Consider the following 72,089-nt stretch of genomic DNA (forward strand, 5'->3'; position numbering starts at 1 on the left):
TACAAAAGTACGCGCAGCTTGCATAAATTTTGCAATGTCGATTTCTTCAGGCTCCATGGTTTTGAAATCTGTGTTAGGGAAACATCCATCCATGCCAGCGATCTTACCTCAATCATTGCGCAGTCGTAACTGAGTGGATTTCCGAGCGGCACTCGCTTATATACCGATTGGTGATTTCAATAGCCTGTTTGGAAAGCAATTTTAGGGCTATTGAAACAAGTTTTTGGATAAAAAAGTAACAAGCATAAAACGCGTAGACATTTTATCTTTCGAATGAAGTGTTTATCATACCATTTCGTTCAGTTGTTTAGGAGCTATTAACGCTCAAAATCTCGTTCTCGAGCGTAACGCCAGTATACCCCAGTATAGAAATGAAAGACGTAGTCCTACGTCAAAAATTGTTATGGAGTACCGAAAACGATTGACGCAAAAATTTCACCAATCCATCATGAAATGACTGAGCAACAAGCGTTTAAAATTGGACAATTTTCACGATTTGCTCGGTTTTCGATTTTCAATTTGTACCCCAATATGTTCCCGAAAGGCGTAATCCTACGTCAAAAAAATTAGATGAAAATGTGAAAAGAATAGATGAGAAAAATAATGGTACTAACGTATTTCCACCGCCACGCAGTTTTTATCATGAATTTATTATTTCGTGATGAAATTTATTCTGAGATTAATGTAATGAGGGCGAAGTCCCCATTTAACGAGGATAAGGAACCGAGGCAGCACCAAGCCACCAAGGTGACGCAATCCGAGTCGGCCGCCGAACCGCCGTCGGAAGCGGCGACCTCTCGCAGGCAAACCTGTGTTCCACCGATTACCCGGTTTATTCGAAACATAGGAGACTATTCTTTTGTCACGCGTCGGACGGCATACGTTTACCAGGTGCATTACGTTTGCCCGGTTAATTATGCATGTCATGCATTTTGATTACCTGGTTGCAAACGTGAAACACCAGATAACCGTAAACGGCTTGAGACCGCCTCGGTTCCTCGTTCTCGTTAGATGAGGACTTCGGCCCCATTACAGTCTCAGAATTAATTTCATTGCGAAAAAAATCACAAGAGGGTTCTGTCCGAGACACGACCGCATAGTTGACGTAGAATTCCATTAGGCTATTTGTTGATTTTGGATATGTTTGAAGAATTAAATCGTTAAACTCATTGGTAATGATTTGGTGGCCCTGAAAAGGGCAACTTTGTTTGGTTGTTGGGTATTGTTTGTTCACTCCACCAGTGTTTACCGAGTGGTGATGACAGAAATATGGTAAACAATTGTTGGGTGGTACCCATCAGATAGAAGAAGCCGAAGTGGAATGAGATATGGTGAAAACCGCCCTCTGTGACCCTATACGAGATGCCTCCTGTGTTATGTATGGTTGAAATAAACAAGAAAAACCCTCCAATGTAATATAAGATAATTACCAATAACGAACACAATTTTCAATTATTCTCATCAGTAAAAACATGTTACTTTGATATACAGAAAACATATTTGAAATGGAAAAGGTAATTTTGTTTTATATTTTTTACTTTCTGAGTGTTTATTCAACCCAATGAGAATTTTAATTGGACTGACAACATCTAATAATATATGTATAGCATATGGGAAATCACTTTTTCGAATATTTATTCGCTTTTAAAATTTTTCTCGCCTGCATGAACAAAACTGGCAGGAAGAGATTGGGATTCTAGCTTCATGAGGATCCATCGTCTGTCTCTTCGAACCCCACAACAGCACAACGAAGAAACAGTGCTCCAAGGCAAAGCGTCGGAATCCTCAGAACCGAAATCCAAGATGATTGTTAAAAATAAACAATTGCCTTAAAATAATTCAAAATGAATTTCAAATAAAAAATGTGTTTATTTTCACCTTGCATTCAATTCAGTAACGGTTATGTTATTGTGAAGGTGACTGTGTATTTATAAACTTGATCTATATAAATAAAGATGATCTAGTGTCCATTCCTCACGATTTAACTCAAGAACGGAGCAACAGATTTAAACAGTCAGTATCAGGACGGATGCGTCTTAGTCTGCATCAGGTTTATATGTCAAAAAAGAAATTATAACAGTCGTTGGGTGGTGCCTATCAGATAGAAGAAGCTAAAGTGGAATGAGATATGATGAAAACCGCGCTCTGTGATCCTATACGAGATGCCTCCTGTGTTATGTATGTATGAAAGAAACAAAAAAAAACCCACCAATATAATATAAGATAATTACCAATAACGAACACAATTATCGTTTATTCTCATCTGTAAAAACATGTTACTTTAATATAGAGAAAACATATTTGAAATGGAAAAAGTAATTTTCTTTTCTAATTTTTACTTTCTGAGTGTTTATTCAACCCAATGAGAACAACCATCTGGCCGGAGTTGTAAATCAGGACCAATGTCATAGTTACGATTATAACCAAACCATCATAATTCTTGAGGTTGAAAATAAATAAAAACACGTGAAATTTATTTATTTAACATATTTCTTGGGCGATCCATGCGGTGAAAATAGTCCAGAGATTATGGATTCCGTCTTTTTACAAGCACTGGAAATTTTTTGGTGGTTGATGACTCCAAATCAAATATCGAGTGCAATGGTACCGTAAATCGGGGACAAATTGATCATGATTTTCAGAACAATGTAGATATTTCAAAAATGTTTTGTTTAATCTATACCTCATTATTTTTAAAACCAGTACTGGTGCCAAGATTATAAAGCATTATACAATGTTTTGTTCACAAATTCTCTTAAACGTTAGTTTGGAAAATCACTGGTTTCTTAACCTATGGTTATATTTTATAATAATGATGGGATTTGGTTCTAGCCATAAAGTGGTCACATCCACGGAGACCTGATCCGGAGCATATATGGGTTACGTCAATGATGTAATATAGTCTTGAATTCATGACCATTACAAATAAGCTAGTTTTGGAAAACCATGAAGTTTGATAACCACAATGTGTTGTATTGGGTTGTGAAATTTATGGCCCCAGAACTTGGTTCCGCTATTTATTCGGAACCCGTGGACCGATTCCGATAAAACATTGAAGGGTTCTCAAATGAAACGAAATGAGCATTCAAATGAAACTTTTTGCGTCCAATTCAGTTCAGCCGCTTCCGAGAAAACTATGCCGCAACAATGGTTGTCTGGTTATGAAGAAAGTTGTCTTGCATTGTGCTTTTTTTTTGTAAAATTGATTTTCTCATATGTTTTAATAGTAATTTTACTTAGTTGGTTAGTTTTTGAATTCATAAAAAATCAACTGAATGTGAAATGATATGTTTAGCATCGATTAGTATCGTTTTGATCTGTTGAACATATGTTTCTTTGCCATGGAAAGGAAAATTCTGTTCAGAAAAAGATAATTTTTAAACATAAATTGCTTAAAAATGATATTTTTCTATAAGCGATTTGTTGAGAACCACTGACGAAAAGCACCCACAGATGCTTATTGAACATGTCATAGAAAAAATGTTGAAATTTAATTAAATAATGCTTTTATTTTATTTTTTTTAAACCCCGGTGATTAATTTGCGGACGATGGTACCAAAGTACAAGCCACGGGTATGAAACGCAAGAACTCCTTCTGCAACCCCAATTTTCTGGGCGGCTGGATTTCTGCACCACAGAGTTCTGCATGGATTTGGAAGTGGATGTCAATCGAGTATTCTGGCAATGTATCGGTGTTGGGATATGCTCTTCCTAATCAGATCTATTTGTAATGTTTCATTGGTAATTTAAAAATTCTGTTTCAACAAAATTGCCAAATCTGAATACCGCTATGGGCCACCGACACTTATGAATCACATATGCAGCGTTGGCCTCATAATCCTCACGTTCTTTTTTTTCGGTAAAAGGGGTACTTTTGGTGCAATTCGTTGGTAAAATGACACTTACGTTTAGACATTTGAAAACATGGAATATCGAGCCAAAACACAAAAACATCACCGTGACCAGTGAAACAAAATCTCTAAATGAAAACAGATGGAAGATCTCGCGGAAGATTCAACTGCTACTCTGGATATGCTCACAAAACATTGATCTTCAATAAAAAAAAGGTTCTACTCATAAACATAATACACTGAAAGCAATTCTGATTCTGCAACAAAATTGAATTTCTAATAAAAATCAGGACAACGGCTAGATTGTGAAAAATAAATCAGGACGCCCCAAATAGGTTTCAAAATCAGGACATGTCCTGCTAAATCAGGACAGATGGTCACCCTAGTAATCGTTGCATTCGGGTAAGTGTCAGTTCGGGTATATGTTACATTCGGATAGCTCTTGGGTATTTGTTACATTCAGGTGAATGTTTTTCGGGTAACTGTCTTTCGGGTGAGTGGGTTTCGGGTAAATGTGACACAATCACATTCATTGCCATATGCCAAATTTTGTTCAAATTGCTTGATTAGTTCTTGAGTTACGAAATTTGTGTTCAGTTGTATGGCAGCCCTTGCTTCGAAAAGGGGGAAGAGTGTCGAACCACCTCTATATGCCAAGTTTGATTTCTTTCCTAGATTAGTTCTCGAGTTATTCAGCCCCCCTCCCCTCGAACAACCATAGAAATATTTATTGCCCCCTAAATATGCCAAATTAGGTTCCAATTGCTTGATTAGTTCTTGAGCTATGCGTTTCCCCTCCCTTTAGAGAGGGAGGAGGAGTGTCGAGCCACCATTCAAACAATTATTGCTCCCTAAAAACTTTGCATGCCAAATTTGGTTCCATTTGCTTGGTTAGTTCTAGAGTTATGCGAAAATTTGTGTTTCATTTGTATGGCATCCCCCTCTCCCGGTTTTGTGTGGTTTTTTGGTGCGATTTTTTTTTGTAGTATATGATAAGAAGTATATTTGACGGAGTTATCGTCCATTTAGTTTTTTTCGATGGTTTATATGCATTTCAGTGCGACCGAAAAGGCAAACTGTCCCATCGCAATAGAGGTGAATGAACTGCAAAATTTGAAGCGTCTTAAAAACAAAGAATAGAATAGAATAGTCCCATCGCAAAGCAGGGAAACAAAATTCCAAATGAAACCGACAAATGACAAAACATGAGTATTTTTGATTCCAATGAAAGTTTGATTCCGTTTGGGTTGGAGCAAATATGAGTTTTCCACAGCAATTGGGATTTTTTTGACTCAATTGTAACTTTTGAAAAGGACGTATCGATTTGATTAAGAGAAATCTTTGATAATTTATATCTCAAAAACTATGAGTTCTTTCGAAATAGTGTCTTAAAAAGAGTTATAGAGTACTAGCTGCCCGGCAAACTTCGTCTCGCCCAAAGTTTTTTTTTAGTATCAATACCTTCAAACATTCACATTCACGTTTTCTAACTAAGTTAGGCAGAAATTTGTGTTTCATTTGTATGACAGCTCCCCCAAAGAGAAAGGAGAGGGGGGGGAAGATCTTACTACCGTAACAACATTTATTGTATCCTAAAACCTCCGTATGCCTATTTTGGTTTCGTTTGTTTGATTAATTCTCGAGTAATGCAGAAATTTGTGTTTCATTTGTGTAGAGAGTGGTGAGGTGTCTCAAACTATCATGAAAACCTTCCCCGGCCCCAAAAACCCCTACAACCCAATTTTCATGTCGATCGCTTCAGTAGTTTCCGAGTCCATAAGAATCAGACAGACAGACAGACAGACAGACAGAAATCCATATATATATATATATATATATATATATATATATATATATATATATATATATATATATATATATATATATATATAAATGCGAAAAAAATATACACTGAGAAAAAAAAATAGTGCTCCGATTTTATTAATAAAAAAATCTTTAATTTGCAATATCCAAAATATGTATTTTTTTTAAATTTAAGAATGTATTTTTTAATTTTTTTTTTCATATAAAATTTAAGTCAAACTTCAAACTTCTCGAGATATTTAAAAAAATATTCCTAATATATTGTATTTTTATAGTAAATGCTACCATGCTATACACACTTTAGTCCAAAAAATCCCAATTGTTGTGGAAAACTCATATTTCCTCTAACCCAAACGGAATTCAAAAATACTCATTCGAATCAAAAATACATGTTTTAAAATTGGCATTTTGAGGACGATTTCATTTGGAATTGCTCAAAAGGATATCGAACAGTGAACGGCGTGGATTTGATTTATTTTCTGGGGGAAACTTTTTTTATGCGGTCCCTATCTACTGCACAATTAAACGCATATTGTACAAGAAGTTCAAAATATTATGCGTACTCTCAGGAAAAAAAACCTAACTTTGGGTTTTCATTCGTTTGTAGGGTCGAGTAGTGCACGGAGTAATGACACTCACATGCAGAGATGCCAACCTTCCTGATTTTTCAGGATTTCCCAGACTTTTTAGCATTCTCCCTGATATCCTGATGAACACTAAACACTAAATCTATCCTGGTTTTTCTGAAATGATCCTGATTTTTCCTGATTTTTGTACTCTTCATATTATTCGTAATAAATATACTGGTTTCCATGTCAAAGTTTGCTGTGATGATAGTTCTCCTGTTCGCACTTGTATATATCTTACATTAAGTTAAACTTTGTACTAAATTTTTTTTATCTCTACCCTCAATTGCTTTGTGGCTTCCCAAAATAGTGCTAGAAAATTCATGAAACCAGATAGTCTGACGAATTTATGAAATTACAATGAGTTTAAGTTTGAGGAACAACATTACTTTATTGAGCATAATGTGTATGTAGATGTATCCCCAGAGTTATGATTATAGGAATACGTTTAAGAGTGTAAAATTACTCAAGAGAAAATTTTTTAATCCACAGTCAATATAAAAAGATTTTATATGTAATTTATTCGTCTGATTCGAAGTAGAATAAATTTAAATGGTAGGACTATTGTAAATAAATTTGTAACCGTACTAAATATCATAAAAATTAGGAAAAATTCAACAAGTCTTCCACTGCTGATATGCTTTCCTCATTTATTGAGTAAAGATTTATTCCAAAGCATGGATGATTAATTCAGTGAACACTTGAACATTGATTTCCCTGCAATTGACTGTAGCGATGCTGTAGGTTTTTCGGAAAAAAATATAAATGATCAAAAAGTCAGGCGAAACACTAGCATTTCCGCTTATGTGAGGATTTATACCATGCTTATTAATTATTTTACATATCCGGTCTTCGCCCGAAGGAAGATATACTCCGTTTCTGGTGGGATTTGGAATGGATTCGACAAAGCAAACATATTCTGAGAGGATAGAATATTTAAGCTCTGTGAAAGATGGCGAAAGATTGTGAAACAAAACTATGGATATAAAATTAAATTATAATGCTTTGATTGAAAATGATGTTTTTTGTTTTCCCAAAAATTGACTTTAACTTTTCGGACAACCGAATACGAGCTATCCTGATTTATCCTGATTTTTATTTTCATTCTTTCTGATTTTTTCAAATTATAGTTGGCAACCCTGCTCACACGTATACACACGCATCCCAACATATACATGCACTCCTCACCCACAAACTCAAAGGGGAATTTTTCATTCAAATGAAAATATCTCAGTGTTAAAAAATCCTACGGAAACGTATTTATCACTCGCAAAATAATCCAAGTTGGGGGCTTAACCATTAAAATGATGTAAGTATCTAAATAGAATGTTTCGAAAGCTTGTTTTCGACTTTCAAAAGTAGTGAAAAAAGATCTGCATGGTGGGGTACGATTTCGAGTTTGAGTCAATGTATATGTATGTTTCCTCATGTCAACCAGCCATCTCGTCCCTCGATTTGATGATTTAATTCATTTTTTCACATATTCCCTCTACGATATTATGATAATTATGCTCATCGTTGAATGAAGTAATTCCAATTCGTCGTATGCTCTGAAAATATAGAGCTGAACTTTCGGTTAACTTATTGACCTTTCCAAACATAAACCGAAAATCAAACTCCATTAGCGGCAAATTAGCAAAAGTTTCAACTTATTTCGGTTAGATATTCCACGAGATAAAATGTGTGAGGCGCAACAAAAATCTGAAAATGTTCTGAGTGGAACTTTCCATCATGGCAAATGAACAGCAATTACACTGAATTCGATTCATTCCATTCACTGACGTTTCCATGAACCCATTTTGCCCAATTTGACAGGGATTTACTTGTGCAAAGTATTTGAAAACCAATCCATCCATTTAAACATTGTGATCCGTGCAGGGTGGCACCTTGACGGGGTGGAATAATTTATCATTTTTCAATCAGTTCCGATTGTCACTGTTGATTACATGCCGAATTCGATCCTCTCGGTGGAATGAATTTGAGCGCCAAATAAGGCTGTCTCCCACACCGGATGAAAGCGACGCAGAAAAATCCGGCCCGCTGCAGAAGCAGGATAAGACGGGGCGTGGAATTTCATCTTCATTCGACGGGTGGAAAAGTTTCCTAATGACTTTGTCAACACGCACACCTGCGGCACATGTCAATAACGGTTCTGCACGCGCCTCCTCCGAATGTGTATTGTGGGAGCTCGGTTTGCGCTCCAGCTATGTTTGCCTATGTTGCGAAAGTAATCATGTTAGATACTTTCTGCGGGAAAAGCAACAAATTGCGGTTGTTTAGAGTTTAAAAAGCAGCCGACAGTTTGGGGAGTGAGTGGCGCTTTTCCCTGGCAATGACAATAAATACTAGTTCACGAGTAGATATATGTGCGAGTTTTAACAGGCACGTGTTTGGAGCACATTTTGCGAACTCCAATGCAGACATTTGCAAGCGGAAATGGCATATATTTGGGAGGAAGATTTTTTCCGAATTCGTTTAGTTTTACAGGCTTAGTTACAAAGGTTTAACGGAGGCCTAATTTATTATTTATTTACATTTTTACTTATTCTACGGCTAACAGTAAAAGAAACCGATTCTTCGCGAGAACTCGATGCTAGTAGGATGACATATTATCATCAGGATGAGGAGGTGATAGAAAGAGATTGGGACAATATTGATGATTACACAAGAAGATCGATAGCTTTGAGAAAAAGATAGATTTGAAACATGTAATCAAGCTCAAACCTTGCCTACAGCTCTCGCACTGATAGAGGACGACGGGGTAAGACGACCACCCTTAACGTATAATCAAACACAATGTATACAAAATTAAAGCATTTCATTGTGTAAGCAACGATCTTTAGAATGTTTTCCGCAATTTCGTTGGTTTTCAGAGAGTTTACTTTCTATTTTACAAAGCTATAGGATATATCAAAAAAGGTATGAGAATTGGGCTACTAAAATCATGTAAGGCTGGCCACCACTAGAGGTGGGACGACCACATGAAATAACTCGTGGTTCAAGCCGTATAGAGGATAACAGCAATTCCAAAAGAAATCATTCTAAAAATGCAGATTTTAAAAACTTGTATTCTTGATTCCAATGAAAGTGTGTATTCCGTTTGGGTAGGAGGAAATATGAGTTTTTCACAGCAATTGGGAATTTTTTGACTCAAGCGTAACTTTTGAAAAGGGCTTATCGATTTTAGTAAGAGAAATCTTTGATAATTTATATCTCAAAAACTATGAGTCGTACCGAAACAGTGTCTTAGAAAGAGTTATAGAGCATTGATGGTTGAATATGAAAAAAATGTACACTGAGAAAAAAAATTAGTACTCTTTTTTTTATTTACAAAATAAAAATTCAATGTGTTTTAAATAATATCAGGATTCATAATTTGTGATTAAAAATGACTGCTAACATACAAAAATTCGAAGTTTCGAAAATTCCTAAAAATTCGATGTTCCACAAATTTCTTCAAAAATAGTTCTACCATCTTGGTTCCATTTTTAAAATTTTCTACATGACTTCTATTTTATATGAAAAAATTGAAAAAAATATTACTTTTGATATCGCAAATTAAAATTTTATTTTGTAAATAAAAAAAGAGTACTAATTTTTCTTCTCAGTGTATTTTTTTTTTTTTTTTCAAATTAAGCCAACAATACTCTATAACTGTTTCCCACACACTATTTCGGTACGACTCATATTTTTTGAGATATAAATTATCAAAGATTTCTCTTACTCAAATCGATACGCCCTTTTCAAAAGTTACGCTTGAGTCAAAAAATGAAACATGATGATGTATTTGGAAAAGTTGTTGGAAATTATAAGCTAATTCATAAAATTCCATGAATATGACGGTATAACACGACAAATATATTAAAAGGGATTATTTACTATAAAAAAGACAATAAATTAGAAATAATTTTTTAAATATTTCGAGAATGGCTACATTCAGAAGGAGATTGATAATAACCTTTTTTTGTTTTAAATCACATCAGGATTCATAATTTGTGGCTAGAAATGATTGTTAACATACAAAAATTCGAAGTTTCGAAAATTCCTAAAAATTCGATGTTCCACAAAGTTCGTCAAAAATAGTTTTACCAAACCCAAACCCAAACGGAATACACACTTTCATTCGAATCAAAAATACTCATGTTTTGTCATTTGTCGATTTCATTTGGAATTACTCATAATTGTTATTGGCTAAATTGTACTACAGATCAAATCCGTTGTACCTTAGATCAAGCGTGATATGAGTGAGAGGGGTTACTTTCCCTGAATTACCTGTAGGTTAAAATGAACACCCTAAGGAGTATGCCCGTTTACTGTGTCCACATACCGCTACAATCTCCGTTCTTCGAAGAATATTATAGCTTAACTAACTGTCGTTCAAGATATAAAACGGCTCTTATGATAAAAATATTAATATTACATATTTCATCAAAAGAAAAAAGAAGTTGTAAAATCGAATATATTTTTGCGTGCGGTTAAAATGATCACCTGGTGATGGTAAAATGAACACCTGTACATATTCCAAATTTGTTTGAATCATTATCGAGAAAACAGGTATATGTATGGAATAATCTGGGCCTATTCACCTAGAGTAGTAATTAGAATTTTCTCATAATACAAAAACGCAGTAAGAAACACATAACGCTTTACATATTGAGGTTTGCTTTTGGTTCGGGTGGCGTATTTTTCCAGGGTCAGAACAACAAAAGGAACCCCTTGAAGAGCAACATGTGATAAGGTATATCAGCTTTAGAAAACATAACATTGTAAGTCATTATCCGGTGTTGGCTCATTTTGCCCCAAACAACAAAGTAATTTCGAAACGAATTAATTGCTGAAATCAAACAAAATATCTGTTTACCTCTCATTGAATCTATGAACAGTCGTCTAAACTGATGATTTGTCGAAGATATCAGGTTGAATGATTTAAAATTCCTTAAATACGATGCACGCAAAATATTCGGATGTAATGCTACCGTGAGAGAAATTTCTGTATTATTTATTATTTTTTTACATTTGACAGTTTCATCCATAACAGAGTGGATAATCAAGGATAGTGGATAATCAAAAAGGATAATCAAGAAGTATCAATTGGTTTTGACGTAGGTTTACGTTATTCGGGAACATATTGGGGTATAAATTGAACATCGAAAATCGAACACATCGTGAAAATTGTCCAAATTCCAATGCTTATTGCTCAGTCATTTCATGATGGATTGATGAAATTATTGTGTCAATCGATTTCGGCACATCATAACAATTTTTCATATTAAAGATAATTATCTATGTCATGAAACTAACTATCGAACAATTGAAAAATTTCAACCCCTATTCCAACAGAAATACCCACTTCTGATTGGTCGAATTGACGAGACATGCGGCGGGTCCCTAACAGAGACATCAAAACCAAGCTGCCTGGCGGAAATCGGCATTGCAAATACATAAAAGTATGGGGAGATTTTGCTCCCACCGAAATGTGTTCCCTAACGGAGACATCAAAACCAAGCTGACTGGGGGAAATCGCCATTGCAAATACATGAAAGTAGTGGGAGCTTTTGTTTGCACCGAAAAGTGTTCCCTAACAGAGACATCAAAACCAAGCTGCCTGGGGGAAATCGGCATTGCAAATATATGCAAGTCGGGAGCATTTTTATATTGCAAGTAAGGTGAGTGATACGATTAATTCTAGGAAATAAAATTTAAATAAAACCTTAAGGGGGTATTCTAGTGTAGAGACACGAATTTCGGACGTTTTTTCGAACTCCGTAAAAATAAAACAAAGAATATTTTTACTATCCATTATATCATTATTCGTTTATCTATCTTTCAACAATAAAACAAAAATAGGACGGAAAAAAAATATTCATAATTAGAATAGTTACATGCTGGTGAAGTGAGGGTGTTCAAAAAAAAGTTGTACCATGGCGTACACGATTCCAGTCCTTCTGGTTATCTGAAACAAAAAAATCGAACAGATTCTGAATCAGTAAAGATGTCGCTATGGCATGAACCTCGGACAAGTCAAAAACATGGGTTTTAACAAAATGGCGGCCGTTTGAAAACAAAAATGCTGTTTAAAACGTTTTTTTTGCGTTTACCGATTTTTCAAAAATAGTAAAATTAAAAAGTTATAATTTTTTATTGGTTCATGCGATAGAGAGATGTATGCAGATTATTTTCATATAAATTTGACATAAATCGGTTCAGTAGAACTTGAGATATCGTGTACGCCAGTTAGAAAAAAACTAGTTCCGAGAGAAACGCGTTTGAAGTTCATTGTGATGGCCGTAACAGGTTAGATACCACATCACTAAGATGGCTCTAACTAGGTAAATAATATGATTTTCGATAAGTCCTTTCTAGAGTATATTCTTGAATGCCTAAACTACAGAAATATGGTAAAAAAAAATTCGATTTTTTCAGATTTCTAGACTAGAATACCCCCTTAATGTTGGTTGCTTCGCGATATTCCATTTCCATGACCGATCGTGTATTGTGAAAAATTTAGCACAACTGTAATAGTAAAATTGTATATGGTAGCAGTTGTGTTAAAAATGACTTGAAATATGAAATGATTTATTTCAATTTTCATAAATAAATTCCGAGGTGTGTTCCCGCTCGAGAACGGGTCGTTTGGTTTAAGCTGTCTGTTTTGTTGTGCTCATTTTCACCCAAGGAAAGTTTATGCGGCGAGAAAAATTAGAAAAGCGAATAAATATTAGAAAAAGTGATTTCCTGTATGCTCTACATTTAGTATTAGTTGTTGTTAGTCCAATTAAAATCCGCATTGGGTTGAATAAACACACAGAAAGTAAACATTAGAATAGAAATTTACCTTTTCCATTTCAAATATGTGTTCTATATAATAAAGTAACATGTTTTTACTGATGAGAAAAATTGATAATTGTGTTCGGTATTGGTAATTATCTCATTGGTGAGCTTTTGTTTTCTTTATTCCATCCATACGTAACACAGGAGGCATCTCGTCTAGGATCACAGAGGACGGGTTTCATCATATCTCGTTCCACTTCGGTATCTTTCATCTGATTCGCACCATCCAACGACTGTTTACCATCCTTCTGTCATCATCACTCGGTAAACAATGGTGGAGGGAACAAACAATACCCAATAACCAAACAAAACGGCTCTTTTCAGGGCCACCAAATCATTATCAAAGAGTTTAACGATGTAATTCTTCAAACATATCCAAAATCCACAGATAGCCTAACGGAATCCTACGACAACTATGCGGTCGTGTCCCGGACCCAACCCTCCTGTTACTTTTTAGTCAAATCATCGAAGTTTGAGCACTGGCTCATTTTACCAACCCTCTTCATTTTAACGGCATTTCCCCTAATATGCTTGATGCGCAACCCTTGTGGAATTATCATAACTGAAAATTATTATGTGTGGCATCTGGAAAAAACAATTTACCATGAATGCGCCTTGAGTTATTCAACCAACAATTCAAGTGATGTGATGTTCTAAACCACCCATTCTCAAACTGTTTTAGGCAAGAATCTCCTTTTTCAGAATGAAGAGATACCAAATTTCCTTAAAAATTTTATCCTTTTTTTTTTTTACTCATACAAAATACCTACCAATTTAAAAACTTTGCGGTTAGTTATGTGAGTAAACTTGACATCATTTTCTCATCCATAAATAGATATAAAATTCAGAAAATATCAAGTGTAATTAATTAGAATAATTAATAAATAAATAATTAGTGAATACTAGGCTGACCAAATAGTTAAGGAATAAAAACGGGACACGAAACCAAAAAAAAAAACTGTTCAATTCTTCTACTCCAGGGATTCTCAAACTGATCGATATCGACTCCTTGGGGTCGATGTCTCTCTCTATCTCTCTCTCTCTCTCTCTCTCTCTCTCTTTCTCTCTGTGAATACTCAAAAAGCAAAATTTAAATCCAAATTTAATCAGAAGTCTGAGGAATATATTTTTTTTTCATTACTTTCAAAATACGGAAAATACGGATTGATAAAAAACTGGACAATCAAAATAGTCTAAAAAACGGTACGCTTGGTCATCCTATCATTCACAATATCTTATACAGTATTATTGTCGACCCCTGGATAGTATCTTGTAAACCTCTGCGAAATCGAAATCGACCACTTTGAGAATCCCTGCTCCAAATCGATTTGTCAATTTGAACGCACGTAATTGATCACTTATGGCAAATCACATCTTTTACAATTATGGCCTCTTTTAGTGGTATGAGTCGAATATTTCTATGAAATACCTTTGTGTTCACTAATATAACATTGATTTCACGGAACATGTACATATTCATCACGAAAAAACTTAATTTCAATCAATCAAAATAATAAATCGGGGCATGTCGCCATCTGAAAGGTTCATTTTAGTGTTTAATAATGACCTTTGACATATAAACACGCAAAAATGGATATACATAATTGAGGGTAAATCAATACACTAAAATTATGTATTACTAGCTGACCCGTCAAACTTCGTCCCGTCAAAAAAATGTATTTTGTTATCAATACCTTCAAACATTCACGTTTTCTTACTATGAGCAAAGTGGGTCCAATCGCAGAACTGATCATTGATTGATCTTCTATTCGCCTCCGTTGAATTGACTTTTTGCTATAAAATTCCTAGTATTTCTAACAATACTCATCATTATAATATCAGATTATTTTCAGACACAATTCTCGTTCATGATTTTTCAACCACTTGTGAATAACATGTTTCTCCGTTACATGGAATAAATGTTTTATACAGAAGATATGATAGAATAAAAACAGCCCTAAATCGAACAATTCCTTCCTCGAGTTCTGCTCTTATCAACACATCTGGCGATCCTTTTTTTGGTATAGATAGAAAAAAATATAGGAGTGCGTTTCATCACATAAAAACCCATTTCTAGTTTCGAACAAAGATCAATTTCGCTAGCGCAAACATCAAATGACTAACAGCACTTGTCACTATGTAATTGTAGAACATATGGGAATTTAATTTTCCGAATTTTCCCTTTTTCCTTCAGAGTTTTCCGAAAATTTTCAATTGTCACCAAATATTTTTGGTTGAAATATGTGTAATATTTTTATGGGAACCCCTCTCCATTCCAGAGGAGGGAGAGGTGTCATACCATTATAGAAAAAAATCTCATAGCCAAAAACTGTTACATCCCTAATTGTGCTTGATTAGCTTTCGAGTTATGCAGAAATTTGTGTTTCATTTGTATGACACCCTTAGAGAGTGGTAGGAGTGTTCAACCACCATAGAAATATTTATTGCATCCTAAAACCTTCACATGCCAAATCTGGTTTCGTTTGCTTGATTGATTCTCGAGTAATGCAGAAATTTGTGTTTCTTTCGTATGGCAGCCCCCATTATCATAAAAACATTTATGGTATCCTATCCTATCAATAATCTAGAGAGTTAACGTCTTCACCCGCCTTCCCCTATTGTCTTTCTCGTATCTGAAGTGGTTGTTTTTGTCTTGTCTGGCGACCAGATATATCTCGTAACACTAATCAACGTGCTCGATTTTGTGATAATCTAGGTCACAAACGCCACCAAGGTTGGTACGAATGAGCAGCGCGTCCAATGAACAATGAGTCGGGGGAAGGCGCGAATGGAATTCCGACTCAAGACCAGGTTTTTTAACCACTATTGGCCTCAATGGTATTCTTGCGGGAATAAATCTCATTGAAGCAGGGGTTAAACATCAATTGAATATAGGCTACCCAAAATCGAAATCAATATGGCGTCATTTGTTTACCAACATATCATTTGCGAGAATTGAAATCGTAGAAATCACGTAGATAGTAAAAATAAAGAAAAATGCCCTGTTTTATTTCTAACTGCATGAGCGATTTTCATATTTCGGTTTCACATGGAGGTGTTCACATTTAACATGGAGTTTAAAGTTAGCCACTATTCGACTATATAACCGGACCGAGTTGTAAACAACAGTAATTGACAGAACCAAAATGTCAGTGAACCGCAGCAATATTGGGTACACTGACAATATGAGGGATTTGACGTTTTAGTCATACCCCTGCATTGAAGTCGATTTGACGCTAATCCGTGTTGACAGCATGAAGCTTCGTTTACTAGTTTAGGGGGCCCAAAAATAATAGTTGATTTTCAGGTGGAATGAAACACGTTTTTGAAATTAAAATTATGAATGAAAATTCACTTTTCTATGTCAAATTAATATTCTATATAAATGGAAAACACGTTTTACTTTGCAGGTGGTTAAAAAAAATTCATAAGAAAATTGCTTTTGAAGTCAACTTTATAGTATAATGAATAGCTTCAGTAAAATCGTTGAATAAGAGTCGAGTCGAAAATACGCGTTTCAAGTGATTATATAACATGATGTGAAAATTTTCATTCAATTTTCGTGTCTTCTATTCTGATAGAGATAAACTATCGAGTTTGGGACCCAAATTATGGCCCCTAATTGTAAATCGCCATCAGACTTTGACACGGTACTACTGTCATCGCGAATGACGAAACAGCGGAATCCATACATGCCGTACACACACTGATACAGCATTTACTCAAAAGAGAGTTTGTGTACAATACAAATGTAATAGCGTTGAAAGATAAGAAACAGTTTTACAATCACGCACACATCAAAGATTTGAATTGAAATACAGTTGTTTACGCTCTCCGTTTGACTCTCAGCAAAATTAGCTGTATAAGGTGTATACTTAGAAGATCTAATTTCATTTTATAATGTAGTGCAATATTCTCGTGTATTGGTTTGAAGGCACCAGAGGTTGTATGGTTGGCATGGTTGTATGGAAGAGCCTTACATCAAAGTCAACGAGGGTTTGATATTTTTTTTTCGACAAACATTTTACACTCTCAAAACCAGCGGTACCACGGTGCCTGCATTTTCCACTCTAAGGGTGGGTTCAGACTAGTGATATATTCGTGTGAAGGAATATGATGTTTACATCTATTTTCAGGTGAATAAATCCTTCTACAGCTATAGATCTTCCTAATGTAAACCCGCCATAACACAATATTGTGCTCCCGTGGCCGAGTGGTTAGCTTCCCACACTATCATGCCGGGGGTTCGGGTTCGATTCCCGTTCTGGCCGGGGGATTTTTCGTCAATGAAAATTCTTCCGGCTTGCACTGTGGTCACGCGTTTTCTAGAGCTTGCCATTCCAGACTACATTTAAGGCGTGTTATTCGGCATAGAAATCTCAACCAAGTATTGCTAATAAAAATGACGCAAGTAATGCTACGTTGAGAAGGCAAAAGTTACACTGGAACGTTAGTGCCATCCAAGAAGAAGAAGAAGAAGAACACAGTATTAAGCTTATTTTCTGCCAAGAATTATATCTTTTCTTGTAACCGTGTTCAACAGGTAAGACAACGCTGCAAAGTGAATCGAACCATTTACTTAATACCACTCAAACATTACAGTTACTCGCGTGGTTACTCGAACTTATTGCTCTGATGAACAACTATATGGAACATTAAATGCACTGAGAATGGAACTATGGTTCTCGTAAAAAAAAAATCTGAAATTGCAGGCGTTGTTCAGTATTGTCAGTACTTTCAAGATGATATGGCACATTGAACTAAACACAAAACAAGTGACAGCGCACATATCAAAAAGTGTCTTATAGTTCTATACCACTGTAGAACATACTCATTACATTTGATAAAACATGATTCAATTTCCTTCTTCATTTGTCATGATAACATATTTTTGAAACAATAAGAATTTCCCCTCTGCACTCTGTATAGTCACGTTGCTTACATTACAAATCAGCCGTGGAATCGCTGCCGAAAATATGACGAAGAACACATTACTTACTGCAAATATTCCAGACATTGAGCCGTGGCAACCGTTTATTTTTCTTCGTCAATCTCTGCCTATGATGGATAGATAATTGAATGAATTGCAAACTTTTGCGTACCGTTCTTGGCTTACAAGTCTCCGGTCCTGACGCTGGCGCTCCAATCCAAACAGCACATATAACCACATTCCCGAGTCATAACACGTTCATGCAGGTAGTGATGCACGAAATTGAATCAGCAGAAGCATAACTGCGAAGCGAAGTGAACAAAAAAAAATCTCCGGGAAGTTTACCATTCATTCATCCTGTCGTCCAACCTTTCCTTCCGTTCATCTCGTTCCCATTTTCTTCGCGGCTGAAATATGCGACACTGGGCCGGGAGCAAGCTTTCCGACGCGCCCTCACACTCCCATTTGCCCGGTGCGAAATAATGCGCGAATGGAAGCGCAGGCACCATTTTCTGTATGCAAAACTGTCGCATTCAGATGCGAGAAATATTTGCATATGATGGATTACCCAAAATGGAATGCACGAACGCTTAGAGGCGGAAAAGCGCCAAGTGTGTCGATTAAACGGTTCCTTACATCACACCCAAAAACTGCCAAATGTGTTCTGGAAAGACGTTGCGGTGCGAAATATTGGAATCTCATTCAACCTATTAGCGGTTTAGAATTTTTAATAAGGCTTTGAATATTTAACAAGTGTATTCGGTATTTTTAACAAGCATAACTTGTGGATGCGAGACATTTGGACGATTCAAACCCTGAGACGGATTGTTGCTCGACGAAGAAGCCAATTTAAAATGAAACATTTTAAAAAACTTAGGACACACAAAAAAAATGATTCGTACAAATGAAATTGGATATTGTATAATATAATTTATAATACAGCAATTCCACGTCTTATCAAACATTGTATATAACGTATCAGTTGACCGAATTAACAACCGATTTTCAATCTCCGCCCAGTAAATAAAAGGTATTCACATGAAAATGCAATAGACTGCTAATTATGTATTTTTGGAAAGCTTAGCGTTTTTTATATAATATAGAGCAATCGTACTTTTTTATTTTTTTTCAAACATTGTACATACGATTGCCCAAACTACAATTTCATCAACATACCAATTTAAAATACGATTGATTTTATGACATTTTCAAAATTAAAGAAAAATTGTGCAATGATAATTTGTTACATTGGAAAATAACAAAAGTTTTCAAATTTTTTGCATCGATCCAAATGTTTTCAATACTGACTGACTGATTTTCAGAACAATTAGTCATCACAGACGAAGTGGAAATTTTTCATCGTTCGAAAAAAAATATCTGTATTGAAAGGCCCTACATGAACGTTATAGAAATCAAATAAAAGATGGCTAATCGGATTTGCCATTAAATTAGTTCTTAGTCCACAACATCTTTGAAAAAACAGAAAGAAATCATTTTTTTGTTTTTTCCCGATATTTTTGTCCACTGCATCAACTCCAATGATAATTTGTTCGAGATAAAAAAGATAAAAATTTGTTCGTAAAATATTCCAAAACTTGAGAGTTTAAGTTTTAAAATTATGTGTATTCCATCTTTATGCGTTCATTCTATGTACAAAAAAAATGTATTTGATTTGCAATGAAAAAGTTGGCAATAACTTTTAGGACAACCCATTAAAATGGCATGTAGATTGAATTTTTTTAAAATGTTCTTTAATGGTTACGATTTTGCAAAATTATTGAAATTTACCAAATTTTCAAAAAAAACATGTGTATATTTTGGTGAGCTCTTCACAGTACCACTGTGATTAAAACTTTGTTAAATTGAATAGGTTTTCCAATAAAAATATGTTTTGAAATATCGAAGGTGACATGTAAAAGAAAATTTCAAAAAAATATAAAAATTTCAAATATTAAACTTAATTTTTGATAAAGTGTTTTTAACGGTGCATTTTAAATTCAACACAGTTCAATACATTGGTTTTTTTTTATTTTTCAATGTAACAAATTATCCTTGTACAGAATTTATTAAAGTTTTCAGAACGCTAAAAAATCAATCGTATTTAAAATGGGTCATATGTTGATGACATTGCAATTTGTGCAATCTGTGAAAAAATTGAAGAAGGTTGAAAGAATAGTCGGTTGATTTAGAAAGCGATTGCTCTATCTATATATATAAAGGGATTTCTGTCTGTCTGTCTGTCTGTCTGTCTGATTCTTATGGACTCGGAAACTACTGAACCGATCAACATGAAAATGAAAATTTTATCTTGGGCTTTTTGGGGCCGGGGAAGGTTTCTGTGATAGTTTGAGACCCCTCCCTCCTCTCTAAGGGGTGGCTGCCATACAAATTAAACACAAATTTCTACATTACTCGAGAATTAATCAAGCAAATGAAACCAAATTAGGCATATGGAAGTTTTAGGGTGCAATAAATGTTTCTACGGTGGTTAGACTCTCCACCCCTCTCTCTAAAGGGGGGCTGTCATACAAATGAAACACAAATTTCTGAATTACTTGAGAATTAATCAAGCAAACTAAACCAAATTTGGCATGTAGAGGTTTTAGGATACAATAAATATTTCTATAGTGGTTAGACAATCCTCCCGCTCTCTAAGAGTGGGCTGTCATACAAATGAAATACAAATTCCTGCATAACTCGAAAGCTAATCAAGCACAATTTGGAATGTGAGGGTTTTTGGGTATGAGAAATGCTTCTGTAATGGTATGACACCCCTCTCTCCTCTGGAATGGAGAAGAGGTCCCATAAAAATATTACACATATTTCAACCAAAAATATTCCAACCACAAATGACAGTTGAAAATTTTCCGAAAACTCTGAAGTATAAAGGGATAATTCGGAAAATTAAATTCCCATATGTTCTACAATTACATAGTAACAAGTGCTTTTAGTCCATTTGATGTTTGCTAGCGAAATCGATCTTAGTTCGAAACTTGAAATGGATTTTAATGTGATGAAACGCACTCCTATATCTTCTTCTATCTATACCAAAAAAAAAAAGGATCGCCAGATGTGTTGATGAGAGCAGAACTCGAGGAAGGAATTGTCCAATTCAGGGCTATCTTTATTCTATCATATTTTGTGTATAAAATATTTATTCCATGTAACGGAGTTGTTATTTGCAAGTGGTTGAAAAATCTTGAACGAGAATTGCGTCTGAAAATAATCTGATATTATAATGATGAGTTTTCTTAGAAATACTAGGAATTTTATAGTAAAAAGTAAATTCAACGGAGGCGAATAGAAGATCAATCAAAGAACAGTTCTGCGATTGGACCCATAAACTTGCTTATAGTAAGAAAACGTGAATGTTTGAAGGTATTGATAACAAAAAACAAATTTGGGGCGGGACGAAGTTTGCCGGGTCAGCGAGTATAATATAAAACAACGCTAATCTTTCCAAAAATATATAAAAAGGAGTGTATTGCATTTTCATGTGAATACCTTTTATTTACTGGGCAGAGATTGAAAATCGGTCCAGTAGTTCGAAAGTAACGAATTGAAATTCGAAAAGCCCATTTCTCAGACCAATTAAATTGAGAATGGAACACTTTAATAGTCAGATAAAAAAAAGTGTCTATTTTTTCTCAACAACGAATAAAAAACTGATGATTCATTTAAATTTGGTGAAAAAAAACAGAAGTACAAAAATACATTGAAGAGGGATGTTTTGAAAGTTCCTTATTCAAATAAATATAATAAAATAAATTACAAAAAAAAATATATTCACTTTATGAGCAAGTGTATTCAAAACGTGAATTTTCCTAGTTAGTGAATTAGTTTTCTAGCAACTCCATATTTTAATTCGACAGCCTTTTGTTAACGAATTTTTGAAAAAAAATGGTAAAATCATGAAAAAAAACGCAATTCGCAATTCGTCAAATGATATGGACAGTTGTAATTTTGGGTAATTGTCACCATTTGTATGAAGTTTAAAAATCGAAGAGGGCTGGACAAATAATTTGGTGCAGAATCGTTCCAAGGCAGAATCCCAACTGCATTCGTTTAGAAATACACATTTTGTTTATTTTGCGACCACACTATCAAATACTTTTCAAATATTGAAGTTAACAGGAAAAATGTATTAATTTCAACAGACTGATTGTTTTTTTAGAAATATGCATTTGGTGGCATTAAAATCAATAAAATTTATTATAAGTTAAATATGGAGCAATTCCAAATAAAATCGTCCTAAAATGCAGATTTTGAAAACATGTATTTCTGATTCGAATGAAAGTTTGAATTCCGGTTGAGTTGGAGGAAATATGAGTTTTCCAAAGCAAATGGGAAGTTTTTGAATCAAGCGTAACTTCTGAAAAAGGCCTATCGATTATGGTAAGAGAAATCTTTGATAATTTATATCTTTAAAAATATGGGTCGTGCCGAAATAGTGTTTTAGAAAGAGTTATAGAGCATTGATGTTTAAATGTGAAAAAGAGAAAAAATGGTACCCTTTTTTATTTACAAAAACAAACTGTAATTTGCAATATCTAAAATAAGTATTTTTTATATTATTATTTTCATATAAAATAGAAGTCATGTAGAAAATTTTAAAAATGAGTCCAAAATGGTGTAATTTTATGAATTTGACCATAATTTTCAACAATTTTTCCAAATACAACATTATGGTAAATACATAACTCTCTTAAATTACGTTGAAAAACATTTGAAGACATGTGGGTTAAAACTCCTAAACATAACATGGGTAGCTCCTAAACATATATTTTTACCATAATGATGTATTTTGAAAAGTTGTTGAAAATTATAAGCAAATGCATAAAATTTCATAAACATGATGGTATAACACGACAAACATATCAAAATCATTTACTTTAAAATACATAATGAATTAGAAATATTTTTTTAACGCTTTTTTGTTTCAAATTACATCAGAATTCATAATTTGTGGCTAAAAACGATTATTAACATACAAAAAATCGAAGTTTAGAAAACCCTAAATCGATGTTCCACAAAGTTTGTCAATAATAGTTTTACCAGCTTGGACTCATTTTTTTAATTTCTTACATGACTTCTATTATATATGAAAAAAAAAATTAAAAATACATATATAAATTGAAAAAAAAATTAAAAAAGATAATAAATTAGAAATATTTTTTCAATTATCTCGAGAATGGCTGCATTTAGAAGGAGATTGATAATGAGCATCTTTGTTTTAAATCACATCAGGATTTATAATTTGTGGTTAAAAATGATAGTTTACATACAAAAATTCGAAGTTTCGAAAATTTATAAAAATTCGATGTTCCACAAAGTTTGTAAAAATAGTTTTACCATTTTGGAATTATTTTTTAATTTTTTGTACATGACTTTTTTTTTTATCTGAAAAAAAAATTAAAATGCATATTTTAGATATTGCAAATTAAAGTTTGATAGAAATAAAAAAAGAGTACCATTTTTTCTCAGAGTATATTTTTTTCAAGTTTTAACAATACTCTATAACTCTTCCTAAGACACAATTTCGATACGACTCATAGTTTTTGAGATATAAATTTTCAAAGATTTCTCTTACTAAAATTGATACGCTCTTTCAAAAGTCACACTTGAGTAAAAAAATTCCCAATTGCTGTGGAAAACTCATATAACCCAACAAAATAAAAACTTTCATTTGAATCAAAAATACTCATGTTTTGTCATGTGTCGATTTCAATTGGAATTGCTCTATGGCTTTCGAGACTTTATTTTTGTTAAAAAAATGCAACTTTTTTGCTACCTAGGTTTTTTTTCTCTTTCTATATTATAGTGACTTTCATTACTTTTTGGCTGATTCGTCACTTCTGCTACCAAGGTGAGTATGCGGTGCCAGTGTCCTTAAAAGTACACTTCGAAATTCTAATGGTTGCATTCTTCGAGACACTTCACCATTTTTCGCAACGAAGAGCATTTCTCCATTGTGGAGAAATTCAAAACATTCCGACAACGACCAATTAAATATATGATATTGTTTCTTGTCTTGAATGATTGAGGGATGTTTTAAGTAGCAATACAAAACAATAGGATGCACTCCAAAAGTATACTTTGTAAAAATAACGAAGCTGGTTCCCATATCATTCATCGACTCTTTAGAGACACAGCTTGAAAGACTCGAGATTGGACTTGTGAGATTATAAAAACCACTCAAAAAGAAGGTTGAACCAATCAGCTACCCGAATAGAAGTACAAAACAAAACTTGGAGTCTCCGATGTTCTAGAAAAATGTATATATATATATATATATATATATATATATATATATATATATATAAAATATAGGATATAGGAGGATTTACGGATGCTGAACCGAGTGATCGTTTGATTCAATTTTTTCATAGCCCAATTTGGCTAATGCTGTAACAAAAAAAAAGCTGGAAAGAAACGAAAAGCGCATTTGCTTCGAAAGTTCCCCACCCACTGTTCTGTCTCCAGTTTATCTTAATCTTTGGTGTCAAGACAGCACGAAAGCGCTGCAAAACTGATGTCTTCTCGTTATATTTTTGTGAACTTTATATTGTTCTACCATATTGTTGTGCTTCGGTCCAAAATCTTCCCCGAGAACGGCATTGTCATGAGAGTTTTCGGTCGAGAGATGTTCAAATTTTCACAATCCTGTTTAAATGGTCCAGTTTAAATGTGTTGTTCCGCTTTCTAACTTTCCTGAATTTACAACAAATCGCGTTTGCACGGGGGGGACAGAAACGGGCATTCATAGAGTCGTAGAACCGTGCTTTCTAAACTTACTCTGTGCAGCACTGCGGGAATCCCCCTCCTTGAGGCATAACGGGAGCGGGTCGAACCTCTGCGGTTACGTTTGTGGTAATGTGGATGAGAATTTCTTGTTCTTTCCGTGCGAACCAAACAATGTCGTTCCGAGTTCGAAAAGCCGGATATGCAGCAACTATAGCTCGAAAGCAGATATTAGATTAGGGAACTGAAAATGGCAAGAATTCTTTTTACATGTTTGCTCACTTTGCTGCTCTTACTTCCAGCTTTCCGCAACGTTCACGCTACTCTTGCTCACCGGCTTTTGAGGGAGGTAAAATAGGTTAAATCTCATCGAAAGAAAAAAAAACAACCCATTGCAATCAACTGCTGAGCATTGGTTTCCACAATTCGATTCGAAGCACCCAATGTTGTGGTCAGATGGTGGGCGAAAGCACTCCCTGCTGATGCTGTTTACTTGTTTGCTACACGCTACACCAGACGAGCGAATGTTTGTTTTCCGTACTGATTTGAGACGCAATCGTTTACATTAGTGCTGCAGAAGACTTGGTCCCACAAACTATGAGATGAAGTTGAACTTCTATACTAGTTTTGCAACTAAAAATCAACACGTTAAAATCAAGAACAACAAATGATTGCACAGTATCTCGCATTTGTAGTATGATAGCATTGTAACAATTAAAAATATTAAAAAAAGCCACCCGGCGACAATGCGTGACCTATTGTTGCAGAAGTTCTTCAGAACCATCAAAGCGGAAGAGAATTCCTTCTTCACGAAGAGAGGACAATCAGAAAACATCATGAGAGTTTGTGCATGTGCAATCAAAACAGAAAAGTGCAACAGGGTCAGGAGCCGAACGGCTCAAGACGTTGAGAGAAAAGTGTGAAAATATTTCGATTTATATAAGGAACCCGAATGCATTATTCATAAGTTAGTTAAGTGCTTTTGCAACTTTTCCTCCAAACGACGCAATCGTTCGGTGCTCGATCTCCACAACCATTAGTGCCATGTGTGTGTGTGTGTGTGTGTGTGTGTGTGTGTATATGTATAAGTGGGTGTATGGACGAGTGTAAGCCTTACCCGCACCATTCATATTTGGGCACACAGCATCCAGCTCCGCCCTTCCTCGCCTGTATAGGTGTATGAAGCAGGAAAAGTAATGGAAAAACGAGATTTTGGGTTTACGACTTTATCTTATTTCGCTCTTGTCTCCTCGGGGAGAAAATTGTCTTTCATATATGGATATCGGAATCTTGTGTAAACCCGTTGATGATAGTGCAAACAAAGTGCAAAGGGGTACAAGCTGGATGATTCTGATCATCGGATGCTCGATAGATTGACACTGCAGTGTTGTGTGGAGTGGATACGTGTTGAAAATGAATACTTATATCAGATTGCATTATTCATAGTAGAGTCGGAAGAAGTAACACAACCCATGACAAAGGAGCATCTGAATGGCAGGATTGAAGGATTTGTATGTTTTATACCAACTTGTATACCAAAATGAATCACCGTTAGGAATGATTTAGAACTGAATCATCAATATAACTGATCTTGAGCTCTCATGAAAATACACATATCATGTTTTGGTAGAATTTACTCCATTCAAACGGAGCTACGCCAAAAGTCCGACAAAAATGCGAAATCTGTTGCGCGATTTTCCAGTCGAACGAATGGAACATACGAAGAAAAATCGTCCAAAGTAGACTAGCAGATTGTTCGTCATTCTCCATTGTTTGCCAACTGTATGAATCGTGCACCCGTGGCCGAGTGGTTAGCGTCTCACATTATCATGCCGGGTGTTCGAGTTCGATTCCCGTTCTGGCCTCGGGATTTTTCGTCAAAGAAATTTCCTGCGACTTGCACTGTGGTCATGCGTATTCTAGAATCTCAACTAAGTATTGATCAATGACGCTAGTTAATGCATACGTTGAGAGGGCAAAAGTTCCACAGGGAACGTTAAAGTCATTCAAGAAGATGAATTGAAATACTTCGCGCCCAACATAGATACGAACCTATGAATTTCATGCCATATTAGGAGTTGGCAGAACCATCTCAGATTAGAGTGAAACGTTTATGAGTGTAAAAACATTGGTCATTTAAGCAACTTTTCATGTTTGAAATCTCAAAGATAGAATTGATAGATTTTTACACCGATTTCGAAATTTACCCGGTTTATTCTTACGCGGATTTTGAAATTTGCGCGGTTTTCTTTTGAGCGGTTTTTGTTTACGCGACACGTATCCCCCGCTTAAAAAGCGACTCCAGTATACTTTTTGAAAAGGGTCGAAATTTCGTTTTATTTTCCCAAAAAAAAAAATACTCTAAAACTATAAGACCAATTTTTTTTGTCGAAATAGAAAATGCAGGAAATTGTTCAAGGGAGTATTCTAGTGTAGACACACGAATTTCGGACATTTTTTCGAGCTCCGTAAAATAAAACAAAGAGTATTTTTACGATCTATCATATCATTATTTGTTCATCTATATTTTAACAATAAAACAAAAATTGAACGGACAAAAAATATTCATAGCTAGAATAGTTACAAGCTGATGAAGTGAGGGGGTTCAAGAAAAAATTGTGCCATGACGTACATGATTCCAGCCCTTCTGGTTATCTGAAACAAAAATATCGAACAGATTCTAAATCAGTAGTAGATTCTAAATCAGTAGTTAAGATGCCGCTATCGCATGAACCTCGGATAAGTGAAAAACATCTTTTTTGACAAAATGGCGAAAAACAAAATGCGTTTTGAAAGGTTTTTTTCTTACATTTCCCAATTTTTTCAAAAATAGTAAAATTTATAACATTTATTTTTAGATGCACTCAGATTGTAATCATATAAATTCGACATGAATCGGTTCAGTAGAACTTCAGATATCATGTACGCCAGTTTAGAAAAACTAGTTCCAAGAAATACGCGTTTGAAGTTCATTGGCCGTACCAGACTAGATACTGCATCACTAAAATGGCTCTAACTCGGTAAATAATGGGATTTTCGGTAAGTCCTTTCTAGGATATATTCTTGAATGCCTACACTACAGAAATACGAAGGATTTTTTTTTTTTATTTTTTGCAAATTTCTTGACTAGAATACTGCCTTAAATTTTGATTTTATAAAACAAAAAGAAATATATTTTTCAACACACCATGCCAACCATATTAGAACCAAACATGACAATTGAAATTTTCAAAAAACACTGAAGGAAAATGGGAAAATTCGGAAAATTGAATTCCCATATGTTCTACAATTACATCGTGATAACAACGCTTATCCTTTTGATGTTTAATGTCTATATAAATAAAAATGGATCGGCAAATGTGCTGGTGAGCGCAAAACTCGAGAAAAGAAACGCCCGATTTGTCTTAATTTTATTATACTTTTATATCACACATGTTTTCCATGCAACGGAGAAACATGTAATTTGTAAGTGGTAGAAGAATCTTGAACGAAAATTGTGAATATTTTACGAATATATTATAATGTCGAATTTTGGTAGAAGTACTAGGAAATTTATAGTAAAAGGAAACTAGCTGACCCGGCAAACTTCGTCCCGCCCAACATTTGTTTTTTGTTATCAATACCTTCAAACATTCACGTTTTCTTACTATGAGCAAGTTCATGAGTCCAATCGCTGAACTGTTCATTGATTGATCCTCTAATCGACCCCTTTGAATTTAACTTTTACTATAAAATTCCTAGTATTTCTAACAAAACTCATCATTATAATATCAGATTATTTTCAGACACAATTCTCGTTCAATATTTTTCAACCACTTGCAAATAGCATGTTTCTCCTTTACATGAAATAAATGTTTTATACAGAAAATATGATAGAATAAAGACAGCCCTAAATTGGACAATTCCTTCCTCGAGTTCTGCTCTTATCAATACATTCGTCGACACTTTTTTATTGGTATAGATAGAAGAAGATATAGGAGTGCGTTTCATCACATTAAAATCCATTTCCAGTTTAGAACAAAGATCAATTTCGCTAGCGCAAACATCAAATGGACTAACATCACTTGTCACTATGTAATTGTAGAACATGTGGGAATCTAATTTTTCGAATTTTCCCTTTTTCCTTCAGAGTTTTCCGAAAATTTTCAATTGTCATATTTGGTTAGGGGGCTGACATACAAATGAAATACAAATTTCTGCATAACTCAAGAACTAATCAAGCAAATGAAACCAAATTAGGCATATTGAAATTTCAGGATGCAATAAATGATGATGGTTAGACTCTCCACCCCCTCTCTAAGGGGGAGCTGCCATACAATTGAAAGATAAATTTCTACATAATTCGAAAACTAATCAAGCAAATGGAGGCATGTGAAGATTTTATTTGGCCTTTGAATGTTTTACGGGGCACGAAACGTTTCTATGGTGAATATACTCCTCCCCCCTCTCTAAGAGGGGCTGCCATACAAACTAAACACAAACTTCTGCATAATTCGAGAACTAATCAAGCACAATTTGGGATGTGAGGGCTTTTGAGTATGAGAAATGTTTCCACAATGGTATGAGACCCCTCCCTCCTCGGAATGGAGAGGGGGACTCATCAAAATATTACACATATTTCAACCAAAAATATTCCAACCAAACTTGGAATACTAAGAATTTTATAGTAAAAGTTAAATTCAACGTGGTCGAATAGAAGATCAATCAATGAACAGTTCTGCGATTGGACCCATGCATTTACTCATAGTAAGAAAACGGGAATGTTTGAAGGTATTGATAACAAAAAACAAATTTTTGGCTGGACGAAGTTTGCCGGGTCAGTTAGTATGTAATAAAAATGTTGCTTTTGTTTACCCAAAAATCAACGCATACTTTCCGGACAACCCAATATGAATTATCGTGATTCCTTCCTGATTTTTATTTTAATTTTTTCCTGATTTTTGAAAAATATAGTTGGCAACACTGGAAAATAGGTAGATGCGCACGTCCAATCCAACCAGTTGCCAAAATGTGACAATATATTGGCGATAGTTAGCCAAAATTTTCACCATTGCAGTCATACATACTTGTTGGCATGTTTTTCAGTTCTTTCTTAGCTTTATTTATTAATACCTCCTCCATTTTCGCCACGAAATTGGTGGAGTGGACCTTCTGCTTCAGGTTTGTCTAAAAATTATCGATGAGACTCAGCTGGGGTACGTTTTGAGGGTTGGCGGACTTCGGAACAACATCTATCTTCAAGCGGTTCATCTCCTTCAGTGACTTCTCCGCACAATGGGCGGAAGCCTGGTCCGATCAAAGCACTTTTTACTGTCTGACCCTTTGCTCCGACTTCCCGGCTAAAAGTTCGGAGCCTTTCCTTTCTTCTTCTGCTTCAACTTCAGCTACAGTTTACGATCTCGTAGTACCGTCGGACGACTCCAGAAGTGTAAGGATATCATAGATACCGGAACGAGTGTACCCAGCGGACTCAAAGTACTTGATGATGTTCACTAATGGGATGGAGCTCCCAGAACGCACAAACCATTGAGCGCTGTTGCTCTATTGTTCTCGCCATAACTTCCGCTGTACAAATCATAGCACTGTCAATATTTATCTGAAAACTAATGGGTTACTATGATTGACGATGAACAAGAGGTCTCATCACCAGGTGTTAAGATGAACCCATGGAAAACCGTGTCTAACCGTCTAACCGTGATAATGGGTGTGTCACATCAAATTGCATCACGGAAAAAACGCTGTAGAAATTTAATTTTTAGGAATTATATCTTCAGCTTTCGCTTATAATCAGATAAGAGTGTATAGATCACGTTGGCCATGCTTCACTGTCAATTTTTCGTAAATTTGGAAAAATGTCGTCGTCGAACGAAAAAGAGCGTCGTGAATTAATCTTGTGCACTCATTTCGTGAATCCGGAGTTGTCACATCGGGACATCGGTAAGATGCTGGGAATCGTCCAATCCACGGTCAGCAGAGTACTAAAACGATACTTCGAGAACCTAACCATCGCCCGGAAGGTGAAGATCGGCAAAAATGGATGCTCCGTCAGTGAAGAAGATCACAAGCGCGTAGTTAAGCAGTTTAGACGTGATCCGAGAAGTTCGGTCCGGGATGTCGCCAATAAGCTGAATTTGTCAAGTTCATTCGTCCAGCGGACCAAGCAGCGGGAGGGCCTGCGTACATACAAGGTTCAGAAGGCACCTAACCGCGACGAAAGGCAAAACATGGTGGGGAAGACGCGAGCCCGGAAGCTGTACACCGAAATGCTGACGAAGCCGCATTGCCTAGTAATGGACGACGAAACCTACGTCAAAGCGGACTTTCGTCAGCTGCTGGGCCTGTTGTTCTTCTCCGCAGAGGACAAATTCAGCGTTCCGGAGGAGATTCGTAAGCAGAAACTATCCAAGTTTGCCAAAAAGTACATGGTGTGGCAAACGATCTGCTCTTGCGGAAAGCGGAGCGCCCCCTTCGTGATGACCGGCACGGTAAACGGGCAGGTTTACCTTAAGGAGTGCCTACAGAAGCGCTTACTACCACTATTGAAGCAGCACGAGGGCCCGATCATCTTCTGGCCGGATCTCGCTTCGTGCCACTATTCAAAGGACGTGTTGGAGTGGTACGAAGCCAACGGGGTCACCTTCGTTCCAAAGGAAATGAACCCGCCCAACGCGCCGGAGCTTCGCCCAATAGAGAAATATTGGGCGATTATGAAGCAGGCCCTCCGGAAGAACCCAAAAGTTGTCAAATCGGAGGCGGACTTCAAGTGAAAATGGATTAGTGTTCAAAAAAAAACTACAACCTGACGTTGTACAGAACCTTATGGACGGGGTAAAGAGGAAGGTGCGAGCATACGGGCTTGGGCTCGAAGTATGAATAAAAAGAAAATGCCAAAAGTTGTTTAATAGTTTTTATTTTACTGTCTAAAATTTTCAAAAGGATCGGTCTACTGGGCGAATTTCTACAGCGTTTTTTCCGTGATGCAATTTGATGTGACACACCCTTTATATGGAAGATCGAACACTTCTTAATAGATCCGAAAGTTGTTTGCATCAATTGATAGGAAATATTTCTACGCATCTATCACAATGAATAAAATGTTAGAGATAATCAATTGAATAACTGTAAAATGTCAAGCGTTATCCAAACGCCCTAACTGCCACGGTTGGCCCGATTTACAGTTTCCCCAACACAAACTTAAAAATCAATTTGCCTGGGGGAATCCGCTTTGCAAATACATGCAAATATGCCTGGGGGAATTCGCTTTGCAAAGATATGCATGCTGCGAATACTTTTGTACTCGCTTGTCTTTGTGCAGAGCAGAATATGTTTCCTTTACACGTACTTCTAAATTAAAGAGTCTGGGTAAATCATCATTTCAGATACTAGAGGCGAATGAACTTTAGCCTCTATAGTATAAAAAGTAGAAATTGAAGTTGTTGATTCATGAAAGCTATGGGTACTTCTGTCATGTCAAAATCGAAACTGAATGCCTGAAATTCATCAAACCAAGCAAAATCGCAGTTCGAGAGCTACGTACGCTTGAAAGATGTAATAATTTCAGATGGGAATGTAAAATACAATGATCGTTTGACAATTCTTCCGTTCGCATATTTTAGTAGTCCTGGGCATCATATGAAACCTAAATAAAACATCAAATTTACTTGTAACGAAAAACATAATCTATTACAATGCATGAATTGATCTTACATTGCAACTGTTCAATTTCTTTACTTACAAACTAAATATGTTGATTTCAATTGAATTCGAAAGTTGTTTCAATCAATCAATAAGTTAATCAATACAAACAAATGATATTAAGCCAATGGTAGTCCCACGTCAACCTCGCGGTTTTGTCATAGATATAACACACCCATTTTTTAATGCAAACGTTAGTTCGATGTCGAATCCTCGTGTTTTTGAGTTTTTTTTTTAATTTTTAAATTTTTAGAGGCCCGCCATTAGAGTAACCATTTTCAAATATGGCGAAATATGAAACTTTTGAATATGGTAGAAAACATGTTAATGAGTTCTATGAGATTGAGTATTGAAGATCGCGTTTAGGTGGTACAGGCAAACCAATAAATGCAAACTTTTTGGTCTTTGCTGATGCATAAACTTAATGATCTGCTCCTCCATGGCTACAGTCTACATTTTATGCATCGGTGAAGAGAAGCGAGTGCAAAGAAAACTTTGCACAGAACAACCAATAATGTTTCTGGTAGAAAGAATGTCTTTGTAACCATAAAAGCGTCTTCTGGCAAACTTCCGTCATCGAAGCATCTTTCCCTATTATCGGTCTCCTGGAGCTCTCTTGCCGCAATGCGGCGTCACCCAGCTGAAATTCTGGAACTTTAAACCAAAACGACAACTTGTTATCGAATATCTTCTTTGTACACCATATGCTGTGCTTGGAAGGGGAGGTAAGATTGCCGTATCTTGTGATGAGCTCATTTGCCTTTGATGGCAGTGTCTTCTTTTCCCCTCCGTGATCCCATGTGAACTTTTCGAGTTTCCCTGATTAATCCTGCATCCGGCTACTCGCTCCGTTTATAACCGTCGCCTTTCTCCCAGCTTTCATCTCGCTCGGTTGATGAATGAATATGTATTCGCAGGGTTGGGTGTGGCGTACACGAGGGATATGTAATGATTGAAGAAAGATGAGCTCCATATTTTCATACACATGTGTAGATTGCGTAGCTTTTGGGGAATACATATACTCCATTGCAACTTGTTTACCTTTACCAGCGTCGATACAATATTTGCTCCATATTTTGCACATTTTTGGTATCGAGAATTCCATCGAAGCTAGATATAATCAAACAGCGAGTATTAATTATGGAGCTCAGATAGAACAGAGGTGCTCCCTTGGCCGAGTGGTTAGCGTCATAACTAACATGCCGGGTGCTCGGGTTCGATTCCCGTTCTGGCCGGGGGAATTTTTCGTCAAAGAAATTTCCTCCGACTTGCACTGTGATCACGCGTATTCTCTACAGCTTGCCACTCAGAATGCATTCAAGGCGTGTTATTTGGCATAGAAATCTCAACTAAGTATTAATAAAAATGACGTAAGTAATACTACGTTGAGACGGCGATGTTCCTCTAGGAACGTTAGTGCCAATGAAGAAGAAGAAGATAGAACAGAGACCATATCAGTTTCAACATTTTTCAGAAAACGGAAATTTTTCATGAAAACAGAACCCTTTTTATTTTAGTCCAAACAAAGAGATGAAAATTAAACCAAAAACAGATTTTTCAACACATGGCGCCCCTAAACAATGAACAAGATTCATTTCTAAAGGTTCATCTGTCACTAGTTTATGTGTTTCATGACTTTTCATTTATTTGTTTACAAACTACAGTTGTTTAAGTGTCACTACCTAAATATTCTTGTAGAAAATGGAAAAAGAGGAATGATGCATTTCGTGCCAACTCGACCAGATGTTGGCATGACCCTTTCAAAATTGAATGAAACATTCTGGGTGTGAAGACCCTACCTAATTGAGCAACTTGGTATACTTAGTTTTCCGAAAAATTATCTATACTAACATATGGAAAGGGCCAAATATTTTTGACCATTTTTTATAAAAAATGTTTACTTGAAAATGGTAAGCCCTACAAAAAGTAATCTATAGAAGAGTTTTAGCAAAATAGTTGAATTTTTAGAAAAAATATTTTTTTGAAATCATACACTGAAAAAAATCGATTTCAAAAACTAAAAGTCGATTTTCATATATATATAGTTCGAGCCGTCTCGGATCGATGTTTGATTTTGATCTTCCAAGTTTTAATACTGGGCAAATGTTAATATTCTTTATACAAAGAATTACGGCTATGAAGCAAATCACTGTTGACAAAGAAATTCCTCCGAATGTTGTCCATAGACTGAAACGAAGACTATTCTGTCGTAAATGAATGTGATCTAATTTCTGTCTGTTGATAATCGCTGTGTCGCGTATTTCTGTAATGTCATGCTCTTTTTGTAATGTCCAGTGAATTAGAGTGTTATAAAGTGCTCCGTACAGAACTTCGGTTTCACCGATTATTTCTGAATTTTGAAACTTATGACCGTTGAACTTGACTGTACAATTTGCGAATTTGATTATGAAATTTCCGGTGATAGTTCTATCATCGGGTCCACAGTTGGATTTGAGTGTCTGGTTTCGGGCGTTTGAGATTAATATAGTGTTTTCGTTGATCAACTGCTGTATTGTGTCATTCTTGAAAATTGAGATGCAGCGAGACTCCTTTCCGAGTATGATTGGTTTGATACAGTCATCTTCGATTTCGTCAATGTAGGATGATCTTTGTACAAAATCTTCAGGTTTACTGGTTTTGAAGAGTTTCGGCCCATGTCGTATTACGTGGCTTGGGTAGGTTTTGATAATTTGATCGTTTACGATGAGCGGAAAAATTCTTGTAATTGTAGATGTAGAGTTTTCCAATTCGGGAACGTGCAGAATGTACAGTAAGTCTCCATTATTGACGGCAATTTTGGGTGTGACAAATTGTAGCGCTTCGTCCGGAAAGTTGATTTCTACTCCTTGGTCCTGAAGAGCAGATTTGATCACATTTATTTCACGTGTTGTTAGAATTTTGTTATTGATGACAGAAATTCTGGTGAGTGCGATTGCTTCTTGAATGTTATCTAAAAGTTCATTGACAATATCAACGTTCAACATCGTGGTAACTGCTTGTAAAATATCCAATTCTTTCGTACTGTTATTTATTGAACTAGCTATTTGATTAATCGCCTGTGTCAGTTGGGTAATTCGGTTGTTGATATTTTCGTTGATTTGATATTGTTGATTATTCTGATTGATGAGGTCATTCATGGATGAATTGATTATTCTCAGGTCCTGTGCATCAGGTGAACCGGCGATCCATTTCCACGCGGTGCCTATTGTATCCCATCTCTTTTGTCGGTGCGCTTTTTGTGGTTTTAATGCGTAGAGGGACGAGTACAGCTTTTTGATTCGGAATTTTATAACTTCGTGCAATGGGTTAGTTGATGTTAGTTGAGCATAAAATTTTGCTGTTACAAGTTCTGCGCTTTCCTCAATTTGATCTAAGTTGATTGGATGTATAATGTTTATTGTTCCAGTCTGTATTTTGCAATTAATTTGTTTGATTAACACTATTGGGTTATTTCCAAGATCCACGATATTTAAAATTGGATCACTGTGTATTTGGGTGAGAGCTGTCAGCCATGCTATCAGTATATTCCGTAACATTTTCCTATACATTTGATCAGATAGTAATATAAAGAGTTGTTTTTTTTTGTTTTGTTTTGATATGAGGAATTTGAAGAAATAAAATTACAATGTATTTTATTCACTTAAGATAAATGTTAGTAAATGTTATTATCAATATAGTTGTTGCTTTAGAAAAAGTATAATTTTGAAATTGCATGAATTCGAGATATTTTCTTGTTGACAAATTTCGTGAATTTTATATAAAATACTGTATCTGAGGAATATTACATACTTATTTTTTTATTACCTTTCTGTTTGAATTTATTATTATTTATTTACTTTATTTTCTCTCCCCTTTACACAATTTTTTCTGATGAATAAGAATACCTGCAAAAAAAAATGAAATATTAGTGTGTTTGTTAAGTTATTTAATTTTATTTTATTCAATTTTGAAAAATTGTTCTGTTCTCTATTTTTCATATGTTAGTCGCAGGTTACGCGTTTCAAAACAATTCTTCTGTTTTTTATGAGATGTGTATAATGAATATTGTGTGGTTATATAATGAATGTATAATGGATATTGTGTGGTCCTTGTTGATTTTCCAGAATTTTACCGGGTCGTGTGCCTCTAAAAAGATATGAAAAAGAAATTATTCAGTATTTTTGGTAATGAATATCTTCATTTAGTTATAATCATTCTGGGATTATGGATATTCCGTTCTATTGTGTCGCGTAGGTCGTCAACTAAATCGGTAAGATATTTTGTACATTGTTTCGCAAAGTTCTGTCTTACGGCGGCTCCTGCAGCAAGCTCAAAGAAGCAATTGATTATTTTTAACTGGGCTCTAGCTTCGGCGCTTGTAAACTGCAGCGGTTGACGTTGGGTGAATTTTTCCTCAATCGCTTTGAGGTGCATTAAGCACAGCGAGAATAGGAGCTGGTCGCTGGATTCGTGATTCATGTTCGTCTGTGAAAAGAAGAGACGGTGTGCCAACTGTCACTTTCTGATTCTGCGCAATTTAGCTTTATGAAGTTTCCGATTGTTTCTGTCCTTATAAGTTCTGGTTCGATCTGTTACAACAAGAACGGGTTCATATCGATCTCTAGTCTTAGATTTTATACCTTGAACCTTATTTAAGGTACTAGTTCCAGGTTCTAACACAGGGGGGTCTTCTTTCTTGGAATTATGGTAATTATTTTGTTGTTTTTGCATTTTAGTAATTTGCAGAATTGCTTCATCATAGAGTTTACTTCTGGACTCGATAATGGCGTTTAAGTTTAAAGGTCGCTCAGTTCCATCTTTCAGTCCATAGAATACTTCGCGGGGTTTGAGTTTTGTAGCAGAGTGTATAACGTTATTATAAAGGGAACATGCTATCAAGAATTTCTCCTTATTCGAAAGTGCTTCGTATTTATGTTTATTGGTTCTTCAGGTGTTTCGTATGTTTCTTGATAACCGTATGTTTCATCCAATTGTTCTTCTGGTTTCTCATTGAATTCCTGATAATGAATGTGATTTTCCGTATTGGGAACCCTTCTGAAATTATTTTGCGATCTTGGTTCTTGCTTTATGGCAGTTAACATGGGTTTAGCTTGCATATAATTTTTGTTAAACATGAAGTTCGAGCTAGATGGTTGATTCTCTAATGCACGTGGAGGGTAATTTTGGTTTGAGTTCATATTGGCATTTTGGGGTTGAGCTCCTTGTATGGGTCGATGGAAATTCCTGTTAGAAATAAAGTTTGGATTCTGAAAATTGGAATTGTAGGGAATTCTTTGTACGAAGTTTGAATTTGTTGCAGGCTGAAAGCGTTGCGGGCTCGGAAGTTTATCTATAGAAAGTTTAGTATTATTTTCCCTGCGTCTCCTACTTGCATTTTCATGTTCCATTGCATGCTGAAAAGCAGAATTTAATTTTACTGCTCTTCCAGTGCGAGTTAAAGAGGAAATAGGTTCTCGTAGCCCATCTATAAAAGAATTTGTTAGCATGGCTTCATATGAAGCCATTACTGCCTTTGCACAATCTTTCAGCTCAGGATCCAACAAAACTTTTGCGTTCATATCTGCCAAAATTTCAGAACATTCATCGTAATATTCTTCGAATGTTCTATTGTTTTGCCTAATGTACGGAATTTTGCTAATTATTGAAGATAAATCTCTTTTATCGCCAAATCTATCTTTGAGGTGAGCTTTTATAGCTTCCCATTGGCATTCAGTTTGATTGCTTATGAGAGCCTCATTAGCTTTCCCCGATATTTTATCTCTAATAATTAGAGTCCACACTTTACCGGCATTTTCCCTGTTTGGTTCGGGTACGTGCAATATTGCAGCTTCCAATTTCTGCTCAACAGAATTGATCCACGCAGGTAATCCCTTAATGTCACCATTGTATTCTGGAATCATTTTAATGATATCCGGAATTCTAGTAACATCAAAATTATTTGCTGGTAGGTCGGGAACTGTTATTTGTCTAGAAGAGTTTTGCATTCTATCTAGTTGTAGCTTCTGCTGTTCTAGCAGGCGCTCTAACTCCTCAATTCTGTCTAATAGATTTTCACTCATATTTCGGGTTAACATCAAATGCACAGAAACAGAATAAAAAAATTCTCACTTTCTTGCTATTTTAAGTTTCTTCGCTAATTTTCACTTTTTTCACACTTGTTTTATTCTCTAAAACTATTTTTCTCTTATTTTATAAAAATGTTTTTTTTTTATCGTTTGGATTGGTTTATGTTAGAACACTTTTTGTTTGTGATATTCAGAGGGTCGCTTACAGGTGGTCTGGGCTAACCTCTCTTAATTAGTAATGATTATTGTGCTGGAACAAGATAGCGCTTTTGTTTTTTTCAGTAAAGCGTTTATCTGTTCTTTTTGAAATTAGAGAAAAATTAAAATTTCTTACAATTTATTTATCGATGTCCCCTCGATAGTGTAGGTTCAACGCTGATTCCGGGTGCTTCTGTTGGAGGTCCTCAAATCATCAATATCCTCTTGATGATGCTTTTTCCTTCGATGTCCTTTCGATGGAATACGCCGGTTTTTTCTCACATTAATCACTCGCGGAACGCGTTTAACTAATCCACAAAGACTGCGCCAGTTAAGTTCCCTCCATGAACTTCGGAGTTTTTAAAAACTAAAAATGTCAAACCGTTTTCGATGGTCGCTCAATCTAGACTAACTTTATTTCATTTCCTTATACAGAGGCCTGCCGATTTCTTAGTTTATACAAAGATACTATTTTCTGGGAATCGAAAGCGTGCACTCGGTGTCCCGTTATCGTTGATGCTGATTCTGCATTCTCTTCTATCGCGTCCGCGCTGCGTGTGGAGTTGGGTTCGCGATAAAGCGAACGATGATTTGTCTTACTGGTGGGATGATGATCGCGCTGTTTGTTGATGTTCTGGTTCCAATGAAATGATTGTTTCCGCCAATTGCCGCTGATGTTGCTGCAATCGGTCGAGTTGGCGATTCAAGGTGGTCTCAAGAGGAATGTTAACTTATATATATATATATATATATATATATATATATATATATATATATTTTATTTTTTTTCCCAAAATATATTTTTTATTAAGGCACATGTGGCGTTAGCCTGACTTGGCCGGGAGTCCAATATTTTGACAATTTTTGTCTTACAACTATATTAGTAATATGTAACCGATTACCCGCGGTTGACTCGAGGTTAGTATTACAAGTGTTCTCATAATTGGTATGTTGCAGTCTTCGATGCTCTGTACGTGTGCCCGACACGGGATACTTCCTATTGGGATGCAGCTGACCATTAATCAGCAACGCCCCCCTAGTCTGTACCCCATATCTAGCGTGGTGCGTCTTTCTCGACTCGAGGAATCCAGGATAGAATGGTCACTAGCCGGCGCAATCATCAGCTCGTGTAGAGTTGTCATGAGCGGTACAACCTTTGGCTCTTGTTGAATGATCAGTGGACTGCAGTGGACATCATTAAACGTTGACATCGGCGTTTCTGAGGAACAGGTATAGATGAAGCAGAAGATCAGGATCCCGGCTACCTAAGATATCCCGGACGGGGATATCCGATTGTCTGCCTTTTGCTCTCAGTGCTCTAGAGAGCTCTAGATATATATATATATATATATATATATATATATATATATATATATATATATATATATTTATATATATATATATATATATATATATATATATATATATATATATATATATATATATATATATTTATATATATATATATATATATATATATATACATATATTGTGGCGAATTTTGCATTTTGACTTGCACCTACATCCATTTAAAGTCCAACTGGTACAAAAATTAGAGCCTGGTGACCATGGAATGCGTCGGGCATACGTCGATTGGGTGAACGAACAACAGCAGCAAAATGCTGAATTTTCGTATCAAATTTTCTTCAGCGATGAGGCACATTTCGAGTTCGGTGGCTATGTGAACACCCAAAATTTTCGCATATGGGGCTCAGAAAATCCACACGTGATTGTTGAGAGGCCATTGCATCCGCCAAAAGTCACTGTTTGGTGCGCATTATGGTCTGGTGGAGTCATCGGGCCGTATTTCTTTGAAAATGAGGAAGGCGAGACGGTAACTGTGAATGGTGAGCGCTATGGCCGCATGTTAACCGATTTTTTTGCCACAAATTGAAGATATGGATACGGATGACATGTGGTTTCAGCAGGACGGCGCCACGTGCCACACAACACGACCGAACATGGCCATATTGCGAACGAAATTTGAGGGACGCATAATTTCGCGTTTTGGTGATGCCAATTGGCCGTTCAGATCATGCGATTTGAACCCGCTAGACTTTTTTTGTGGGGTTGTTGCGTGCAACGCAATATAGATGGAACAAACCAACATCACATCCGATCATCGACGAGATGAATCCCTCCAACACAAATTGATATAAATAGTGCCGAAAAGTCATCTAAAATTACCTGTTCCGGATCAAGGTGTGCGAGGAAGCCCTAGGTGGACATTTGAATGATGTTGTATTTCACACATAATGGCATAAAACAAACTTTAATTTGAAATAAAAGTTTCATCGAAATTCGAGTTCTAAGTGTGTTTTATTTCAATTTACTTTCGGAATTTAAAGTTGGAAAACCCTGTATATTTGAATGTCTGTGCGGTAGGTACCATGTATTTTTGCGTTCCCTTCAATGTCGGTATTAAATGAAATGATTTGACTAATAGAATACAGTACATCATAAAAATATTCCGGGGAAAATTAGGAAAAAAAATTGAAAAGGGTTGAACGGTTTTATTATAGAGAAATATGCTAATGATACAAATAATGTACTTAAATCGTGGAGTACGTTGGATTTCCATTACACGCATTTAATGGTTTCATCATATGCCCCGCGATTTTATTTTAGTATCATCAATGTTCTTGATTAATGAAAGAAGGGGTATGATAAATGCTAACTGCTACTTGTTTAATTATTTTCAAGCTTTTAGTACATTATCTGTATTATTATTATTATATTTAATCATACAGAAATCGTATAACTTAAAATGTTATTTTTTACTTATTTTACCTATAAACAAGTGTCGTGTGTTAAAACTTCTGAAATAATTATAAAGCTTACGTTTTCTAGTTTACCATCTTTTTGTAGTATACTTCAAATGGGTGAATAGTTGCTTGCAAGTTATTCCAGTGATATCCCTGTGCCGCATTTTGAATTATGAATGAATAATTCTCTGAAAATCACGAATTATTAGTATTTCTCCTTGCGTCAAAGATACTTATTTCGCGAAAAAGCAGACTGCTGTTTGTGATTAAAGTCATGCTCTATGAGTTTATCAACGAAATACGGCACAAATTCATCGATTGGTTTTAAAATCGTTTCCAAATTACAACGGTCTGTGGTCAGCCATTGTTGAAAAATGATTTTTTATCTGTTTAACACTTTATCGACCGGTAGCCTATGGCTGATGTCACATTAGGCGGATTCGCCGCCGCGGATTCCGCGAGTAAAACCGCAGCGGATGATCTACAGTGTATTGTGAATGAGCCATGTCACACAGAGCGGGGCGGATTTAGAAGCGAATTCATATCGAGAAAAATAACCGTCGCGATATCCGCGGTGGCGAATCCGCCTAATGTGACATCAGCCTATTTATCGGCTTTTCGATTACCAGCGCTTATTGACCGGTAGCCTATTAATCGGCTTTTGGTTATCGACGGTTTTTGTCAGTGGGTTGCTCTGTTTATAACTTCGCAGCGCCAACATCATTAATTATTTGCAGCTTTGTACTGACCTCTCCAATTTTTTATCAATTATAATAGCTTTTTACCGTTTCTAATGGATAAAAAAAAGTGCAGATGAAGAGTTTTGCTTAGATGCTTTGTCAGACTATAGCAGTTATTCAGAAAGCGAAAGTGATGGTGATAGCAGTGATAATGATGATGATAATAGCAGTGATTCTTTTATCAATACTCGGAAGCCGCGAAAATTATTGCCACTGCAATATAGCGATTCAGAAGATAATGATACATGGTCAACAATAACAAATCAATTATTTTGGAACCTTTCGAAGGCAACCCAGGCATAACAATTCTACCAAAATCTGAAGCAAGTGTAAGGGACATTGTCAATTTATTTATTGGAGATGACCTTTTAGAATATTTGGTTACAGAATCGAATAGATATCACTATCAAGTAATCAATAAATATAAAAATATCTCAAAGACGAAAAAATGGGTGGATATTACGTTTCCAGAAATGAAACGATTTTTAGGTCTAATTGTTCTAATGGGCCAAGTAAAAAAAGATAGACTTCATGATTTTGGTCGACTGATCAAAGCATCGAAACTCCGTTTTTTGCAAAAGTAATGGGCAGAAATAGATTTATGCAGATATGGCAGAGCTGGCACTTTTGTAATAATGAAGATGTATCCACAAATTCAATCAGACTTGTAAAAGTTCAGCCAGTTATAATTTATTTAAAGAAAAGGTTTGTTGATGTATATAAACCTTATCAACAATTATCATTAGATGAATGTATTATTACGTGGCGAGGAAGACTATCATTCCGAACCTACAATCCTGCGAAAATTGTAAAGTACGGCATACTTGTGAGAGCAGTCTGTGAAGCACACATAGGATACATTTGTAATTTTCAAGTGTATGCTGGCCAAGGAATGAAACTAGAAAACACTATTCTAGAAGTTATTGATCTGTATAAAAATCTTTGGCATCAAGTTTATCAGGACAATTATTATAACAGTGTCCATATAGCTGAAGTACTCCTGCAAAACAAAGTACGGGTATGTGGGACCATTCGGAAAAATAAAGGTCTTCCACAATGTCTTCAAAACATAACCATTTCAAATGGTCAAACCACATTTCGTAGAAAAAACGATATTCTATTACAAATATGGAATAACGGTAAACGAAATGTAAACATGATATCGACGATACATTCGGCGCGAATAATGGAATCTGGAAGTGTAAATAGAAAATCGCATATATCAATTCAAAAGTCTGAGTCGATAATTAGTTACAACAAGTATATGAAGGGCGTAGATCGCGCAGATCAATATCTGTCGTATTACTCCATTTTTAGAAAAACTAAGAAGTGGACCAAACGAGTTGTAATGTTTTTAATCAATTGTGCGCTTTTTAATTCATTTAAAACGTACACAACATTGAACGGAAAGAAAATGACATACATGAAATTCTTACACCAAGTGGCACTTTCGTTGATATCTGATGTATCATCAACTGATTCTCAAAGTGACGAAACAGACTCAAATAACCACCAAAAAACTTCAGAGCCTACAAGAAGAGCACCAAAACCAGATCATCCAGAAAGATTATCATGCATGAAGAAGCACAAACTGATATGAATAGAGATGCAAAATGCAAAAAAAAACCCAAAAACAATGTAGAGTATGTGCATCGAAAAAGATAAGAAATCGAACATGTTTCGTATGTAAATTTTGTAATATTCCCTTACATAAGGGAGACTGGTACGAGAGATACCACACTCTAAATACATATTAAAAAATGTAATACTACATAGCCTTTTTTCCATGACTTGTGTATGCGAAATCGTTCTCAAGCTGTTATCCATTAGTTTTACTATTTCATGAATGATACATACACAAACATTGTGGGTTCCTGTACTATCATGTAATATACAGTGCTTTGGCCTCAACTGCGTAAACAGTGTGAACCCAACATTTATGTTGCAAGTTTCTTGAAAAATCATGAACGCCTCTTTGAGAGACATCATCAAAAGGCGCTTCTGGACAAGCTCTCTCTTACCATTACGAAGCTCAGCTACAAAGTTACAGATACAAAATCGTTGTGCAACAATGTATGGGAGAGTTGTTGGGCACGTATTTATCTACCATTTCATCGAACTCTGAGATGACCATTTTGATAAAATCGACTTTTAGTTCTTGAAATCGATTTTTTCAGTGTATGATTTCAAAAAATATTTTTTCAGTATTCTTTTCTGAAAATTCAATTGTTTTCCTAAAACTCTTCCATAGATTACTTTTTTGTAGGACTTACCATTTTCGAGTAAAAAAAAATATTAGGCTGTCAAAAAAGTCCTGCGGTATTTCCGCGAGGTGTCGTTGTAAGCGCGTAGTTCTAGTTGTATTCATTGTATCGAGTCATACTATAGCTTGTTGGAAAGGTATTTTTAATACCTGCGCTATAATATAGTCCTTGACAGTGTTTTGTTTGGTTAAGTCGTTCGTGAGTTATAGTGTCGCAAATATGGAGCAAAATAAAGAGAAAATCCGACATATTTTACAGTACTACTATGACAAAGGCAAAAATGGGGGTCTCCGTTGCCACATTGGTTGCGCGTTCGCTTAGTAAGCGATCGATCGTGAGTTCAAAACTCTGGGCCCTCATTGACCATCTTTGTGTTGTTACAGAATAACTACGTCCACGCAACAATCCTCAGCGATGGAGATCGATCCACGGTCGAAATAAGATCGATTCATCCATACAACTGCTCTGCTCTGCAAGAAACATCGGGCTGCTGTCCTATAAATAACTCAACAATGATCAATCAACTGTCTCCGCTGTCCGGTCTAACTGGATAATGGAAGAACAGAACGAAAACTCTTACGCCTATATGGCAACTGTGTAAATGTGTACCATATGCAATGGTATAGAAGGGAATACTCTAATGCCGAAAACATGGCAACTGTGTAATGTGCTAATTATAGATATGATAAACATGTGACATGTACACGATTGAAATTCGGCTCTGTTACAGCTAAAATGCTAATTAGCCTAAAATAAACAAAAGGGATAAAAAAAAGGCAAAAATGCATCTCAAGCTGCCAATAAAATTTGTGCAGTTTATGGACCTGATACAGTTTCCATTTCCACCGTATAACGATGGTTTCAACGTTTTCGTTCTGGTGTAGAGGTCGTCGAAGATGCGCCACGCTCCGGAAGGCCTGTCGTCGAAAATTGCGACAAAATTGCTGAATTAGCCGAGAAAAACCGGCATAGTAGCAGCCGTAGCATCGGCCAAGAGCTGGAGATAAGTCATCAAACCGTTATTAACCATTTGAAGAAGCTTGGATTCACAAAGAAGCTCGATGTATGGGTGCCACACACGTTGACGCAAAAAAAACATCTTTGACCGTATCGACGCATGTGAATCGCTGCTGAATCGCAACAAAATCGACCCGTTTCTGAAGCGGATGGTAACTGACGATGAAAAGTGGGTCACTTACGACAACGTGAAGCGCAAACGGTCGTGGTCGAAGCCCGCTGAAGCGGCTCAGACGGTGGCCAAGTCCTCATTAACGGCCAGGAAGGTTCTGCTGTGTGTTTGGTGGGATTGTCAAGGAATAATCTATTATGAGCAATTCGGACCTGTACTGCCAACAACTGGACCGCTTGAAGGTAGCACTCATGAAGAAGAGGCCATCTTTGATAAACAGAGGCCGCATTGTCTTCCATCAGGACAACGCCAGGCCACACACTTCTTTGGTGACGCGCCAGAAGCTCCGGGAGCTCGGATGGGAGGTTCTTTTGCATCCGCCGTATAGTCCGGACCTTGCACCAAGTGACTACCACCTGTTTTTGTCCATGGCGAACGAGCTAGGTAGTCAAAAGTGAAAATTGGCTATCCGAGTTTTTTGCCAATAAGGAAGCGAGCTTCTATAACAGGGGTATTATGAAGTTAGCAGCTCGTTGGGAACAAGTCATCGAACAAAACGGCGCATATTTGACTTAAAACAGATGATTGTAACTAATTTTATGAACAAATGAAAATTTAAAAAAAAAACCGCAGGACTTTTTTGACAGCTTAATATAAAAAAATGGTCAAAAATATTTGGCCCTTTCCATATGTTAGTCTTGATGAATTTTGGGAAAACTAAGTATACCAAGTTGCTTAATTAGGTAGGGTATTCACGCCCAGAAAGATTCATTAAGTTCTGAGAGAGTTATGCCAATCCTATAGACGAGTTGGAGCGAAATCTGTCGAATATCGTATTTTGGTCGAACATGGTTTATTGATGGGACAAACTCCTGAACAAACAATGCAGTAGTTGTTGAAAGTTCATTCCACTTCTGCTCCTTCGAGAACAACAGTCTATAGGTACAAGACACGAAAAGGCATGGTTTCTGCCGAAAATGGAATGCTTTCTGACAACGCTAATTTGGGTGTATGTGAGGAATCGTCCTGTCCAATCCTTTGTAGGAATCTGAGGTGTACCATCACCATCATCGAAAACTAACTGTGAGTTGAAAATCACAAGCGCAAGAAACCAGAACCAAACTATGCTATAGATTTGGTATAATTGCTCAGAATAATTCACACTGTATAACTGTAGCGGAAATAACAGGAAAAGAAATTTAGAATTTGATGTTCCTAGAAGGGAGTGAGAAGAGGACGATACAGTTGATTTATTGTGCATTACACACGCGATTTTTTTTTTTTTAATATTGTGATTTCCTTGTGAAAATACATGATTGTAGTAAATCAAATCGCCGACACGGGACGCTTTGATGAGTCTATAGATGTTTCCTCGAAAAATCGAAAAAAGGTATCAATTTTTTAAAAAACATCAATGAAATCAGTTTTATGGCAACTTTAACATAACCGTTTACCATTTTTTTAACGAATCTGCACCAGTACTACCGAAATGCCCACGAAACAGTTCTCTTCGTGTCATCGCAATTAAAAACAATTAATTTCAATTATCACCTGCTCTGAGCGAATCATGCGTTGTTCATTCATGCTTGACTTTCGACGATGTTTTCATTACCAACACACACTTCACAGATTTGAGTATCATTGAAAATACCAACACTCCTAACAACACCAGCGGCACGATCACATCAAACGAGTATTTAACTATCCAGTTAATATTGACACCATTGGATTGCAGAATTGTACTGTTGGGATGACGTAACACCCACTCCACCCACCAAATAGCCCGATCCAGAGGATGCTCTTTCTGATCACGGAACATGCCCGACAGATCAGCCATATTTTTTTGGTACCTGTAATGTTTTATACAGATTAGAATGTGTACATTATGGATTTCTATTGAATTGACGATTACCTTTTCTCTGTCATAATTTCCTGAACAGCATCTACTAAATCTTTGCTTTTCACATCTTTAATAGAGAGACGCTTTCCTACACCCATCTGGGTGCAATAGTTTATGTTACGATTCTGATCTGCGAACACCGGAAATCCGATGATCGGCACGCCATGCCAAATTGCTTCTTGAGTGCTCAGTAAGCCGCTGTGTGTTATGAAGAGTTTCAAATTGGGATGGGCGAGTAAATCGTTCTGCGGCATCCATTTCCGAATGTACACGTTTTTCGGTACCTCAATCGGCAGACCATCCGATTCGAATTTCCACAAGAATTGATACTGCGGCAATTGCCTCATGGCGTTCATTATTTCAATGATTCGTTCCTTTCCCAGCAGATCGCTGCGGACGTTTGTTCCCAGCGAGAATAAAATCGCACCTGGTTTGGCCTTATCCAGAATTGTGCTCAGATCCTCGGGAAGCTTCTTCGTTTTGATTATTTGCATTCCACCCACCGATATGACGTTTGGCATCGATGGTTCCGAATATTGAATAACTGGATTTGAGTTAAGTAGAATGACACGGGCGTCTTTGTCAAGCTCTCCAACGTAAGGAATATCGGGCATTATTTTGCGCACCAATTTATCTATCGCTGGAATCATAATATAACTTTTCGACAGTTCCTCCCAATGGTTATACAGAAAATTCATAAAACGTTGGCGAAAGTTCATGTGCTCGGTAACATCGTATTCATGGTTGGGAACCATCCCTGAAAAAGAATAGGTACCCGACATGGGAGTAGCGGTCGTGAAACCGTGGAAACCGGTTGCCGGTATATAGGGAGGTCTCCCAAACTTGTGTTGCGTCAGTGCGGAAATACATGGCCCTTGCAGATAATCACTGATAATCAGATCAAATTTGAAACCAGCCGGATAGTTTAAAATCTGCTTCAACCCTTCAGATTCCAATGAATACATACAACTCCTCAAGATGTAGTCATTAAATATGTTCATCATCGAAAATGTGTTGAGTTCTATCATGGCAAAAAAGTCCAATGCATCATCGTGACTGTCGAAAAATTTCTCATACACGCCCTCTACTTTTATGAACGTTACATTTGAGGGCGCATTTTCCTCCGTATCCACACTAACTGCTGTCACGTTGTGGCCTTTTCCTGCCAGTCCATAGATGAGCGCTCGATGCCTGTGAATAAAACAGAGGGGTAATTATACGCTGAGCAGCTCTATTTTGAAACTTCCGACCAGATGAAGTGACTTGGAGATGGAACACCGTCAATGTACAAAATATTTGCAGCCTGGATAACACCGCTGAACACAAGCATTAATGCCAGTACGACTTTCATCGTACCAGTTACTCAAACGACAACCCAAATGAAACTAACGCGGCCAAACAGAAATAGTCAGAAGCGTTGATAAGTTAACTAGCGTGCAATCATACTTCAGAATTCATCCGTAGAAACGAATCACAGATTGTCATACAGAGTAATCATCTCGATTCATCGTACGGCTTGCAAGTGCGCCGTGTATGGACGGTCTGTTTTGTCGATAAGTTGTCGTGTGGTGGTTAATAATCACGATGTGATAGCATGAAAAAGAATACACATCATCTTATCAATTCTAGCGAGAACTATTTAGATTTTACTACAAACAATGATTCAGCAAAATGTATATATGCTTGTATTAATGAATTCTCGAGTAATTTTTGGAAAGGACCTATCTTCATTGATCGGTTCTCCTGTTCAGCGTTCTTTTTAGTAAATAATTCAGCGGTAAAAGCATTTCCTGATGTGTTTGACGATCAAGAGTGTAGAAGGGAGCCTCGTTTATCGAATGAGGTTCGAGTCCATTAGCGACTTGACAATTTTGTGTCTTCGTGTGAACGAACTTCCAAAACATTTTAATGATCTGTCAATGTCAAAACGTTAGTCAAAATCAACATTTCCATCATGATGAAGTACACGAACGAACAACGCTAAATAATTATTAAAAATTACTACGGAAATTCGGAATCGTCGGTTTAGAGCTTTAAGAGCGCTTACTCCATTTTTCGGCTGTAATAATCGTCCTATCAAGCAAGCTATCCAAAGTTTAGTGATCTTATTTAGTTTAGTATTTTGATGAATGTCATTTTACTTTTGATATGATGCCTAAGACTACCAAAATATGTGAACGGAAGAATTGTCAAACGATCATTGTATTTTTCATTTTCCTCTGAAATTATTGTACATCTCATGTTTACCAATCAAAGACGTTTCACCAATACACACGCAAAAATGGGTATACCTATTTGAGTGTAATGCAATACACTAAAATAATGTATTATAATTGTCCTATAGTTGACTGTTTCAATAATCTAGAGAATGGCCATCTTACCCCGAGTGGCCGTCTCGCCCCGTCCTCCCCTATACATTATTTATTATTGCATTCCCTCACAAAACATACTCCTTTTATTCGTAAAATTGCTCAGTTATTTTATTATTTCTACTGTAACATTTGCATTAAAAAATGGGTGGGTTATATCTATGATATAACCGCAGGGTTGACGTGGAACTACCGTTGGCTTAGTAATAATTTGTTTATATTGATTAAATCATTGATTGAACGGAACAATTATGGAATTCAATTTAATTCAACATTATTGCTGTGTAAGTAGGAATTTGAACAAACACCATGTAATGTAAGGCACCTTGGTTTTGATGACTGTGTTAGGGAATGTGCTTATAGATGCTTATAGATGGATACTTTGAGGATTTCTGTATTGATAAAATATAAATTTAATGCTGAAATATCTTTTTTCTTGTTTGAACCTCATTTTTAGTACTTTACTAGCTGACCCGGCAAACTTCGTCTCGCCCAAAATGTATTTTTCGTTATCACAATCACATTTTCTTACCAAGCGCACGTTCATGGGTCCAATCGCAGAACTGTTCATTGATTGATCTTCTAATCTACCCTTTAAAATTCCCTCTTACTATAAAATTCCTAGTACTTCTACCAAAACTCGTCATTATAATATTATTATTAGGGGATTATTTTCAGACACAATTCTCGAAGATTTTCCAACCACTTTCAAATAACATGTTTCTCCGTTACATGGAATAAATGATTTATAAAGAAAATATGATAGAATAAAGACAGCCCTAGATCGGACAATCCCTACTCGAGTTTTGCCCTTATCAACACAATCGGCAACCCATTTTTATTTATATAGATAGAAGAAGCTATAGGAGTAAATTTTATCACATTAAAATTAATTTCCACTTTCGAACAAAGATCAATTTCGTTAGCGCAAACATCAAATGGGCTTGTCACTATGAAATTGTAGAACATATGGGAATTGAATTTTCTCAAATTTTCCCATTTTCTTCAGAGTTTTCCGATTTTTTTCAATTGATATGTTTGGTTGGAATATGTTTGATTGAAATATGTTTTTTTTTAAATTTTTTGGAACTCCTAAGTGAAGTTTATTTCACACACCAAGTTCCCAAAGAAGATGCTGGTGTCGCTGACAACCAGCGAGAAGATGACGGGCCTGATTCTCGAATACATTACGAATACACTTCACGGTGGAAACGGTATGAAACGCATTCGCGATGACAACGGTACGGTGTCGACATCTGGATGCGAGATTAGTTTCCCACTAAATTTATCATTATAATATCAAATTATCTTCAGATTAAATTTTTGTATGAGATTATTATATCACATGAAGAAAACAAAGTTTTCCACTCACATTGAATACCAGTTTGATACGAAGAAGTTAATTTTCATTAATGATTTTTTATTTGAAAAGTGCTCATTCTGCCTGAAAACTCATCATTATCTTCGACACTTCACTAACTCGTAAAACGTAGTTCAATGGCGTGCCGTTTATTTCGTTTCCACCGTGAAGTGTATTCGAGAATCAGGCCTGATGTTAAAGCCGCTCTTTTTTAGCCGTGAACGGGGAAATTTATAGTACGAAGTACCTGCCGGAAGCTGCGTCGTTCACCAAGATAAGGGCGAAGAGTGATGTTCTTGCTGGATCTAGCGTCGGCCCACTACTCGAAGCGATCGTTAGAGGAGATGGAGCGGCTGAATATCGATGTGGTACCCAAGTCGGCGAACCCACCCGACCTCCCCCAGCTGCGTCCCATCGAGATTTTAAGGGCAAACCAGAAGCGTAAGATCTAGTCCAACAATTTTGTCACGTAAAATGAGAAGGAATTGATAAATATTAAAACCAGATCTCGACGTTTTATGCATTTTTAAGTCATTTGGCATCGAAAAAAAATTTCGATTTTCCAAATTTCCTAACACCACTAACTTTGCGGGTACGTTGTCGTGCTGTTATCACTCTATCGTGTCTTCGAGACCATTCTGGCAAAGATCAAGTTTATCAATTGCTGTTGGTAGCGATGTCGGTCGTGGTTTTCCCATTATTTCTGTAAGGACTTTTTCAATGATGATGCTTATTGTGTTAACATTTGATAACATTATTCAGCGCTTTTCATGGGCTTCAACAATTTCTACCAAAAGATTAATTACCAAATTTCGTTTGATTATAAAATAATACCCAAAGTATTGAACAAGCGAATCGAATGAAATTATTTCGTTGTCCTGCATTCAATGATTATGTAAAAAGGTCTTATGTATATTTTCCCCAATATTCTCGAATGGACTTTTTATCCCCTGCTAATTTATTGAAATATGCTCGGAAACACATGAAAAGCGTTCTTGTCAGTAATAGAATTTGAAGTGTTATGGCGACGGAACAACGTCAAATTCCTGTCTAAGCAGCATCCATTCGTCAGTCAACAGGCAGAAACCAAAACAACTTCAGCTATTGCTGCTGCTGCTGGTGGTGTTGCTTGGTTCAACGACTCAAGGGAATAAGTATGGCCTGAAAAGACGCAAAACACAGGTATAAAGATTAATAGTACACGTCGAATACGGCGGGAGTTGATGAACTGTTTTCACGGGAAAGTCAACAACTTTCAAGTATTTACCATCTCCCCGTCAAGGACTTTGCTCGCGCGACTTCCATTTCATCTTTCCGAAGGCGACAACGACAACATTTGCCGTGCTCACGAAACTTCTCCCATTCATTTTTGCCCCGCACCCACGCACCATCCCACGCAATCACGTCACCCCGCCCGCTGTATGTTTCATCCAGCCGTGATGCCACGAGCCCCGGAGTTTCGCGCGTCATCAGAAAACGGTATACATTTTCATTTTAATTTAATAATGTTTTATGAAAAATCTATAAATTTATGCTTACGTTTTTGTACTCCCGCTGACACGAACGCTGCCACCATGGGCCAAAGAATGGGCGCCAGCGCTCTCGGAGGAGTCTGCAGGGATAAATTGAGAAGTTTCATTACGTTGCCACGTTATTTTTTTCACACTTATTTCAAACTACAAATTTAACGAGTTTTCGAATACTATGTATCATCAGTATGATATTTTTTCAAGATCCCACGATAAAATAAATCCGGTTACCCTGGGGAGGAGACGATGTAGAGAGTTTGAGCTTCATTTGGTGTAAAATGTGTTCCCAATATAGCGTAACCCCATCCTGCACTGCTCGCGGCTATTGAATTCAGCCATGAAACCATTACGTAGAACGCTGTTGAAATATGCTGCAAATTCAGATCCTCCACATCCACCGAAATCGAGTTAGCGTACGGTTTTCTAGCGAACCGTTTGTTCCCGATAGCTGGAATTTTAATTTAAAATCAGATATAATTTTTGAGGTTTTTGGGAGTCATAAATATAAAACTATGATACGTTTGAAAGGTTCTTAAGCGCCAAACCGGATTGTACACATCATGATCCGAAGTGAACAGAACAGTTTACCATGGAAATGGAAGCGCTTTCGAAATGGAATGTCGATATTTGGCTGAATAATAACGATAAATTGTTATTGAGAGCCGGATGCTGATGTTACTTCCTTGACATACTCATTAGTGTCACACATGTCATGTGTCATGATTTCGGTTACCATTCGAGTTGCCAAGTTCAACGAGTTGTTTGTCATCCGAGTCATTATCCTGTTGAAATATAAACTTGTCTTCAAATTTCCAATTTCAGACTTCTCCTTTTAGATGTCAATGTACCTGTCAGCTATCATTGACGTTTAGAGATGAACCAGCCTTTGGCTGAAAATCTCTTTAATAAAGAAAAAAAAGACGGGTGGGTAATGTCGGGGACATAACCGGAGTGACGTAGTACTATACAAAGGGGACAGCTTTTGTTAAATATATATTTTAAATATATTGTTTTATTTTCTTCTCCTACGTGAATACCTACCTATCTACCTGAAAAATGAATTAGTTTACTGTTTACTCGTTATGAACATGTTGGTGGTTGTGAAAAGAACCTTTGGCGTTGTGTTTTTGCGTTTTTTTTTCTGAAACCTTTGTACTTATCAACGCCGGGCAACTTTTGGCGTATGCACATATCGTACAATCAAAAAGATGACTGTGATAGGGAATACATAGGTAGGAAGGAAGGTATTGTATTATAGAGACTTTAAACTTTTGCAGTTCATTCGTCTCTAGCCTTGAGAAAGGCCCTTTGAAAACTCTACTCTATTCTACTCCAGCGCTACCACCTCCGCCCTCTTGCCTTGAGAAAGGCACTCGATCCCTCGCCGTCCAGCCCGTCCAGCAACGATGTTGTCCAGTCGGTGTCCACACAAAGAATCATCGTTACGGCAGCGGAGCGGGGATTTTTAAGCTGACTGGCTGGCTCGAGAATTACGCATGTGTGAGACTGCGACCAATGTTTCGTTAATTTTTTTTTCTTTTTCCTTTCCAATCGTGCTTCATTCTATTCTTTCTTTCTTTGTTTTTAAGAGGCTTTACACTTTGCAGTTCATTCGCCTCTACACATTCTATTTCGCTGCTGCTCTGGTTGCCCGTTTGGTCGGTACGATTTGAGGAGCACAAAATGGACCAATCAAAAATGGGCACATAGTGCATTTGGACAATGCTTGATATTTCACAATTATTCAATTATTTATCTCAAGAAAAATGAAATGTTATTCGTTATGATAGATGCGTAGATATATTTCCTATCAATTGATGCAAAAACCTTTGCGATCTATTGAGAAATGCTCGAGTTATAAGCGTTCCAAATATTGCATTTTTTCCTACTTGTTCAGTGCCTAGATTTCCATTTCACCCCCTATATCTTCCGGTTAGACGTAGTCCTACGTCAAAAAAAAGCTATCATTGACCCATAGATTTTCTCCAATTTCATAGCCCACAATCCATGATGCTTTCTATCCAATGTCCACGATCTGCTGAACATTTCAGTCGAACAAAATATCCTTCAGATTCGAACAATCTCTGAAAGGGTGTCTGGGTTTGAAAAATGTCTTGTTTTTATGAAATATTTTTGACTTGCAAAACGTAGTAATTTGTCGACAGGAAACCAGTTAAAATTAAGTTCAGACGTCATACATGTGGATCTCCCCAAATACTGACATTATAATCGTTCACTTACGTAACGACAAAAAAACCATTTTAAAGAGGGTCTCAGTAGTTATAACGATTGCGCCTGATCTACTAATATGTCTTTTCCGAGGCTAGAAGAAGTGAATGACTTTTGTAGTTTAAAGTTTCTATAATAGGAAAAGTCAATCAACATTCAAACAATTTCCGAAGATAGAATCGAAAAACTTAAGGGGGGTCCCTTTCTGGAAGGTAAAAAAATAATGAGTTTTCGTGATTTTTTTTCGGATGTTAGGAATAAAGTGAAGTGTTCAGGTATTTTGTTTATTGTTTAAGGTATATTTTAAGATGTATTTTCCATTTTTTTAATGCACGAATAATGATTATCACGTTTTTGACAGCTGGATGCGTAGATGCTATCTGAAAATCTGTACCTTGCTGGTGGTATCCGCAACGGGGTGTCACAATACCTAAAGCGTTGCATAGAGGTTTTTGAAAATTTAAAAAATTGACAAAATGGCGGCAATTTTTGTTAAGAATGAGTTAGTTTTATGAAAAATCGCTGTTTAGTTGCTCATAGAAAATCGAAAAAAATAGATATCAAAAAATGGAAATGCTTTAGATATGTCACTCTTACATGCTGATAAAAAATTTCAAATCGGTCGAGAAGATCTTGAGATATCGATACCACCAGCTGAAGAAACATGGTTTCGAGAAAAACGCGTTTAAAAATTCGTACAGCAATACTATATCCCTAGAGGTGACCTCAAACTTTTGGCTGTAACTGTTCAACGAAATCAAATATCGACAAATCCTTTTATGACAACAGTGATGAGGGCATAAGCTTCCCAAAAATGCGAAACAAAAAAATTGGCAATGAACTTTCTATGAAAAATAATACATGAAAATTGTAAGAACAAGTTGCTCCAAAGTTTGTTGGTTTTTTATTTCAAACTTAAATATCTTTATACCCCCCTCCCAATATATTTTTTTTTATTTCAAATTAAATAATTTTTATTAACTGTTCCAATTAAACAATTTGTGAACTATAGTATTGCTGTGTCGAAGTCGGGGCTTAGGTATCTTTGCGCATTAAACTTCTCCTAAATTAATCTAGAAAGGACGAAACAATTTGGACGTAGGACTACGCCTTTCATTTCTATTTTTTAGGGTGTAAGTTCAAAGTTTCGAAAACGTGAACGCTACGCCGGATAAACAAGATTCTGAGCGTTAATACCTTCTGAACAACTGGACGAAATGGTATGATAAACACTTCATTCGAAAGATAAAACGTCTACGCGTTATATTCTTTTTACTTATTGATCCTAAAACTTGTTTCAATATTTTTAAAATTGGTTTAAAAACAGACTATTGAAATTGGTGCAATGGGCATTGGTGCGTCGAAAGCACCAGCATCGAAAAGGCTTGAGGCATTGAAGACAGCCGCCACACACAAACGCGCGTGCGCATCTCTTTTCGTTTGGTGGTCATCGAGTCAATTTTCTTAGAGCTTTTTTTCACATAACATATCCTAAAACTAGATAGGTGTTTTTTTCGTTTTCGAGTAGTGATTTTTTCAAAAACTCATAACTTTCGAACTACTTGACCGATTCAGATGATCGATATATAAAATTGAAATCAATGTCTTTGGGATCAGTTCTGCGAGGGCAAGAATGAATCATTAATCCATTATCGTCAATTCATTCTACAAAAAAAAAATCAGGGAGACCAAACCATTATACTAAACAATTATTTCTAAAATTTCACAGCATTCCAAAATAATATCTGAAGTCAAAAACAAGCGAATTGACTAAAATAACAACGTAGTCCTACGACAACAATGCAGCCGTGTCTTGGACACAACCTCCTATAATTTTAAATATCAGACAATTGTCCAAAAAACGCAAGACACATTGACTGGAAAGAATAGACGTACGCGATTATTCTAGCCATCAATTCCAGAGATGGTTTACCTCTTTTGGAGGCGTCTAACTTCCTTCCTCGTTTGAACCAGCAAAATCAAAGCTACAACATTTAAGGTAAACCGAACACTCAAGCCATGCCACTCAAGTATCTTGAGGTCTAGTTCGACACAAAAGTACGTAGGAGCCTATATTAGGTATCTGAGTAAAAAATGCCAATCAAGAATAAACTTTCTCCGTACAATTACCTGTATCTGTTGGGATGTATGCCCTCAACACACACCATGAATCTCGAGGTTTTAGCCAGCGTTCTCCACTAAAAGATCACTTCAATTTGTTATCTTTACGGATCCTCATCCGCTGTGTGGTTATTTAATAATTCTAAACAGCTGATCACTGATCAATAGTCCATATCTTGAATTCGTCTCCATCTCCAATTCACCCATCTCCATGTTCCATGACCTGTTGAACACTGTTTCAGTGTAACGGATAGTCTAGGGTCTATCGAAGCTGTTAGTTCAGTGGGGCAGGAATAGCACTCGCCGTACTTCCTTGAGAAGAAATTTTGAGTGCTTCATCCAGTCGCTGTTATGGCATCACCTTTGTCTTGGTCCCTTCATATTGCTCAATTTCGGGTACTGAGAGGGCTGACTCATTAGTGAAGAGGATTGGATTCAACACGATCTGCACCGGCACATTGGGTTGTTTTTGTATTGGGATATAATGAAAACCATTTCACCACTTTTGATTTCGCAAATGCTCTAGAAATATGTTTGTAAACATTGGAAATATGTTTGTATTGGGATTAACAGCTATCAAAGCAAATAGTGTGCTCAGGCCGGTGAAATGATCGTACCCGGGGCCTCATATTCCCTGAAATATTGAAAAATCTGAAAACTGAGATTAACGGATATTGCGAAACAAAACGATGTTAGCAATCAGGTTATCCGAATGCCGTTTAGTTCGTAATACACTCCAATACCAATCGTTGCCTTCTTCTCGCTGTGAACTTGACACGTTGCAATATGTCTTTCCTATCAAATGTTCACAAAAAATACATAACAAACAGAACCCGATATTAACCGTGGCACATCCCCCGGCAATACAATTTTTTCTACGAAAAAGTTTTTCTTTGCCACTCATTTTTTTCCTGTTTTCAGTAGCGATTTCCTCGTTCGTTGGCTACCGCTTGTCTGTCACCATCCATCCGATTCGGTTCGGTCGGGAAGAGGTGAATATGTATGCTCTTGTGAGCTACATTTCGATTCTGACACTATTTCTTTTTTCCCGTTCGTCGTCCAAGCCAACTCTTTTAGTCTCCACTTTCTTTGGTGTCGTTGCTGCTGCTGCTGCTGCTGTTGCATGTAAGGGGTTTTGTGTTCGGTGGAAATATTTCACAGCGTCAAATATGTTATCCCCCTAAAAGCTTCTGCCATGTGCACATGATGAAGAGTGAGCGAAAAAATATGTTTTCCTACCAGTGCAGTAGAATACGAACGGATGAATACACGAATTGGGGTGAAAAATCCATTGCAAATACCGGCCACCCCAAAGCGTAGACCTCTGGATCCAGGAACTCCATTCCGCATACTCCCACACACATACACACACGCCAGAGCGTTCGTAAAACAACTCTGTTTTTCATCGCGCAGAAAATATCGTTTCATAAATTTTATCGAACGCACATACATGCTAGAGGGTGGCAGTGAGCGGTTCGAGCGCGGAAGCAAAGGAATGAGAAGCAGAATGGAGATCCACAACAACGGCCGAACGAAGCACAAAAAAAATATTATTGAAAAAAGCAATCGTGTTTGTTAGCACAATTACCACTTACAAGGCGCCAACAGATGAGCCAGTTTGCGATGCGATGAGTGAGAAGAGATGGCTGAAAAAGTTATACGGTAGCATTACAACAGCTACCGAACACGTGGTGAGTACAGCTTGAAGCACTGATGTTGTTTTCGTACTCGAAAGTTGCGAATTGCTGAAGCAAGAGAAATGATTTCTGACATCTGTTCTGCCGTTCTATGCATAGTTGTCCCATGTTCCAAATCAGCAACTGAGAAAAACGCATTCAAAGTTTTCTAGCATATTTGTCAACCAAAAGCTTTAAGCATTTCGGTTTAACAATACACTGGGTTTTTTATAAGCAGTAAAATATTGTTTAATGAAATGTGAAAAGATCCCCTCATTTGAATCAATCAATCTTGGTTACGGGCTTACAAATTCATGTCCCAGTCATGCCTAGAATATCAACAAGGGACAATTGAACTCGATGTTGTTTTTTGAAATACTGGGAACAAACATTGAGTTTTTCCGTATTTTCCGAAAGATTATGCATAAAACATAGTTTTATGAAAGAGGGAATGATTTGCAATACTTTGCAGAATATGAATCACATTGTTATTAGACATTCGGTAGCAAGGTTTACACGTGTTCTGTTAAACTTTTTTTTTATTTGTTCGAGAATTTGTTCGTTCTTCCAAACCACAACTGAGTGCATCAGCTCTGCTCAAAGCGTGCCATAAAATTCTTGTACTTGAAATGATTTATTTGACATGGATCTACTAAAAATACATGGTGGGACAGTTATGAATAGAATATCAACATGGGACAATTGAGCTTGATGTTGTTTTATTAAAAGCTGGGAACAAACTAGGACTTTTTTTGTGGTTTTCTGGAAGATTGGACATAAAAACATCATTTTGTGAAGAAAAGTGAAAATTGTCAAAAAGTAACATGGGACAACTATTCGTAGAACGGCAGTGTTATTCGGTAAAAACAACTGGCGATGGTACTGACATTAGTGAGTGCGGGGTTGTTGCATGAATTTTTGTATGCTGAAAACAGTCAACCATCGTATGGATTCTATGACAAATTATCTTGTTCTTGCTTTGTGATCACTTGTTCGCTAGCCCAGCCCTATTAAGGCTCTGCTTACCGAGGCTGGCGAAGTTCCTTTTGAATCCTTCCTTACTAGACACCTAGCCACTCGACCCATCCGTACTGCGGTTTTACGCAAAGTTGTTCCATGTTCCAAATCAGCAACTGAGAAAAACGCATTCAAAATTTTCTAGCATATTTGTCTACCAGAAGTTTTAAGCATTTCGGCTAAGCAATACACTGGGTTTTTTATAAGCAAAAAACTATTGTTCAATGAAATGTGAAAATATCACCTTATTTGAATCAATCAATCTTGCCTACGGGCTAAAAAAAATTCATGATGGGACAGTTATGCCTAAAATATCAACAAGGGACAATTGAACTCGATGTTGTTTTTGAAACACTGGGAACAAACAATGAGTTTTTTCGTGTTTTTCCGAAAGATTATGCATAATAACATCGTTTTATAAAGAAAGTAGTGATCTGCAATACTTTGCAGAACATAAATCTCATAGTTATTAGATATTCGCTAACAAGTGTACACGTGTTCTGTTAAGCTTTTTTTAATTGTGTTGGTTTTCAATGGTGGGACAGTGATGAATAGAATATCAACATGGGACAATTCAGCTTGATGTTGTTTTTTTAAAGCTGGGAACAAACTTGAACTTTTTTTGGTGTTTTTCCGGAAGATTAGGAATAAAAACATCGTTTTGTGAAGAAAAGTAAAAATTGTCAAAAAGTATCATGGGACAACTATGCGAAGAACGGCAGTGTACTTCCACCAGAGCCAACAAGTGGCTTGATATTTGTCAAGTCACCCTTCCGACTATTACTCCCTTAAGTAGAGTCGATTATCGATCCTGGCATGCTCATACGCCAAAAAATTGACTGGTCAATTAAGAATGCTGTCAGTGTTGGATATCAACACCTCCAAACATTCACATTTTCTTACTAAACAATCCGTTCAAGGATTCAATCGCAGAACTGTAAATTGATTGATATGCTAATCGACCCTTTACAATTTATCTTACCATAAATTTCCTAGTACTTCTAGCGAAGCTCGTCATTATATTGCCATTTAGATGACAAATTCATCATCCCCCCTCCTTATTTGCAAAAAACAGAAAGTGGGTTATATCTATGGTATAACCGCAATGGTGACGTAGGACTACCGTTGATTCAGTGATCCTTTGTTTGAAGTTGAATCGGAATCCATTCTGAATGAATAAATAAATGAATATTTGGGGGACTTAGAAAACGAGAGCGTTACGTTGGAGGTACAAGGTTTTATGCATACAATATTGGATACGGTAATATCCTACTGATGGGGAAGAATAATATTCAGAAGCTATCCTGTTAATTGCGATTGATTGAAAAATCACAAAACCAAATGTATTTGGTCACAGTGTTACATGGATAGAAACCATTAAAATAAACTCTTTCACATGAATGTATTTTTAAATTCCCAGAGGAACTGGCAGATTATTTTCAGTAACGATTAGATATTTCCATATTTTCCTCGATACTGGAAGCCCACCAGTGGTTAATGCTAATTCGATAACCACCTGTTAATAGTACTTGATTGAAAAATATTTGGTCACAGTGTTACATGGATAGAAAACATCAAAATAAACTCTATCACATGAATGTAATTTTAAATTCCCAGAGGAACTGGCAGATTATTTTCCGGATCTTTCTCGATGCTGAATGGCATCCAAACGGAAAGAATTCCGTGCGTGTATGTGTGTGTGTAGCGACTGCTTCGATGGTCACCTTCTCTTCTCCTGAAGGATCGGCTTCTCTGTGCTCCCTCACAGTTTCAAACAAACTGCTCGCGTTTCAGGGCAGATCTCGATCCTTCGCCGTTCAGCATCCTCAGCACCGATGTTGTCTTGTCGATGTCCTCACGAAAAATGAATGCGTCTCACCACCAGAATATCGCTTTAGTATGCTTTTTGTGCGTGATTGAATCGAGAGAAGGCGTGGTTTACGATGGCAATTTGGAAGGCAAACTAGAGGGGAATGAACTCTCTGAGCTCGGAACTTTCGGCGACTGAGCAATAATCGATTGCGGGCGCATACAATATTGGATACGGAAATATCCTACTGATGGGGAAGAATAATATTCAGAAGCTATCCTGTTAATTGCGATTGATTGAAAAATCACAAAACCAAATGTATTTGGTCACAGTGTTACATGGATAGAAAACATTAAAATAAACTCATTCACATGAATGTATTTTTAAATTCCCAGAGGAACTGGCAGATTATTTTCAGTAACAATTAGATATTTCCACATTTTCCTCGATACTGGAATTCCCAGAGGAACTGGCAGATTATTTTCCGGATCTTTCTCGATGCTGAATGGCATCCAAACGGAAAGAATTCCGCGCGTGTATGTGTGTGTGTAGCGGCTGCTTCGAGATCTTCCCGGGGAACCGTTTGTGGCATCACTCTCCTCCTGATGGATTCCCTTCTGGCCTAGGGTGCACAAACAGGCTCTTGATGACACCGTTCATCCGCACTTTCATGATAAACGAAGAGCTTCACCAAAACAGCGACAACATGCTCCAATCGCTGTACAATTAGAACTGAGTGGATTTCCGAGTGGCGCTCGCTTGTATACCGATTGGTGATTTCAATAGCCTGTTTTGAAAGCAATTTTAAGACTATTGAAACAAGTTTTTGGATCAAAAAGTAACAAGTATAGAACGCGTAGACATTTTATCTTTCGAATGAAGTGTTTATCATACCATTTCGTTCAGTTGTTTAGGAGCTATTAACGCTCAAAATCTCGGTCTCCGGCGTAACGCTTTCGTTTTCGAAACTTTGATTTTACACCCCGGTATAGAAATGAAAGACGAAGTCCTACGTCAAAAACTCAGACAGTCAGTTTCCGCAAGCCTGTTTTGAGGCCAACTTAGTATCACCAACAACGTTTTGCATGGACCGGAATAGATGATAATCACTTGGAGCCAGGTCCGGACTATACGGTGGGTGCAATAGGATATCCCATCCGAGCTCCCGTAGCTTCTGGCGGGTCATCAAATATGTGTGAGGGCGAGCGTTGTCCTGGTGGAAAACAACACCATTCCTATTGGTCATTTCTGGCCGCTTCTGGTCAATCGCCTGCTTCAAACGGTCAATGTTCAAAATTCGACACGATTTTTCGGATAATGCTGAAACGGTCTAAAAGGGTCTAACAAGTTCGAATGAAATTATTCAACTAACTTATTTATTGGCGCGCCAGTTCAATTTATAGCTATACTTAATCTACAAAGACATTCAAATCTATTGTTTCGATACACCGCGGTTAACAATTTCCAATGGATTCGATACAGCAACAAAGACGACGATGATGACACCTAACAATGTAGCGATGATGATGATGATGCCTGGTTGTGTTCTATTCGGTACTATTGTTTCGTCACTGTTGTTTCGTCGCTGTTGTTTCGACACTGTTGCTTTAATACTGTTGTTTCGGCACTGCTGTTTCGACACTATTGTTTCGAGACTAATCTGCGTACGCTGATCGACACAAGGTAGAGTAGCTCATTACTGCCATCAACGATGGAAATTAATTTTCTCGAACATCCTCCGCCCGTTGAAAGGTACAGCTTTCTAAACTTTGATCAGGATCGATTGGGAGGAAACACAATTTCGAAACTGCTCGCTTCATGATTCCATTTTGAGTTTTGATGTTGACGACACGAACGACTCCATCCTTACCAGCAAATGTTTCGGTGATTCGACCAAGCAGCCACTTCTGTACTGGCATGTTGTCCTTCTTCACTAGTACAAGCTGGCCAATTTTTACAGCAACTTTCTTGTGCCACTTGAATCTTTCCTGTAGCGAAGATATATACTTTAGTTGAAATCGCGACCAAAAATGCTGAACGATGGCGGTGATGTGATCGAAACGTGACCTTGGATGGTTTTGACCTTTGACTTCGGGCCGAGCGACAGCAGTTACCGGTCTGAAAATCAAAAAATGACCCGGCGTTAGAGGTTCCAGGTCTTCGGGATCATCGGACAGTTGTGTTATAGGACGTGAATTGAGAACAGCTTCTATACGGGCCAGGACAGTCGACATCTCTTCGAAACTGAGTGCTGCTCCTCCGGTCTGCTTTACGAGAAGCTCCTTAGTCTGCCGAATATTAGCCTCCCATATACCGCCGAAGTGTGGTGCCTCTGGTGGATTGAATCGCCATTCTATGCTGTTACCTTGGGAGTGCTGAATCTCGTTTTGGTTTTCTTGGCGATAAAAAAAATTCTCCCATTCTCGAAACAGATTTGCGGCCCCGACAAAATTTGTGCCGTTGTCCGTCCACACGGTTGTTGGCTTGCCTCGTCGACTGACAAACCGATCGAAAGCGGTCAAAAATGCTGCTGTAGGGTTCCCGGAATAAATCGGTAAGTAAATGAAAGCAACAGTAATAACCGTAGAGAAAAAAGCATTATGTCACACAAGCCTACTAGAAATAGACTGACGTGAAAAATCGTAGTCATCGAATAAAGCACACTTTCAAAAAACAGCATGGGTATTACTGCTGCACGGAAAAAAAGATAATGTTTTTAATTACCCTCACATTCGCAGCAATACTCAAGTAGGCATCGAAAATTGTTAAACACGTTTTGTTCTTTCGGTCTCGGTTTTGTTTATAATCAGAAGTTCGAAGAATCTAACTTTTAATTTTTTTGATTTATAAGCAATGGAGCTTTCGACCAGTCAGAAAGACAACCGAGTTCTCATCTATAACGGTTTTGAGTATCTGTATGCTAAAACATTAAATGGAATAGATACATGGAAGTGCCGTGAAAATCGACAATCGAAGTGCCATTCCCGTATGAAGACAAGAAACAACGACATTATACAAGAGCCAAGTAGTCACAGTCATGATGCCTGTCCTCAAAAAGCTGAAGCAAACATCGCAAAAAGACGAATGGTAGAAGCCATGGCTGAAATAAATGCCACCGCCCGCAATGTTATTGGAGAGACATTGTCAAAACTAAGCACGGATGTAATTGCTTATCTGCCAAAGCAATCTTCCCTTGCTAGAACTCTTCGAAACCACCGAGTAATGAAGCACTTGCCAAATCCACCCACGGCAGATTTTGCAATTCCTGAGAAATACAGGGATCTTGTATTACACGACTCGGTATTAGACGGTTCAAATCGAATTTTAATATTAGGAGATCGAGATTTAATGGGCAAATTAAGTCAAGACACACTATTCGGCGACGGAACATTTGACAAAGCACCAAATATGTTTTACCAACTCTATACAGTCCATGCCAAAGTAGGAAATTCGTATCCACCATGTGTGTATATACTGCTGACGAAGAAAAATGAACAAACGTACTTGGAGATGTTTAATATTTTAAAAAGGTTAGTTCCGGATATGGCTCCTGAGAGGATACTTCTGGATTTTGAAAAGGCTTGTATGAATGCTGCGAGAATTGTTTTCCCGGAAACCGAAATTAAAGGTTGTTATTTTCATTTGTGCCAGAGCATTATAAGAAAAATTAATGCAGTTGGCCTAAAATCGGAATATGAATCAAATATTGATACAAGATTGAAGTTGAAGTCATTGGCAGCATTGTCGTTCGTTCCAAAAGAAGACGTACAAGATATTTTCAAAAGCCTTGCTAGTACTTTTCCTGATGAAGACAGATTCAACGAAGTTCTGTCCTATTTTTTTTCAACTTATATACAAGGTGCTGCCGGAAGAGGTCCACTATTTCATCCTCGAACATGGAACCACTACGATACAGCTCTCAATGAATCACCAAGGACTACTAATAGTTGCGAAGGATTTCACAATGCCCTCAATTCTATATTTCATTGCAGTCACCCAAGTGTGTGGACCCTTTTCGATGGATTGAGACGAGATTTAGCTTGTCACAAGCTTACATTAGTGAACTCTGAAACTAACCAACTGGAGCCTACTAAAAGGAAATACAGGAAACTTTACGCGATTGTAGCCAGTTCAGTAGAAAAATATCATGGAACAAAGGACAAGTTATCTTATTTAAGGAAAATAGCTAATATACAATAATTAATATTCCTCTTTATCAACTATTACAATGGACTTTTAATGAATTTTCGATATGAGGAAATATTACATTGTTCTTCGCAAAAATAAAAACATATGAATGATATCTATAATTTTATTTTACGTGACACTTCATATTCCTTTAATAACTCATAACTCATGATCGATTAGCCAATGTACTAAAATGTACAATGTAATGTACCGAAACCATCATCTTAACCCAAACTCAAAACGACATAAGATCATGTTCTCATTTAGTACTTCCTGTTATCCTGTTTTGTTCCGTGTTTTGACCTGCAATGAATATTTCAAAGAAAAAAGATACCGGGCAAACGTCATGTACTAGGTGAACGTATGCCGTCCGACGCTCGCTAAAGCTCGGTCGGACATTGCTAAAGGATCGTATCCTATGTTTCAAACTAACCGGGCAATCAGTGGAACACAGGTTTGCTTGCGAGACACCGCCGCTTCCGACGGCGGGTCGGCGGTGGACTCGGATTGCGTCATCTTGGCGGCATGGGCCGCCTCGATTCCTAATCCTCGTTAAATGGGGACTTCGTCCCCATTACATGAGCCTCAGAAGAAATTTCACTACGATAAATAAGTATTACAATTTACTAATAACAATAATATAAATATTACTCCACACTTCTAATTTTCTAATATTAAGATTACGCGCTAAACGATTTTTCCATATAGAAAATCTGCTACATGAACAAACCAACATTGTATTTTTTTTCGTTTGAAATAAATTAATAATAAAAATTGCGCTTTCTGCCGTGCAGAAATTATACCCATAATGTTTTTTCAGCGTGTGCTTCATTCGTTGACCACGATTTTTCACATCAGTCTATTTCTAATAGGCTTGCATGATATAAAGCTTTTTTCTCTGCGGTTGTTTCTGCTTTTTTCTTTTACTTGGCGATTTTTTCCGGTCACCAAAGATTTCACCTTCCTCGTTTCTTGACCTAACATATAGGCAGGCCCCATAGCCTTTCTGCGACGCATCACAGAATCCTATCAACTGGATCCAGTTTGTTTTAGCCAACGGAAGTACGCAGCGATCGATACGGATACAATTCATTTGTTCAAGCTGATGTCGATACTCGTTCCGTTCCAGCGACTGTCCATTACTCGTTTTCGCAGAGGCATCGAAAACTATCCTTACTTTCGTTGTACTGCTTTCCGGCCGAACGACAGCATGATGGGGCATAAAATAGCAAGCTTCTGGTACTGGATCTGCTGGATTGTAGGTGCCAACACGTTTCATATGGCCCATGTCCATGTACTCCTGCATAAATTCTTTATAATCGTTGTACAATTGTTGATCTTTGACGAGACGAGCTTCGAGCCTTAGAAATCTACGATGTGCGATATGACTGGAATCTCCCAATTCTACGTCTGGATTTTTAAACGGCAATGACACGATGTAACGACCATGTTTGTCGCGGCGATGAGTGGACACGAAATGATCTTCAGCGGCTAACTCTTCAGACGACCAAACTTGTTTAGAACTGTAATTTTCAAGATGCCAAAATTTCGAAAGCTGTTCGTCGAGTTGCTCATTCGTCACTGGTAATGCCTGCAACACTGGGTAGCTGCCGCGTTGAGATACTTGGCCGCCGGCCACCCATCCAAAGACAGTTTGTCTCAAAGTAGGCAGCCCATCTCCAATTTTGTATGTTTTGCTTAGAATCATCTTGTCCCACTCAAGTATGCCAAAGAGAATGTCTATTTTAGCAGGTTGATTGAACTGTGGGTCAGCAAAATCTATCCACTCCGGAATGTTCCAATTTGCGATGTCGAACATCTGTAGTGGTAGCTTACTGGTTATGTTGGGGGTCTCTAAAAATTCAGCAAAGGAATTGAAGTATGACGACTTCGACTTGACTTGAGCTACAGTAGCTTCCAGAATTTTCTTTCCTGTTCCACCAAATCCAATAACTGATACGTTGGACGAGAATGTTTTTAGTCGCAATCTACGTGCACAAGCAGTTGTCATGAAGGTTGACATAGCACAGGAATCTAAAACCGCTCGACATTTCTGAAGTTCACCATTGGATCCACGAATGTACACAACTGCAGTATGTAACAAGGCTTGATTAGTAACAGACATCAGTTGTACTCGTTTTGATTTTTGGGTAGTAAAACATTCGTTCGGCAGCTGAAGCCGCTCTGACCCGTTCGCTTCCATCGAGACTGGAACTTGAGAGATATTCGATACTACTGGTTTTGTTGTCGCACACCACTGATTGGTTTGGGGTCGAAATGTAGCAACGTATTGTGTCGTTGGTTGCACTGTTTACACGAACCACTAGTGCAATTCACAACCAGGTGACGATTACTGAAGCAATTCACACACAGTTTGAGCTCCTTCACTCGATTGAACCGCTGAGCTGATGACTTGGCTAAGAAATCCCGACACTCATTGATATAGTGATTTCCCGAACAGTGGAAGCAGCTAAAACGTTTTTTGTTCTCAGCTTCACGACTGGAGCTGACAAGTACCCTTTGTGTTGCTTTACTCGGTACTACTTTATGACCACCACGAGAAAATGATTTGTGATCTTGTTCCAAATTTTCCAGGATTCGACAACGGTTCTGCAGGAATTCAACCATTTCCTGCCACTTCACGAGACTGGTTCCGACCAAATGAGATTCGAAAGCCTTGTGTGTTTCTTTGTCCAAGCGAGAAGCAACCACGTGGATCGTGGATTCCATTGCTTCGGAGAGAGGTTCGAGTGTCAGTTTCAACGACGCCAGAGCACGAAGATTTCTTTGCACGATATTCACAACCTCCTGAAGGGCGTGCGATGATTCATTAACAATAGGTTTTAGCTGAAACATTTCCGCAAGATGTCGATCCACCAACCAGCGACGATTTTCATATCGTGATTCCAGATATCGGGAAGCTTAATTTGAGAACCATGACACGGAGTGATTTGAACGTTGCTTGTATCGAGTGTGGATTTTGGCTCTGATTGATTCGACAAGGAATTAATTTTTCGTTTAATCTCGAACATAATTTCCTCCAAGAGGTCTTGGAACTCTTCTCCTGCCATTTCAACAGCGGCAACTTCATCCTCTTTCACGAGACCAAAAAGCTTGCCTTGCATTTCGAAATACGATTCTCGCAGCTCATTTAGACCTTCTTTACGAATTTCAAGAAGTAGAACATCATCCTCTTCGTCTCCTTTAACGGTGTTCACGAAGGACAAAATCTTTGTCGCACGTTGTTTAAGTGTCTTGAGTTCGATAGAGAGATACAGTAGAGGTTTTTATTTTGGGAACCATTGTGGGTTGATGTACGATGAACTTTTGTGTTCTCGAACGGCGGCGACACAATAGAGAATAACGCTTGGTAAACGATGCAATGGCTCTCACGAATTCACTTTCTGTTCTTAACAGTTTTTGTTATCACAATCGATTGTCTTTAAACTGTCAGTTTAATTAGTCCGAACACGATAGTACTTGCGCTCGACCGCACTTGCGCTGATTAGTATCCGTAAAATACCGAAACTGTATAGTCACACTTTTACTACCGACTGTCAGGATTAAATTTCGAATATGTTACCACAGCTCACTACCGCTAATTATACCGATTTCGACTACTTCGTACGAGATTCGAAAAAATCCGGTTCGAAGGACCTTTTGGTGTTCAAAATTCGACACGATTTTTCGGATTATGCTGAAACGGTCTAAAAGGGTCTAACAAGTTCGAATGAAATTATTCAACTAACTTATTTATTGGCGCGCCAGTTCAATTTATAGCTATACTTAATCTACAAAGACATTCAAATCTATTGTTTCGATACACCGCGGTTAACAATTTCCAATGGATTCGATACAGCAACAAAGACGACGATGATGACACCTAACAATGTAGCGATGATGATGATGATGCCTGGTTGTGTTCTATTCGGTACTATTGTTTCGTCACTGTTGTTTCGTCGGTGTTGTTTCGACACTGTTGCTTTGATACTGTTGTTTCGGCACTGCTGTTTCGACACTATTGTTTCGAGACTAATCTGCGTACGCTGATCGACACAAGGTAGAGTAGCTCGTTACTGCCATCAACGATGGAAATTAATTTTCTCGAACAGTCAAGCTGCTCAAAATAGAGAACCGAGTTGAGGGTCTGGCCATAGTTGAGCAGCTCATTTTGGATGATTCCCTTCCAATCCCACCAAACACACAGCAAAACCTTCTTGGCCGTAAATCCGGGCTTGGCGATGGTTTGGGCCAGCTCACCGCGCTTCGACCACGACTTTTTTCGCTTTAGGTTGTCGTACGTGATCCACTTTTCATCACCAGTCACCATCGTCTTCAAAAATGGGTCGAGTTCGTTCCGTTTCAGCATTGCATCGCAGGAGTTGATTTGGTCTAAAAGTGAAAAATGAACGCTGTGCTGTGCGAATCGTTACAGTCTCGGGTCCATAAACTACACGAATTTTCTCGGCCGCCTTCGTTGCAGTTCTACTTCGCAGGTAGTAAAAACGTAAAATATGGTGAATTTCTTGCTTGGTGGACTCCATCTTTGACGCGCTATAACTTGAGACTGAAAAGGATAATCACAACACTGTCAAAACGACACTTGTGCACAGCACAGATTGTCATCTTTAAATAGCCGTACAATAAAGGGTGTGTCACATCAAATTGCATCACGGAAAAAACGCTGTAGAAATTCGCCCAGTAGACCGATCCTTTTGAAAATTTTAGACAGTAAAATAAAAACTATTAAACAACTTTTGGCATTTTCTTTTTATTCATACTTCGAGCCCAAGCCCGTATGCTCGCACCTTCCTCTTTACCCCGTCTATAAGGTTCTGTACAACGTCAGGTTGTAGTTTTTTTTTGAACAGAAATCCATTTTCTCTTGAAGTCCGCCTCCGATTTGACTACTTTTGGGTTCTTCCGGAGGGCCTGCTTCATAATCGCCCAATATTTCTCTATTGGGCGAAGCTCCGGCGCGTTGGGCGGGTTCATTTCCTTTGGAACGAAGGTGACCCCGTTGGCTTCGTACCACTCCAACACGTCCTTTGAATAGTGGCACGAAGCGAGATCCGGCCAGAAGATCGTCGGGCCCTCGTGCTGCTTCAATAGTGGTAGTAAGCGCTTCTGCAGGCACTCCTTAAGGTAAACCTGCCCGTTTACCGTGCCGGTCATCACGAAGGGGGCGCTCCGCTTTCCGCAAGAGCAGATCGCTTGCCACACCATGTACTTTTTGGCAAATTTGGATAGTTTCTGCTTGCGAATCTCCTCCGGGACGCTGAATTTGTCCTCTGCGGAGAAGAACAACAGGCCCGGCAGCTGACGAAAGTCCGCTTTGACGTAGGTTTCGTCGTCCATTACCAGGCAATGCGGCTTCGTCAGCATTTCGGTGTACAGCTTCCGGGCTCGCGTCTTCCCCACCATGTTTTGCCTTTCGTCGCGGTTAGGAGCCTTCTGAACCTTGTATATACGCAGGCCCTCCCGCTGCTTGGTCCGCTGGACGAATGAACTTGACAAATTCAGCTTATTGGCGACATCCCGGACCGAACTTCTCGTATCACATCTAAACTGCTTAACTACGCGCTTGTGATCTTTTTCACTGACGGAGCATCCATTTTTGCCGTTCTTCACCTTCCGGTCGATGGTTAGGTTCTCGAAGTATCGTTTTAGTACTCTGCTGATCGTGGATTGGACGATTCCCAGCATCTTACCGATGTCCCGATGTGACAACTCCGGGTTCTCGAAATGAGTGCACAGGATTAATTCACGACGCTCTTTTTCGTTCGACGACATTTTTCCAAATTTACGAAAAATTGACAGTGAAGCATGGCCAACGTGATCTATACACTCTTATCTGATTTTAAAGCGAAAGCTGAAGATATAATTCCTAAAAATTAAATTTCTACAGCGTTTTTTCCGTGATGCAATTTGATGTGACACACCCTTTATGACCCGATGCGATAAGTACAACACAAGATATGTTTAAGTGTTGCCATATATTGACAATATACGCCTTTTTTCCCCAACCCAATAATAACAAATTATTTTCAAACAAAATCCTCGTTGATAATTGATTTTAAGGCGGAAAACGTTTTCAAAATTAGGATTATGAATGAAAATTAGTTTTTCCGTACCTTTTTTTGCAGGTGGTGAAAAAATCATGTACGAGAACAGTTCTTGAAGACAACTTTATATAACAATGAAAAGTGACTCCAAGGTAAACAGGTTTTA

General features: G+C 37.2%; 3 protein-coding genes across 4 annotated transcripts; 1 reads left to right on the plus strand and 2 right to left on the minus strand.

Annotated features, from left to right (window-relative positions):
* Positions 1–31,695: 31,695 nt before the first annotated feature.
* On the minus strand, positions 31,696–39,505 carry LOC129762933 (uncharacterized). 2 transcript variants are annotated; one of them, XM_055761565.1, is made up of 2 exons: positions 38,898–39,505; positions 31,696–36,382 (listed from the first exon to the last, which is right to left on the minus strand). In XM_055761565.1, the coding sequence occupies exon 2, from the start codon at positions 36,044–36,046 to the stop codon at positions 34,463–34,465; it is 1,584 nt and encodes a 527-aa protein (XP_055617540.1). In that variant the 5' UTR covers positions 36,047–36,382; positions 38,898–39,505; the 3' UTR covers positions 31,696–34,462. The 2 variants fall into 2 exon arrangements, with proteins under 2 accessions (XP_055617540.1, XP_055617539.1); XM_055761564.1 differs by having other exon boundaries at positions 31,696–36,623.
* Positions 39,506–41,259: 1,754 nt separating this feature from the next.
* On the minus strand, positions 41,260–48,967 carry LOC129762071 (UDP-glucosyltransferase 2-like). Its single transcript, XM_055760055.1, has 3 exons — positions 48,810–48,967; positions 47,572–48,750; positions 41,260–47,509 (listed from the first exon to the last, which is right to left on the minus strand). Exons 1-3 carry the CDS (start codon positions 48,908–48,910, stop codon positions 47,236–47,238), a joined length of 1,554 nt encoding a protein of 517 aa, XP_055616030.1. The 5' UTR covers positions 48,911–48,967; the 3' UTR covers positions 41,260–47,235.
* A 15,252-nt stretch (positions 48,968–64,219) lies between these two features.
* LOC129761731 (uncharacterized) lies at positions 64,220–65,963 on the plus strand. The gene is made up of 2 exons (XM_055759472.1): positions 64,220–65,200; positions 65,530–65,963. Exons 1-2 carry the CDS (start codon positions 64,524–64,526, stop codon positions 65,594–65,596), a joined length of 744 nt encoding a protein of 247 aa, XP_055615447.1. The 5' UTR covers positions 64,220–64,523; the 3' UTR covers positions 65,597–65,963.
* The last annotated feature ends 6,126 nt before the right edge of the window (positions 65,964–72,089 follow it).

This window comes from Toxorhynchites rutilus, chromosome 1, assembly GCF_029784135.1.
Source record: "Toxorhynchites rutilus septentrionalis strain SRP chromosome 1, ASM2978413v1, whole genome shotgun sequence".
Classification (NCBI taxonomy): Eukaryota; Metazoa; Arthropoda; class Insecta; order Diptera; family Culicidae; genus Toxorhynchites; species Toxorhynchites rutilus.

Coding starts and splice junctions, on each gene's coding strand:
- LOC129762933 (XM_055761565.1), bottom strand. CDS start 36,046: ATGTATAGGAAAATGTTACGGAATATACTGATAGCATGGCTGACAGCT.
- LOC129761731 (XM_055759472.1), top strand. CDS start 64,524: ATGGAGCTTTCGACCAGTCAGAAAGACAACCGAGTTCTCATCTATAAC. Junction 65,201..65,529: donor ATGTTTAATATTTTAAAAAG/GTTAGTTCCGGA, acceptor CTTATATACAAG/GTGCTGCCGGAAGAGGTCCA.
- LOC129762071 (XM_055760055.1), bottom strand. CDS start 48,910: ATGAAAGTCGTACTGGCATTAATGCTTGTGTTCAGCGGTGTTATCCAG. Junction 48,751..48,809: donor TCTCCAAGTCACTTCATCTG/GTCGGAAGTTTC, acceptor TTTTATTCACAG/GCATCGAGCGCTCATCTATG. Junction 47,510..47,571: donor GAAATTATGACAGAGAAAAG/GTAATCGTCAAT, acceptor AAAACATTACAG/GTACCAAAAAAATATGGCTG.